The sequence below is a fragment of the Notechis scutatus genome, chromosome 14 (genome assembly GCF_049901735.1).
Source record: "Notechis scutatus isolate UNSWTSFEM ecotype Mainland chromosome 14, rNotScu1.2, whole genome shotgun sequence".
Classification (NCBI taxonomy): domain Eukaryota; kingdom Metazoa; phylum Chordata; class Lepidosauria; order Squamata; family Elapidae; genus Notechis; species Notechis scutatus.
The window spans coordinates 2665284-2727895 of NC_142022.1; the positions used below are offsets into that span (position 1 = coordinate 2665284).

The following is a 62612-nucleotide window of genomic DNA, read 5'->3' on the forward strand; positions in this document are numbered from 1 at the left end:
TAATTTTGAGACCACAATTTTTGCCATTTCTCTAGATCAATCCCATTTCCAAAAATTTTCCCCCAAGCAATCATTGTTTCTTTAACTTGTTCTTCTTCTAGCTTAATTTCTAATAAATATCCATACAGTTTTTTAATCACCTTATCATCAGTACCTGTCAAAATTTTATCTGTCAGTCAGTTTATCATAAAAACCTTCTGTTTTGGAATCTTTATCATATCTAGAGCGTATTTGCGCATATGAAAACCAATTCATCTTTATACCTTGTTCTTCTAGTTTTTGCATAGATTTAAGTCCACCCCTTTCATTCAATATTTCACCATATCTGTTTGTTCCTTTTTTAATGTTATAGGATAAGAAAATGGTTTGAAACAGATATAAAATTCTAGGTAATATATTCATCTTAATTGTTGATATTCTCCCAATTAATGATAAGTGTAATTTTTCCCATTTCGCCAAGTCTGCCACAATCTGTTGCTTGAGTTTAATATAGTTATTCTCTTTAAGTGTACTACACCTTGCTGTCAAATGTATCCCCAAGTACTTCACCTTATTTGTGACCTGGATTTTCAAAACATCCGTCAATTCTTCCTTTTGTCTTAATAACATATTCTTTGTCAAAATCTTCGTTTTATCTTTATTTATTTTCAAGCCAGCTACTTTTCCATATGCCTCTATCTTTTCTACCAGTTTAAATGCTGTTTCTAATGGATCTTCCAAAATGAAAACCAGGTCATCTGCAAATGTTTGCCATTTAAATTCTTCCTTTTTAATTTTCATCCCTTTTATGTCTTTTTCTTCTCTAATGTTTCTATTTAACACTTCCAAAGTTAACACAAACAGCAGAGGTGACAATGGACAGCCTTGTCTTGTCCCTTTTCTTATATCAATGGAATCCGTCAATTCTCTTTTCTTTGGTGGGAACGACCAAAGAAACATTGGCCCAAATGGGTCCAGCGGATTGGCAAGCAAAAATAGGCAAACTTTTATTAACACAACACATAACACCACATGCTGTTGTGACTCCGAGACTTGAACCTGATCAGTCAGCAGATGTGGGTTCGAGCGAGGAAGAAGACCTGGCACTGAGATTCGAGCCTGCATTATTAAGTGACTTGGAGGGGAGTCAGGTAGAGGGAGAGGAGTTGGATTCGAGAGATGAACCTGATTTATTGGACGATTCAGAGGCCACTCTCTCCCCTGAACCTTCTTCCCTAATTAAACCTCAGGTGTTAACTGTTAATCAGGAAAGTGTGTCGGAGGTTTCAAGCGGAGAGGAAACTGCCGGATGCTGGCTGGATGCCAGAACTAGGAGAAGATTGAGACGTCAATCTCAATTAGAAAAGAGACGTCCAGCAAAGGATTAATTAATGAGACTGACACGCCCTCTCTTAGAGGATATAAGGGAGCGCACGACTTTGAAATATTTGCTGGAAACAAAGTGAGTTTTGCCTTGGAAAGAACTGCGTCTGATTACTGCGTTGTGATTTACGAACTATACAGAATTGCCGGACAGATTCTAGGAGGATTGCCAAAGGACTCTGAAAACAGAGCAATTCAATCTTCTGTCTCTGGTTTTGTAAAGTATTTGAACTATATAACTTGAAGTTTCATCTGTGGATACAGGTGGGACAGAACAACATGCCATCACCCATAGGAGTTCGGCAGAGTTGTTATTAATGGGCCGAAAGTGAAGATCACAGCTGGACCGGCTACACTCCCACTATCAGCCAGACACACCAGCAGACTCCAATACCAAACGTAGGTCATTCGTCATGGGAAACTTAGTCTATGCCTGCAACTACATGGCGGGGGGGGGACCACATGGATGCCAGCAGAAATAATACAAGTCACAGGTCCCCAATCTTAATGAGTAGAGCTAGAAGATGGTAGGATCTGAAGAAGGCATATAGACCAACTCTGGGGGTGACTGTTACAAAATAAGGGAAAACAAACCAACATAGATCAGGCCCTCAACCCAGGGAACAGGGACGATCTAGATCAGGGGTCGCCAACCTTTTGGACCTCAGAAACCACCAAACTCATACTTTTAAATCCCAGGGACCACTAACTGGTTATGTGAGTGTGGCTTAATTTGTGGGTGTGGCTTGGTGGGGTCATGTGACTGGCTGGGCATGGCTTGTATGTAAATATGATGAATATTTATATAAATATTGAATTTTTTTTATTTAAAAAAAGAGCAAATTTTACCCAAAATCAGGCAAAGCAGGCAGGCAGATTGAGTTGTTCACAGAATCATTCAGTGATCTATCTATCTGCCATCGGCTAGCTCAGTCTCTCAAATTTGCTTGCCGTGAGTCTGCATTAAATAACTGAAACTTCGGTCTTAAGGGAGGTTCGGCTGTGCTTAAAAGCAGAGCCAAAGATCTAAAGACTAGCTAGAAAGCAAGAAATCCAACCATTTCCTGCTTCCTAGCTAATCTAAATCTCCCGGCACAGCAGAACAGATGATGGTAGGAAAAAGAAAAAATAGAAATTTAGCAGACAAGTTTGTCGGGTAAGGAGTGAGTGGGCGGGGAGGGTTCCTGCGGGCCATGTGGGCGGCACAGCCTTGTGTTTCAGTGCAGCCTGGATTAATTGCTTTGGGGGGTGCTCTGGGGGTGAGATTTCTCTGCAGCCCACCAAAATTTTCTCATGGCCCACCAGTAGACCACGGCCCACCGTTGGCGACCGCTGGTCTAGATGACTTTTCAGGCACACTGCACTCAAGCACAGGAGAGGTACACAGACACTTAGCGGATGCACCTGGGATCCCATGGCGACCAGCAGAAGACAGAGGCTCAGGTAATCCAACCGCAGAGATGACCATCCTAAATCCAAGGGCTAACAAGCCAGAGGCACAGCAGAGAAGCGGCCAAATGGGCCCCACCAGCCATCGTGGAGAAGTGGGAGATCCAACTTTCCAGGCTGCCGGACACGAACAAGCCGAACCATGCAGACCAGGCCCCACCCACAAATGCCCCGCCTACCTCCATGACTATGTAATGTAAACAGAATGCAATAGGCTAACGGCTCTTCCGGGAAGGGAGGGGTGTTGAATATTCAAGGAGGAGAACCTGTGACGTGGACTTCCCTCATTGGTTCGTTTTCCAAGCGGAAAAAAGAACCAGCTGCCAGTGGCTGAAAATTGGGACAGCGCCCTGTACAACGACCTACAGGGAAGCTGCGGCAGTTTGTATTTTTTACTGGAATTGAATAAAGGAGTTCCTTAACCTTGCCTATGCAGTCCTGCCTCTTCACTCAGACCCCCAATTTAACAACCAGGATGATGAGGGGACTGGAGCCTCAAACATACAATGAACACAGGCACTTAGCGGACACACCTGGGATCCCATGGCGATCACACACCTGGGATCCCATGGCGATACAGGAACTGGGCCTGGCTAGTTTAGGGGAGAGAAGGAGCAGGGGAGACAGGAGAGCAGTCTTCCAATATTTGAGGGGCTGCCCCAGAGAGAAGAAAGGGGTCAAGCTATTCTCCAAGGCACCTGAAGGCCAGACAAGGAACAATGGATGGAAACAAGGAGAGATTCAACCTAGAAATAAGGAGAAACTTTCTGACAGGGAGAACAATCAACCGATGGAACAGAAGTTGCCTTCGGAAGTTGTGGGAGCTTCATCACTTGAGGCTTTCAAGAAGAGACTGGACTGCCATCGGTCAGCAATGGTGTAGGGTCTCCTGCTTGGGCAGTGGGTTGGACTTAATAGCAGTAACTGTGAGAAGGATCTCGGAGCCTTAGTGGACAACCAGTTAAATAGGAGCCAGTCGTGTGCAGCGGCAGCCAAAAAAGCTAATGCAATCCTAGGTTGCATTAATAGAGGGATACAATCAAGATCAAGGTAGATAGTAATACCATTCTATAAAGCCTTAGTAAGGCCACACCTAGAGTACTGCATCCAATTTTGGTCACCACACTATAAAAAAGATGTTGAGACTCTAGAAAGAGTGCAGAGAAGAGCAACCAGGATGATGAGGGGACTGGAGGCTCAAACATATGAAGAACATTTGCAGGAACTGGGCCTGGCTACTCTAGGGAAGAGAAGGACCAGGGGAGACAGGAGAGCATCTTCCAATATTTGAGGGGCTGCCCCAGAGAGGAGGAAGGGGGTCAAGCTATTCTCCAAAGCACCTAAAGGCCAGACAAGGAATAATGGATGGAAATTGATCAAGGAGAGAGATTCAACTTTGGAAATAAGGAGGAATTTTCTGACAGTGAGAACAATCAGCTGATGGAACAGAAGTTTGAAAGTTGTGGGAGCGTCATCACTTGAGACTTTCAAGAAGAGATTGGACTCCCATCTGTCAGAAATGGTGTAGGATATCCTGCTTGGACAGGGGTTTGGACTAGATGATCTACAACAGTGGTCCCCAATCTTTTTTATGCCGCGGCCCGGTACCGGCATCAGCTGGGCGCCGCCATCTTGTTTTGATGAAAAAGTGCTTCCGGTGAGCTTTTCCGGGTAGAAAGCTCACCGGAAGCACTTTTTCATCAAAACAAGATGGCGGCGCCCAGCAAACCAGCGGCCCGGTAGGATTTGTTCCATGGACCGGTACCGGTCCATGGACCGGTGGTTGGGGACCCCTGATCTACAAGGTTCCTTCCAAATCTGTTAATCGGTTAACCTTGTTACTAATTTAACAACTGCAGTGATTCACTGAAGAAACGTGGCGAAGAAAGTCATAAAATGGGACAAAAGCCACTTAACAAATTTTCCCACTTAGCCACAGAAATTTGGGGCTCACCTGTGGTCGTAAATCAAGGACAACCTTAGCTTGTGGAAAATCATCCACAGGGAGGCTGCATTGGTCATCAGTCTGAAAAACAGACGTCAATCACTTTTTTTCAGTGCTATGGTAGCTTCAAACAGACACTAAACAAGGGGTTATTCCCTCCTTTTGGAGTGCAGCTGCTTTGCGCGGCACAACAGATAGCTGTGCGTCAGCTGTTGAAGACACAGGGAGAGTGCAGGATTGCAGGAGGGGAGCAGGAAAGCCTCTGTGCATGTGCAAAGCGTGCCCACCAAGCCATGCCCACCGAACCGGTGGCAAACCACTTCGAAACCCACTACTGCTTTAGAACTTCCGGTTTGCTCGTTGTTTTAGTTGGAGCGGAATCCACAATCATGCGTGGTTTTGCTCCGAGCTAACTTGCTGGAGGGTCCCAATCGTGACCAGAACCACCCTGGAGGGGTGGTGAAGAAAGGGGGAATCACCTGGAGGGTTGAGGGGAGCCACAACTCCCCTCGCTGATAGGGGTTTTTCACCCCTTCCAAAGGCAAGCGGTAGCAGTGGTCTTAAAATGGCCACCACAAAGGCAAAGAACAGCCCGGGAAACTAAGTTTGTGCTGGAGAGAAGAAGCAAGCAGAGTGCGAACCTGGCAAAATACATGGATTTTGAGGTACCCTGGTACTTAAAATAAAGGACCATATTGGAGGAAAGTGTGTGGAAGCTGAGACCAAAGAGAGAGAGAAGGAAATTGGATTTTATAAAATTGGCTTGAATTACTGTACTGGATTAATTTGGAGGAGAAAATTTAAAGGAAAACATTTGAACACAACAAAGGTTTAGAAATTAAACTGGATAACTATTGGATTATTGGCACTCAAAGGGCATAATTAAATGCTGAAATTGAGTCTGTGGAAATGGAAAAAAATAATAGTTAATGATTGAAATTAGCGAATTTAATAAAAGTAGTATATATTCAACAAAGAAAGTTAAAGTTAAGGAAGGAGTGGACAGTGAAAAAGGCTCAAGAGCACCACCTGATGGTACAGGAAAACTTCAGTGATCTTTTTTTTAAAAAAGTGTTTGGTGTTTCTAAGAAATTGGACTTTGGAACTTAAAAGAAAGTAAAAGAAACTCCATTATAAAAAACAAAAACCCTGGAAAGTGACATTAGAATACTACAAAGGGGAAGATATTTGAAAATATCGACATAGAACCACCTGGTGAGTGTGGGAAACAGTTGGGAAAGGGCCACTTGAAAATTTGGAACAGGGATTTAAGGACATTGTTGAAAATAAATTTAAAAGATACTGGCTGAAATAATATACTGGACTTTGGGACTGAATATATCAATTAAGGAAGAGGAAAAGAAAAAATGAGAAGATACAATGGAAGAATTATTTGTTGAAATGAGAGCGGACTTGCAGGACATAAAGGGAATGATGAAAACTAGATTTGAAATGTGTAATTACGTATTACAGAAATTAGAAATGGTGACCCAGCGTGTAGAAGAAGAATGCAAACCGGAGGGGGAGGAATTTAACAAAGAAGAAGCCAGCTTTGAAGAACAAAGGGATCAACAATTACTTAAGCAGGGGGGGGAAGGAATTAAAATTAAAAATGTGTGGTCTGATGTGATAATAAAAGGGAAAATGGTTTGAAAAATGGAAAAAAGGAGAGGGAAAAAGTTGAAAAGGCAAGTTCAAAAGAAAAATCAAAAGAGGGAGGGAGAAAAAGTTAATTGGAATGAGAAATGGAGAGGAATAAGAATGGGGAAAAGGGGAATTAAAAGAAAGGACCAGAAAATAAAGAGAAACAGGAAGCAAAAGAGGATGAAAAGGAACTATATTGTTAAAAGAGCGAGAGACAATGGGTTAAATTAAAAAAGAGGACAGGAAAGAGATTCCACAAGGTAATAAGGTGTGATATAAATGATTAAATATAGAAAATAGATAAATATGTAACTGATGTGATTTTTTTCTTTTAGATTCTTTTTTCCTTTCTCTTTCCTGTTATTAAAGAATTATTGCTATACTAGACATGGAATTTAATGGAATAAATATGGAATTGGGAATTTATAATAAAAATATCATATGTTGATGATTAACGATGTATAAGAAAAGGCGGAAGTTGATGAAATGAGAGTTATTATGGAAGGATTAATATCAGTTGCTATAATTAATTGATTAGACTAATATTTTTGTAATGTACAGATGATTTATAAGGTGATTGAGAAAATGTAATGCAGAATCTGACAAAAAAGTGTGTGTGTGTGTGTGTGTGTGTGTGTGATATAGTAATTAGGGAGATGGTATCAAGATAGATTGAAGGTGGCTGGCTCGAATTAATAATCAGAGGGGACAATTTTGCATTAATAAACTTAAGGATTGATAAAATTGCAAATATGACAGATAAAGGTAATTTGGGAAATGAATATAGAAATGAGATGAGAATTTCAAATAGCATTGTAAAATAAGATATGAGAATACTCTAATGAATGAAATAAGTTATAATATGAATTGGAATTGGATAAGTTTAATACTTAAATGCTAATAAGGCTAATGTGATATGAAATTGAACAAACAAAATGAATAGGTAAATATGGTCATGTTTGTATTGTATTGAAACCTGGAACCATACTGCTTGCCAAATGAGATTCTTTTATATTTAAAAAAAATTGAGGAGGAAATTGAATAATGAAATTATTAGGTGTGCCTAACTGATATGGTGGTTGGCATTAGGAGAGAGCGTTGAAATTTATTTATTTATTTTTTATTTATTTAATTTATTTTGTCAAGCAATTATAAGATAACAGGTATAAGTAAAAACATAGTTATGAATACATGGATACATATAAGAAAAATAAAAATATAAAAGAAACAATAGGACAGGGACGGTAGGCACATTGGTGCGCTTATGCACGCCCCCTACAGACCTCTTAGGAAAGGGGGTGAGGTCAATAGTAGACAGTCTAAGGTTAAAGTTTTTGGGTTGGGGAAGAAACCACAGAGTCAGGTAGAGTATTCCAGACATTGACCACTCTGTTGCTGAAGTCGTATTTCCTGCAATCCAAAACTGTATAAGTGGGGGTGTGGGGGAAGTTTCTTGTTTGTGCTTCTTTCCTATGCTATGCGCAAGCGCATCCCTTTATCAAAATAGGCCAAGGTCAACGGACAGATGCCTCCTCACCACCTGAAGATGCCCCACATGACATTACATGCAACTTTTCATTGGATGGACAGTTTGAACTCTTGTGGATGGGAACGTTGCCATCACTTTGTATAGGTGATTTTCGCACTCAGTTCCTCAGATTCAGAATTCCTTTGATGCTACCACTTGATTTCCAGTAAAAGATATTTTTTTTCTCTAATTAACGGAGTCTAAGGGTTTCTTTCTTGGATTTTGAATGGAGCAGCAGCTGACAGCCCCTTACCAGAGGGAGCCCCCTTGTGGAGTACTGTGAACCTGTTACCATGGCAACTTCACTGTGCTGTACAGTAGAAGCCATTTAAAGTACAACAGGCTGTATCTTAACAGAACTTGAATCCAAAATGCACACTATCACTTTCATATATATATATATTTCATTCCTTTACATTTCAGCGGCCAAGGCGTTCCAGAGTTATGCTGCAACACACACACACACACACACACACACACATATGTACACCAAAGATGGCATTTAATTTCATCGTACGAGGTGCAATGACAATAAAGTAAACCATTAAACTCTTAAATGATTTATTGCTGGGCCTCAGAGGGCTGTATAGAGATGCTTCCAATGACTTTGGCAAGGAGTTGGCTACTAACTAGATCGGGGTTTATCCTGTGGCCACACTGTCGAAATAGTTCTTCTAACGATGCAGTTGCCACCCGAGCCACTGAAGGTTCACAATCACCTTCCAGATCCCGGAGAGCTGAAACGAATCCAAAAATCAAATTATTTCCGGGAACGACCTGGAGGAGCGACCCTTATCAGCGACAGGGCTTCTGGAGAAAAAGCCCTCTGGCTTCAAGCTAGCAAACTTTTAAACTCACCAAGGTAAACTCCTTCAAGTTGTCTGGAGGGAACAACATCCGGTGTTAAATACAGTGCACAGCAGGCTAGACAGGTAAATAGAAAATGTTGATGGAGTTAGCAGAGACGGCTAAATCGACTGCTTTGATTAAAGAAAAAAAAGACACCATTCATTTGTTTCATATTTGTCTGTGAAACATGGCTCAACGCATCTCTCCCCTGGCTCCATTACCTCAGTAAGAGACTATCATGTTTACCGATCTGATTGTGAAATCCGTAGAGGTGGTGGTGTTGCTATCTTCTATAAAAAGTCCTTACATCTAAAAAACATCCAAGTTACCCAAGAGCTTGTTCTTCCTGAGACCATTATCTATGAACTTAAATATCACATTTTGGTTCTTACTATGTTACAGAGCCCCTGATTATGACATCGAACATGTAAACAAACTAAATTCACTACTAACATGGGCAACATCCTGTCCACCACACGCTTTTATATTTCTTGGTGACTTCAATCTACCTCAGATTAAGTGGACCCTAAACGAATGTAGAACTGAACCCACACATGCAACCTTCTACGATGCTGTAACAAACCTGGGACTGGAACAACGAGTAACCAACAATACTAGACTTAACAACTGCCTCGATCTCATCTTCTGCAATAGTTTGAATTCAATTTACGGAATACAAATTAAAGAACCCTTTTCCAACAGTGACCACAACATTATTGACTTTTGTCTCAACATATGCCCACACAAAAATCAACACAATGATGTGATCCCCAATTATAACTTCAAAAAAGGCAACTATGATCTTATAGACAATGATCTCTCATCCCTTGATTGGCAATCTCTATTCACTGGATGCAATACTGTTGAAGACCATTACAACATATTTTTACTTGAAATCAAAAGAGTCATCAAACTATATGTACCAATAACAACTCCAAAAACCAGGAAAAACAGATTACCCATAACAATAAGGAAGCTTCAATCCAAAAAGAGATCACTTTGGTGGAAAAACAAATCTGGTCACATTGCCAACTTCAAAAGCCGATACAAAAATTTATGCCACCAGATAAAAACTGAATGCACCAATTATCACATTAAACAAGAAGAAAACCTTCTACGCACCAATTCCACCCGCGCTTTCTACAATTTTGTAAACAACAAACTAAAAGACTCAAGGTCCATCCCACCCCTGAAAGGACCTAATGGCAAAGACTGCAACGATGACACCATCAAAGCCAACCTCTTTAACACATTCTTTGGCTCAGTATTTGTAAACAGCAAGGAATCAAGCCCAGTACTTCCTAGTCGAATTAAAGTCAACTTCAATGATCTAATACATATCGATTTTACAGAAGACATTGTTGAAAGAGCACTGCACAATCTAAAACCATCCCTATCTATTGGACCGGAGAGAATATGTGCCTATTTCTTAAAAAAGCTACCCACTGCCATAGTCGAACCTCTAAGCGTAATCTTTGAAAAATCTTTCAGGACCAGCTCCTTGCCAAAACTATGGTCACAAGCCACGGTCATCCCCATCTTCAAAAAGGGAGACCCCAGCCTAGTTGAAAATCACAGACCAATCTCCTTATGCTGCGTCACCTGTAAAGTCATGGAATCAATTATTAACCAATCCATCATCCTCCACTTAGAGACAAACAACCTACTCTCTAATAAACAATTTGGTTTCAGAAAAAAACTATCCTGTAATCTGCAACTCTTACACTGCAAAAACATATGGACTACACAACTCGATCAGGGCAAAGCAATAGATGCAATCTACATAGACTTCTGTAAAGCCTTTGATTCAGTGGTACATGACAAACTACTCCTAAAACTAAAATCTTATGGTATCTCTGGACACCTACATAACTGGATAGAAGCATTCCTGTCAAACAGACAACAAATGATCAAAATTGGGAGCGTCCTATCAAATTCTGTACCTGTCAACAGTGGTGTCCCCCCAAGGCAGTCTTCTTGGACCAACTCTCTTCATACTCTACATAAATGACCTCTGTGATCATATTAAGAGCAACTGCATTCTCTTCACTGATGATGTAAAGCTATTCAACACCACAGACAATACTGCTACCCTTCAAAAAGATCTTGACTATGTATCAGAATGGTCAAACAAACGGCAACTTCCAATCTCAACAAATAAATGCTCTGTCTTACATATTGGCAAAAAAAATTCAGAAAATAAAATACAGGCTGAATAGTCAAGACCTTGATGATGATCCAAACTCTGTCAAGGATCTTGGAGTACTCATCTCTAATGATCTAAGTGCTAGAGCCCACTGTAACTACATAGCCAAAAAGGCGTTAAGAGTTGTTAACCTAATCTTACGTAGCTCTTTGTCTGGTAATATTACACTACTAACTGGAGCATACAAATCATTTGCTAGACCAATACTTGAATACAGCTCATTAGTCTGGAACCCACATTATGTATCTGATATTAACACAGTTGAGAAAGTCCAGAAATATTTCACAAGAAGAGTTCTCCACTCCTCTACTTGTTGCAGAATACCTTATGCCACCAGACTTGAAATTCTAGACCTAGAAAACTTAGAACTACGCCGCCTCCAGTCCGATCTAAGTATAGTATGTAAAATCATACCTTGCAATGTCCTACCTGTCAATGAATACTTCAGCTTCAATCATAACAATACAAGAGCACACAATAGATACAAACTCAAGGTAAACCGCACCAAACTTGATTGCAGGAAATACGACTTCAGCAACAGAGTGGTCAATGTCTGGAATACTCCACCTGACTCTGTGGTTTCTTCCCCAAACCCCAAAAACTTTAACCTCAGACTGTCTCCTATTGACCTCACCCCTTTCCTAAGAGGTCTGTCGGGGCGTGCATAAGCGCACCAACATGCCTACTGTCCCTGTCCTATTGTTTCTTTTTATTTTTCTTATAAGTATCTATCCCATGTATTCAAAGCTATGTTTATTCTTATACCTGTATCTTGTAAGTGATTGACAAATCAAATAAATCCTAAAAAAATACTAAAATACTTGGAACAGTCGTTTGGGACTTTACGGGATGGTTATAGGAATTGGGTATGTCTAGTGGTCTAATGAAAAGAAGGACTAGGGGATGACATGATAGCAGTCTTCCAATATTTCAACCAACCAATCAGAATAGAACTGGAAGGACCATGGAGGTTTTCTAGTCCAACCCCTTGCTGAAACAGAAGACCCTATACTAGCATTTCAGACAAATAGCTGTCCGGTCATTTCTTAAAAGCCTGCAGTGATGTAGCAGCCATAACCTCTGGAGGCAAACTGTTCCACAGGTGAATTGTTCTTCATTCCAAATTGCTTCTCTCCTTGGTTAGTTTCCATCCATTTTTTCCCTTTTCCTGCCCTCTGGTGCTTTGGACAATAGCTTGACCCCTTCCTCTTCTTCGTGGCAGCTCCTCAACTACTGGAAGACTGCTCTCATGTCCGGTCCTGCTTTTCTCTAGACTGGCCATACCCAGTTCCTCCAACCACTCTTCATATGGTTTAGGCCTTTAATTAATCCGGTTTGCCCTTCTTTGCCTTTTTTTCCAAAGTCTTTTTTGTAGTGCTGACCAAAACTGGATGCAGCATTCGAGGTGTGGCCTTATTAAGACTTTATGAAGCGGTAGTTATACGTCACCTCACCTGATTTTGATTCTATGCCTCTGTTTCTACAAGCAATGGTTGTTCTTAGCTTTGTAATTTGTATTTGAGGGGCAGCCACAAGGAAGAGGGGGTGGGGTCACCCTATTTTCCAAAGCAGCAGAAGGCAAGAATCAATGGATGGAAACTAATTAAGGAAAGAAGCAACCTGGAACGAAGGAGAAATTTCCTAACAGTGAGGACGATCCATCAGCGCGACGGCTTTTGCTTCCAGGGGTTTTTTGAGGGCTGCATGCGATGAAATTTCATTTTCATGTATGCCGATTAGTGTACATTTAAAGTGACAATAAAGTTATTCTAAAGTCTCTGTCAGGCTAACTTTGGGATGTTCCTCACTGGAGGCTTTTAAGAAGAGATTGGACGGCCTCTTGTCTGGAATGGTATAGGGTCCCCTGCTTGAACGGGGCGTTTGACCTCTTAACAATTTATCCCTTTTTTGATCAATTGGGGCAATGGGGGCTGGGAAGGAGACAGGAAGTGGAAATCATAGCAAGGAAGGAGGCTTCTGAAAACTCAGAAAACTGTAGCGGTTATTGAAGAAGCCACATGGTGTAACAGCAGCTTCCAGTCTGGTGCAATATTCCTTAATTCTGCAGGTGTGTGTGTGTGTGTGTGTGTGTGTGTGTGTGTGTGTGTGTGTGAGAGAGAGAGAGAGAGAGAGAGAGAGAGAGAGAGAGAGAGAGAGAGATGTCAGCCTGCATGGCATTAGGCTCCAGGTTTTGTATTTGTGCTTACCAATTAGTTGGGCGGCTGCCTTTCGATACAGAGCCTTTCTGTTCCCCAGGAAATCCAGCATTTGATCCAACATTTTGGAGATGTTTTGCTTGCATTTATTCATCTAGGGAAAAGAAGGCAAGAAAGAAGCCAATGAACTCTATAGCTTTCTTTGTTTTCACAAAGGGCGACTTCCTTGGTCAGGCTTCTAGTCCTCATGCCCTCAATAACAATGTCTTCAATGGCATATTATGTTTCACTGTATTGTATTATATCATGCTGTACGATACTGAACTATAATATGATTATACTTGTTGAGGTAATTCCCCGTTAGGAGAATGAGCGCACAGAGGGAGACGTAGTGAGAGGGGTGAAGAATGACACACAACCAGCACACAGATACACTGTATGGTAAAATGTAGGTTTTTACTTCCAATAAACGTTTAAGCAAAGTCCAAACAAGCAGCCCAAGTCATTCACAGTTAAAGCAGTCAGTCCAGGGATAATTCAAATTACAAAGTCCAGTATCAAAAACAGTTCAGTAACAGACTTACATCAAACCCAAGAAGAATGATGATCAGTAACAGTCAATGGGGGAATGCAGGAACAGGACAGCAACAGGACGGAACAAGACAGCTAGCAACTGGAACAACCCAGGTTTCTGGCTCCATCTTATGGCCATTTGAGGAACCACACCCAATTACAATTTTAGCATTCTCTTAAAGAGACAGTATTAAAATGTCTATCCTGGTTTATATATTTTCCAACCCAACTGTTGGGTGACTTGCATTCCTAACAATACTATACTATATTTTATTATACTAAATGATATTATTTTACTATAATGGAATGTACTATCCTATTCTACGGTACAATGCAATGCAATACAATATAACATTATTACATTATATAGTATAGTATATACACAGACACATTTATGTTATTAAAGACGATGATAAATACGTTGTGGTAGACCAGGCCAATCTTCCCTCTTCGCATTGGCGAGACCAGGAGGACCCCGCGGGACGGATCTGAGCACCTTGTGGGTCCCATTTGGCCCTTGGTGCTTATATTTCACACCCCTGGATCAGGGCAGCCTACCTTCCAGCCCAGTCTACCCAATGATAACAGGAAGGAGGGCCAGCCAGGCATCGACCCGTCTACTCAATGCAAAGAGGAAACGTGCACGCAGTTTGGGGAGTGGAGTCGAGGTGGCCACGCCCACCCATTCAGCCACACCCACCCAGTTGGCCATGCCTGAGGTCAACCACAACCCTGATGCAGCCCTCGATGAAATTGAGTTTGACACCCGTCCACTAGGAAATGGAGAGTTCTAGTCCTGCCTCAGTCATCATAGCCATCTGTGTGACTTTGGGAGTTTTAGTCCCGCCTTAGGCATGAAGGCTGGATGGGTGACTTTGGGCCAATCACCAGGAGACGGAGAGTTCTAGTCCCGTCTTAGTCATCACAGCCAGCTGGGTGACTTTGGTGCAGTCCTCCTCTTTCAGTGCAACCCACCTCACAGGATTGTTGTGAAGGAAATTGGGGGAGAAGAAAAAGTATTGGGGATGTCCACCGTCTTGAATTATTTATCAATAAAGGTGGGACAAAAATTAAATTAAATTAAACGGTTAGCATACAACAATCTGGAACAGTCCACCGTCTTGAATTATTTATAAATAAAGGTGGGACAAAAATTAAATTAAATTAAACGGTTTAGCATACAACAATCTGGAACAAAACAAGCCAGCTTGGCTCACACTTACAAGGACGGCACAGATGTCCTTGTACATGCTATGGGGGCTGCTGTACATTTGATGGTTGAACAAGTTGCTGGGAACATCCTCCCATTCCATGAATGCCATGCATGCATTGAGGGCGTTCCTGGAGACCTGGGCCAAGGGAGGAAAGATGGTGTCAGATAAGCCGCTTCTGATTTTGTCCATGTTCCGCAGAGAAAACCCAGCCTCCTCCTTGCTCGGGAGATGGGAAAGCAGAGGAGCTACTCCGGGACTCAGAGATGGCCGGGCAAGGGGGCAGGGATGACCACAGATGCTCCGTCCTGAAAGGAGACCCCCCTCGACATCTCCAACAGGGTGACGGACAAGCTACCCAGGTGCCCAATCTCTCTACAGGTAGTCCTCGACTTACAATCGCCATGGAGCCCAAAATGTCTATTATTAAGCGAGACAGTTGTTAAGTGAGCTTTGCCCCATTTGATGACCTTTCTTCCCGCAATTGTTGAGCGAATCTCCGCAGGGGTCAAGCTAGTAGCAGAGCCATTAAGGGAATCTGGCTTCCCCAGGGACTATGCTTGTCAGAAGGGGGCCAAAGAGGCTCACGTGAACCTGTTTACACATAAGTGCCTAATGAGGGAAATAACTAACAGGCAGAAAACAACATTCCCACCAACACTGAAATGGCCAACCACTTCTGCTTAAAGAGAGACACCACGTCCTTCTAGCACTGATGATGTTATCGAGTTGGGTCATAAAATGTCTGCAAGAAAATAACCAAGCTCAGAGAGCACCAAGGACCCCACCAAGGCCTCCTCCTCCTCCTCCCCCCTTCCCTCCCTCTCCACAAACCCCACTCCATGCTACCACTGATGATGTTTCCTAGTTGGGTAAGGAAAGGTCTATAAGAAAAATAACCAAGCTCAGAGAACACCAAGGCCCCCACAGTCCTTTTCCTCCTCCTCCTCCTCCTCCTCCTCCTCCTCCTCCTCCTCCTCCTCCTCCTCCTCCTCCTCCTCCTCCTCTCCTCTCCTCTCCACAAACCCCACTCCATGCTACCACTGATGATGTTTCCCAGTTGGGTAAGGAAAGGTCTACAAGAAAAAGAGCCAAGCTCAGAGAGCACCAAGGCCCCCACAGTTCTACCCAGCTCTTCAACTCACTTCTTTGGTCTGACCGTCTGAAAGTTGGATCAATAATGGAACAAGGCTCTGCATGATGTTCACTGTGATATTATTGTTTTCTATAAGGTTCAGCCCTTTCAAGAGAAGGCCGAAAATAGAGATGGAATTATTTCGCAGTTCGGTGTCTTCCTACGAAGGAAGAGAAACAGATGAGTCCCTCCAATAGGTGAAAATCAATGTAGCTCAGTGCTCAACTGTCGGGTTCTTGGTGTGGTTAGTGGTGGCCAGGCTTAGAAGGATCTTTACGTTTTCAGGAGAACAACACACAAGTTCAGAGCATACCAAGTTCCCAAGAGGTTTTGACTTTCTCCATCTTGGTCTCCTGCTTCATTTGTTTGAGTCTCCAGGCCTTTAATCATCCTAGTTGCTCTTCTTTGCACTTTTCCCAAAGTCTCAACCCATTTGGGGACCAAAATTGGATTGAGTATTCCAGATGTGGCAGTACTTAAGGTTTTTACAAAGCAGTACTAATACCAACACTGGCACTAACACTAATATTAATATGTGATTTTGATTCGCTGCCTGTTTATGCAATCAAGGACTGTGTTGGCTTTTTGGGGCTGCTGCCACACTCGACTGGCTCATGTTTGAGTAATCGCCACCACTTTAAAAGGGGGGGGGGGGGGGGGGGGGGGGGGGGGGGGGGGGGGGGGGGGGGGGGGGGGGGGGGGGGGGGGGGGGGGGGGGGGGGGGGGGGGGGGGGGGGGGGGGGGGGGGGGGGGGGGGGGGGGGGGGGGGGGGGGGGGGGGGGGGGGGGGGGGGGGGGGGGGGGGGGGGGGGGGGGGGGGGGGGGGGGGGGGGGGAGGGAGGCAACCGGGGGGCGGACTCGGGGGCACCTTACTCTTCTCCACATGAAATGCCATGTTCTTGGAGAGAGCCCATTGTTCATTGGACTTTGTTTTTCCATGAAGATGTTCACTTCTCACTTCTCACTCAAGAAGCTTCTTCAGTTCTGCCTGAATGGTGGAGGGTGGAAGGATTTATATTCCTTGCAGTCATCTGCTCGTTACTGCTAAAGATAAACTGCCAATGACCAGATGACGACAGGAATATTCTTCCTTCCATCCTCCACCGTTCAGCGAGGATGGCTGTCCACTTAGATGTACTGTTAATGACTACTCTGAACATGATTATCAACCCAACTATGTATCTGTTTAATTATCCCAAAGGTGCTTTTTCCAAAGACAAAAGATTTTGTTGTTCCTTGAAGAGGTTTCCCTCTTTGAACTGAAGTAGCTTCTTGGATGAGAAGTGAAATGTCTTCAAGGAAAAATGAATTATTTTTTCTTTGGAAAAAGCACCTTTGGGACAGCCATGATCTGGATGATTCACCATCTCTTCAGATATATCTGTTTACTCATGCAAGAAACCAAGTGAGATGAGCCTGGCAATTGTTCATCTTGACAGTTCCATGCTAATCGTTGGCAATTGCTGTAAAATGTTTGCAGATCAACCTCTACGGTATGATGTAGGCTGCTGTTTTTCAATCTGAGCAGCTTTAAGATGTGGGGACTTCAACTCCTGGAGTCCTCCAGCCAGCAGAGTTGAAGGCCACACATCTTAAAGGGTCTGAGACCAAGCAACACCCCTCTAGATTGGGTTTAGATATGGAGAGCGAGGGGGTGGTGGTGTTTCTAGATAGGGTGCCTGGTCTTCTAGATTTTCTAGACTGGCACATGCTTTGGCGAAGCTGAAGAGAGAGGCAACCTTCATTCTCCTTCACTCATCTGGAACATCTCCAGCTCCCTAGCGGGGCTCAAGGATCATCTGCAAGCCTCCACACTGTTTTATAGCACCACCACACCGCTGTGGCTGAACTACTTCTAAGCATTTTTGGTCAAGCTAGACTTCTGCAGGTGGTCCCCAGGCCATCTGGATGGGAGCAAACGAACGAAAGAGCCGTGTTTTATAGCTTACTTACATCCCAAAAATACTGCAGGAGGTGGGGGATGAGAACAGCGGCCTTGTACCCGTATATCCTGACATCCAGCTGCCCGAACAGGATCTTTAGTGTCCTCAGCGCTTCCTTGGCTAGGCTGCTGTGGTGTTGTATGGCGCAGTTCACGACAGGTCCCAACATGGGCCGCAAAACCTTAGTCTGGATGAAGCAGGGAGAGAAAGGAGCCAGAGGTCATGACAGAGAAGCCCACAGAACATGGAATCCCAGGGTTGAAAGGGAACCGGGAGAACTTCCAGTCCAACCTGCTGCTCAAGCAGGAGACTCTGTGCCCCTGATGGAGCGAACCTACGCTACATGTGCCAGATGTGCCGCGCAGAGCCCTCTCAGTGGGCATGCGCCCCCTTGACAGCGGGTCTCTTGGTTTCTGGCACACCGGCCAGCTGGTCTTCGTGGGCGCCAGAGTGCCGGGAAACAGCCAAAAAATCAGCCAAAAAACAGGCTGGTTTTTCAGGCATTCAGGCCGTTTTTGAACCTTTTTCTGGTCCATTTCCAGGCTGTTTTCCAGACCGTTTTCCATGCCATTTTTGGGCCTTCTTCTGGGCCATTTTCGGCCTTTGTTTGGGCTGTTTTCAGGCCATTTTCAGGCCTTTTGGGGGGCTGTTTTCAGGCCATTTTCGGGCCTTTCTTCTGGCCTTCTTCTGAGCCCTTTTCAGGCCTTTTTCAAACCATTTTCAGGCCATTATTCGGGCTGTTTTCAGGCCCTTCTGGGGGCTGTTTTCTAGGCTGTTTCCAGGCTATTTTTCCAGCCATTTTCAGGATATTTTTCAGGGCATTGGGGGGGCACTTTCTGGAGCATTTTCAGGGCAATTTCAGGCTATTTTTAGGGGGAAACACCCCAGAAAAGCCATGAAAATGGCCCATAAAACACCCCCAAAACAGGGATTCCCGCACTGGCCAGATGGTCTTTGGTTTTCCGGCACTCCAGCACTCGCTCATGCGTGCGCCTGCACATGTCTTCCGGTTTGGGTGCCCAAAAGGTTCGCCATCACCACCCGATACTCTTCTGGATAAACGGATCTCTAGTCTCCTCTTGAAAAAATCTCCCATGTTGGATCACCCACACCGTCTGGAGGCAAATGATTCCACTGACTAGCGGAATAGCAGAATCGGAAGGGACGTCAGAGGTCTTCTAGTCCACTCCCCTGCTCAAGCAGGAGACGCTATGCCATCCCAGAGAAATGGCTATCCAGACCCTTCCTAGAACCTTCCAGCGTTGGAGGAAGTCGTTCCAATGATTAATCGTCCCCGGCGTCGGGGAATTTCTCCTTAGATCTAGGTCGGTTCTGTCCTTGATGAGTTCCCATCCCTTGCTTCCCATTCTGCTTTCTGACGTTCTCCAAGAGGACCTGTCCTCAAGTGGACCCTTCCAACCTTCCAGGGGTGCACCCATCTTTGAAGAAGAGACACCACTCTAGGCTGAGCCCACCCTCTTTCTGGTGCTTGTCTTCTTCTCCTTCTCCAACCCATCCCAGCCTTGTTGGACTTCCCAGAGAGGGGAAGCTTTTCTGGGGTGTTTCCCCCTAAAAATAGCCTGAAATTGGCCTGAAAATGCTCCAGAAAGTGCCTCCCCCCCCAAATGCCCTGAAAAATATCCTGAAAATGGCTGGAAAAATAGCCTGGAAACAGCCTAGAAAACAGCCCCCAAAAGGGCCCGAAAATGGCCTGAAAAACCTGCTTCTCCCTTGACCGTCCAGTCACTTCCTGCACCCCATCTCTTACCTCCAAGGGGTGCTGGAGAAGGTATCCCAGGCCTCGGATGCTAAATATTTGTAGGAGGATGTAAGATTGGCTCATCCATTTGTGAAGAACATCCAGAATGTGCCGCATTGTAAAATGGTGCCCAACCTCCGGGTGGTACAGCAGCTGAGGAAGAAGAGCCGAGAAACTGAGCATCAAGCAAAGCAACGGAAGGGAAATTCCCTGAGAGCCTCTACTAGGAGATGCCACATTCGGCCATTAAGAGGAAGGAAATAGAAAATAGTCCTCATTTAGTGACCATTGAATGTTGCAACGGCACTGACACGCCCATTTTTCAGACTTAGGACCATTGTACCATCCACACCATCATGCGACCAAAATTTGGGTACTTGCAGGTGAATATTTATGACGGTCTCAATGTCCCGATGTCATGGGATCCCCTTTTGTGATTTTCTGATGAGCAACGTGTCTCTCCCTCCCTCCCTCCACTTCCTTCCTTCCTTCCTTCCTTTCTCCCTCTCTCTCTCTCTCCCTTTGCTCTCTTCCTTCTCACCGCTCTTCCTCCCTCCTCCCTCCCTTCATCTCTCCTTCCTTCCCTCTCCTTCCTTCCCTCTGTTTTTTCTAGAATAGAATAGAATACAATAGAAGACCTTTATTCTCATTGCATTCCATGAATACAATGAAATTTGAAAGCTACTCCAGCACAGTGCCCCAAACACCACATCACAATCATACTAGAGTATTTAATAATAATAATAATAATAATAATAATAATAATAATAATAATAATAATAATAAGGAGGAGGAGGAGGAGGAGGAGGAGGAGGAGGAGGAGGAGGAGACTAAATCACAAATGCACCTATAACGTCTCCCTGATGGTAACAGTTCCAAATATGAATGTCCAGGATGAGAACAGTCTGTGGAGATTTTTTAGTGCTCTAGAGAGGAATCTGGTCTTCGCAATCTCTTCCAAAGAAGAAAGAGAGCAACCGATGATATTTTGTGCTCTGTTTATAACTCTCTGGAGCATCTTCTTATCCACTGCAGAGCATCCAGCATATCACACCGTTACACTGTATGCCAAAATGCTCTTGATGTTAGAACAGTAAAAAGTAACCAGCAATTTCTCACCCATACCATTCTTTTTCAGCAACCTCAGAAAGTGCAGGTGCTGTTGGGCCTTCTTTGCAGTGGCCATAGTGTGGACCGACCAAGTAAGGTTGTCAGAAATATGAGTTCCTAGAAATTTAAAACTATGAACTCTTTCCACACATTCTCCATTGATATATAGTGATAGAAGCTCTTTTGCATCTTCTGAAGTCTATAATCAATTCTTTGGTCTTTTTGATGTTGAGGGTGAGGTTATGACTCTTGTACCACAAGACCAATCTGAGAACCTCTGACCTATAGATCGTCTCGTCTCCTCCTGATATGAGTCCCACCAACGTGGTGTTGTCTGCAAATTTTATTATAGAGTTAGTGGGACAAGAGGGAGTGCAGTCGTAGGGGTAGAGTGACTACAAAAGGGGGCTCAGCACACAGCCCTGTGGAGAGCCAGTGCTGAGAGCAAGAGTGGAGGAAAAAAATAGCTGCCAATCCTAACAGTTTTGGGTCTGTTAGTAAGAAAGTCCTTTATCCAACAGCAGATGTGAGAGGAGAGGCCCAATTCTAGCAACTTCTTAATCAGTATATCCAGAATGATGGTATTAAAAGCTGAGCTGTAATCAACAAAAAAGCATCCTTACATAGCTCCCACTATGCTCCAGATGGTTCAGTGCAACGTGGAGAGCCATGACAATAACATCCTCTGTGGATCTGTTACTCCGATAAGCAAACTGGTATGGGTCAAGAGTCAATGGGAGGCAATCCTGTATATATTTTAAGACCAGTCTCTCAAAACACTTCATGATTATGGGTGTGAGAGCTACTGGTCTTTCTTTTTCTTCCTTCCTTCCTTCCTTCCTTCCTTCCTTCCTTCCTTCCTTCCTTCCTTCCTTCCTTCCTTCCTTCCTTCCTTCCTTCCTTCCTTCCTTCCTCCCTCCCTCCCTCCCTCCCTCCCTCCCATAACATCTGGAGGCAAGCCATTCCACCAATTAACAGAATAACAGAAGACCTTGGAGGTCTTCTAGTCCAGGGGTCTCCAACCTTGGCAACTTTAAGCCTGGAGGACTTCAACTCCCAGAATTCCCCAGCCAGCAAACCTGGCTGGGGAATTCTGGGAGTTGAAGTCCTCCAGGCTTAAAGTAGCCAAGGTTGGAGACCCCTGTTCTAGTCCAACCCCAGCTCAAGGCGGAGACCCTCTACCATTTCAGGCAAGTGGCTGTCCAGCCTCTTCTTCAAGGCCTCCAAGGATGGAGCCCCCACAACTTCTAGTTTCTAACCAGAAAGTTCTTGTGAGCCCAGGGAAGCTTTCCTTGACCTCCAGAATGTCTTCTCACCTCCGAGAAGAAGATCATCCCAATGGTCTTCTCCCTTATGTCAGGGCGGTGGAGGTAGGTGCTGGCCTGTATAAACATGTCCTTGAGCTCCACTTTAGAGAATGTGAACAAGTTCCTAAAAGATCAGATATGGAGAGATCAGGAAAATCTGTCGATTGCCTTTCTCTCTCTCTCTCTCTCTCTCTCTCTCTCTCTCTCTGTATCTTCTTCTTCCTCTCCCTCCTCTCTCTCTCTCACCCTCCCTCCTTGTCCCTGTCTTTCTCTCTCCCTCTCCCCGCCAGTCCCTCCTCCACTCTCTCTTCCACTCTCTCCGCCTCTCTTTCTCTCTCTCTCTGCTTCTCTCTCTCTCCCTCTCCCCCTTTTCTCTCCTTTTCTCTCTCTCCCTCTCCCCTCCTGTTCTTCTCCCTCTCTCCCCCTCCTTCTCTCACTTTTACCCCCTCTCCCTCCCTGTCTATCTCTCCCTCTGCCCCTCACTCTCCCTCTGCTTTTCCTCTACTTCTCCCTCTCCCTCTCTTTCTCTCTCCCTTCCCTCCCTCTTCCAGCTCTCTTTTTCACACTCTCTCTGCCTCTCTTTCTCTCCTTCTCTCTCTCTGCCTCTTCTTCTTCTCCCTCCCCTGCCCCACCCCCCTTCTATCTCTCGCCCACCAACCTCTTCTGACTTTTAACTTCTTACCGGGCCAGGTGGGAAATGGCTTGAAACAAACTGTCTGGGCTCAGTAGCATTTCCCAGCAGCCCAGCAGCCCCAAGGCATCGAATTCCCTCATATAGCCAGCACACATGATCAAATCTCTGATCGCTTGCACTGCGGTGCTAAACAAACAAAGGAACAAGAGTCGGTGCCAACCATTCAGAAGACCTCCTGCCCCCTGCAAAGCGCAGGCTTTCCGCAGATGCCAATCTGCCTCCCGATAGCCATGACTGAACCAAGCCATGAGGGCTGGCAGCGTCTATGGGCCAACCAGGGGTTGATTGTGGCTGAACTTGATTACAATGGCTTACTACAGTTCATTTATTGACCGTGCAGAGTTACAACACCACAGAAAAAGTGGCATGACCGTTTTTCACCCTTACCACCGTTGTAGCATCCCTGTGATCAGAATTCAGACAACCGGCCACTGCCTCATACTTATGACAATTTATGAGTCCTGCTTTAGGACTCATGCGATCCCCTTTTGCGACCTTCTGACAAGCAAAGTCGGCGGCGAAGCCAGATTCACTTAACCACCATGAGACTAGCTTCACCAATGCAGTGATGGAGAAAGAACCCAGGCTGGGCCTAGGGGATTCCTTACCCCAATAAGTTGATTTGTTGGGAATTCTCCAGTATTCGGCTTGATCGTCTTGGCCCTCGTTTGCTGGCTCCAAGGAGAAAATAAATCTGGGTGACCAGCGCGATCAGCAGCGGAGGGAATTTGTTCTCGATAACTTCAGCTGCCTCAGGTAGTGAGAGGATGAAGGACAAGGCATTGGTGGCCTAGAAACAGGATGAAAGGAGAGTCACCTTGGGCACACCAAGGTACTGAGATTCATCACCTTCTTCTTCTTTTAACGACCCCATAATCCCTTGCATTGGGGTGGAGTCTGAGCCATTGAATGGAGTTGAACGTTGACTGGCCAGATGCCCTTCCTGTCGCCAATGTAACGGGAAGGGCACGTTCAGCAGATACATTGCCATTGTGCCCAGAGAGAGAAATACCTGCCTCTACTTAGCATCCAACACACACCCTCCTGATTGTGAGCAGAACCAGATTACTTCGCTTACAGGGTCCAAAAGTGGGACTCCTTTGATGTGGGCCAACCAGGAGAAAAAATAAATCCCCATGTCCCTGAAAACTGAGCTAGGAATGTCCATATCTGAGAGGGGATGCAAAGTTTTGCTCGAAGTGGGACTTCCAAAACACAGATTCTACTCCCACTCCAGACTTTGAGAGGACAGTGGGGTGTAGATATAGAACAGGTGTCCAACCTTGGCAACTTTAAGACTTGTGGACTTCAACTCCCAGAATTCTCAGCCAGCTTTGCTGGCTGAGGAATTCTGGGAATTGAAGTCCACAAGTCTTAAAGTTGCCAAGGTTGGACACCCCTGATATAGAAGAAAAGGGAGAGAATGTGTAGCACAAGTGAGAGAGAACTGTGGACAAAGAGATCTGAAGACTCTCTTTTTGTCTTCATTCCTAAGTGGGCTCTTTACTCTCCACCTAATAAATTGTTTATTTATTTGTGGGCTCCTTGGGGCTGTCTGAGTGTGGTTTTTTTGTTGTTGTTGTTGCAGATGTTTCATGACCCAACTAGGTAACATCATCAGTGCTAGAAGAGTTACACCCAAGTTACCCAAGAGCTTGCTCTTCCTTGAGACCATCGTCTGTGAACTGTCCTTAAATATCACATTTCAATTCAACTCTGAGCGACTAACATTCTCTTCTATGAATCTGAATCCATTGAATTTTTATACCAGCCATCTCAGCTAACTGGCACTGGGCAGTTTACAATAATGTAAAAAAAAAACCATAAAACACATAATAAAAACACAGATTAAAACTATTGATAATAAGAGGCGATGTGCAGCTGGATGTTTGCCTTTCTTGGTTCCTATCGTGTATTTTCTGACATCGAACTCTTTTTAGTAATTTCTGTAAGCCACCCAGAATCACCATGAGTGAGTTGGGCAACCGTACGAGTTTTCTTATGAAATGAATGACTCAATCAATAAATACACAAATGAATGGATGAATAAAGGAATGAATATATGAAGGAATGGATACATGAATGAATGGATACATGAATGAATGGATGAATGAATAGATGAACCGATGGATGGATGGATGAATATGAAAGTTGTTCTGGCCAGGAAGCCCACAGATGCTTTGACTTCCAGTGGGGCTTTTTTGGAGGGCTTTATGCCAAATTTTGCTCCAATTTCAGCCCCCACCTGTTTGCCCACTGCCTCCCTGCAACCTGCTCTTAATGGGGAGACCCCCGAGGGGGTGAATCTTCTGTCCAGCCCCTTTCCCCTTCTCTCCGGCCTTCCCCACGTCTAGATAAAATGGAAACAGAGCCGCCGGTCGATGGCTTACTGCAATGGGCATGATGGATTTGCAATTTCTCTTTCCAGTGGTTTCTGTGCTGGGGTCTTCATCCTGGAGCCTTTTGATGAGAGGTTTCATGATCCTCAGGTTGGCATATGGATCTGCCACCAGAGCCCTCCATAGCTCTCTTGCGGTTCTGCAGAGGTGGAAAAATAGATTAGGGGGGAAAAAATCAGCCTCTTTCCCCCATTTCAGAAGCGTCCAGATATATTAACTGCCCCCTCAATGGAAGAACAGATTATATATATATATATATATATATATATATATATATATATATATATATATATATATATATATATATATATATTTCTTACGTTTTCGCGGGTACTTACATGTATGGCCTTCAGCTTTGTTCGGGTATTTTCCCATGTCATAGTAGTGGTGCTTTTAAAGTTGTAGCAACGTTTCAGCAGAATCTCATCTGCCATTATCAGGCTTCTGTATTGTGTTCGTCTGTAAGTCAGACTTTCACAGCCGAATGCAGAATAGAGTAGAATAGAATGGAATGCAGAATAGAATAGAATGCAGAATAGAACAGAACAGAACATAATAGAATAGAATGCAAAATAGAATAGAATAGAAGGCAGAATAGAATAGAATAAAATAGAATGCAGAATAGAGTAGAATAGAATGGAATGCAGAACCGTTTGCCAAGTAACCACTCAAAGTGACAACGGCATTGAAAAAAGTGGTGTGACCCCTCTATCACAAGACCTGCTGGCTACACAAAGCCCTTACAAGCCGAAGGACACCAACACTGGCCTTCCCTAAACTCCATTGAAGATGTCACCTAGCCTGATAACAAAACGTTCAGAAACCAACCCACAAGCTTGGAGAACCGACCTCCACCCTTATCCTCCACCTGAGCTACAGGTATCTGCCCCGATCGCAAAGGATTGAGAATCTCCGTAGAGTCCAAGCGACCAGGAGACACCTTTCCTTGAGGTTCTTCTTACCCATCACACTCCACCCAGACCTCCAGGATGGTATCCACCACTCGGTTTGCCCTTTTCGAAGCCAGGTGGCACACGGCTTTTATGACGTCTTCCTTGGTGGCAGGGTCCAAAATATTTGGGAGGCACATGTACATTTCCTTTAGGATCATCGGTAGCTACGGCAAAACAGAGGTCAGAGGGGCGAGATCCATCGTTGGTCTCCACTGGAGTTGCAGTAGAGCTGATAATTCCCACCCATTGGGGAAAAAATGGCGCCCACAATGTCAACGTTTGCCTGACATTTTCAAAAAAATGCCTGATTTGTCCAGCCCCGTGTGATGTGGACAGCACTGAACCAAATTTGCACTGGCCATGATAGATGGGCAGACACTCTCTATAAATGGGGCCAAATATCATCATCAAATTGTGACTGCGGGCCCCCAAAACACACTATCCAATGTATTTATGTAGTCCTTATGACCACCAAAATGTTTCTTGCTAACCTCCTTCTGGAAGGTTTACCCAACTTTATCAACAGCCCAGAGGTCACTCAGTGGTCTGGCATCTAGCCCTACTAGCCTTCTTAAAGCCAGCCAAAGTTGTGTCACCAAGTGGGACTCCAAACACCAAGTCTCACCCCACTCTCCTCTTTGTTTTCTCTCCCTTTCGCTCCAAACCCTGCCATTTTCTTACTTCCTCCATCTCCATTCCACATTCTTTCATGAAGGAATTGAGAAGGAGCCCGGCAGCCTGTGAAATATTTTTGTTGCTGTTTGTGACAGCTTCCAGGGCTTTCACGATCACATCTGTTAACTGGGAGGGAGTGAGATGCTCACCAAAGGCCTGTTGGAAAGAAGGACAGAAGACCATGCGCAGATGCATCAGGGTTTGGACTCTCTTTTCTCGACAAGCCAGAGACTTTGACCCAGGTTTGGGGATAGCCCACCATGGAGAGAGGCAGGCCTTAGTCCATGTCATCCATCACATGAAATTAGGAGGTGGGTCAAAGAAGCCAACATGGCGGCTGCACTTGCCTGCTCCTGGACATTGGGGGGGATGGACATCCAAACTCCAGCCTATGGAGCGTGCCGTCCCCACGGTTATGTTGACTTTTTTGAGTATCTCCAGGTCATGAGGAGGACCGAAAGGAAGGTCAACAAGAAGCAAGGCGGAAGGCTGAACTAAACATACCTTAGCCATTTTGGGGACGTTGTCATAAAATATTGCTGGGCCCGAGAGGAAGTAGTCCTCCCTCAGCCACTCGACGATCTTCCCCTTCCTGTTTTTTCTCCTCATCTCCATTTCTTTAGCTTTGTAGGGAGGAAAAGGACACAATGTCAGAGTTTGGCATTCTGAACTTCCGAACCTCCTTCCTCTGGTTTAGTAGTTCCAATAGAAGAGAAGATTTGTAGCTCAGGGTTGACACGAGGGGGTCCTTGGTGCTCTCTGAGCTTGGTGGTTTTCTTGCAGACGTTTCATTGCCCAACTAGGTAACACCATCAGTGATGCTGACCGTCAGTACTGACAGGGCAAAAGCCTTGTATAGAAAAGAGAGACAAAAGCTTCCTCCCTTCTAGTACTGATGACGTTACCTAGCTGGGTCATGAAAAGTCCTCAAGAAAACAACAAAGGTCTTCCCCCTCCCTCTCCTCCTCCTCCCTCTCTCCCTCTGTCTCTCCCATCTCTCCTTTTTTGGGTGCCACCAGAGGGTCTCCTGGGCAGTGCGTATCCCTGGGCTCCTTGCAGCGTGTCCCCCCTTGGAGTCCCCCATTTCTCACCCATTTTGCTCATGAGGAGTTGGTGGAGGTGGTAGGCAGCCTCTGCAGACATCCGGCCAACTTCTTTGCTGGTGTCGCTAATGTGCAGGGCCAGCAGAGCTACCAGCTGTCCCAGCAGAACAAAGTCAGCTGTGGTCTAATGAAAAGAAGAAAAAAGGAGGAGAAAGATGAGAAAGTGGGAGAGGGGCCCTCGGGAACTTTTCAGCCACCTGAAATCAGAGAACATGTACCATCGAACCAAAGAATCTTAAAATCATATATTTTGGAATTATAGAATCACAGAATCTTAGAAACATAGAACGTTAGAATTTTAGGAACGTAGAATATTAAAATATCAGAACCACAGAATTATCAAATAGTTGAATCTTAGAATCATAGAATATTATAATTAAAAAATTATTGAATCTTTGAATCTTTGAGTCATAGAATCTTTGAATTTTGAATCAGAAAATCTTTGAATCATAGAATAATAATCATAGAATCTCAGAATCATAGCATCATAGTGTCATCTGAGAATAATAGAATATTTGAATAATAGAATCTTTGAATCTTTGACTCTTCAAAGCATAGAATCATATAGCCATAGCCAGGGGTGGGATTCTACCAGTTCGCACCTATTTGCTAGAACCGGTTGTTAACATTCTAAGCAGTTCGGAGAACCAGTTGTTAGAAGAAATTACTGGGCTAATCCTGTAAGGAAGGCAGGAAGGAAACATTCTGGTGTTGCTTACAGAAACTGCCTCTCCATTAACTCTTATTGCATTCTTGGCAGGACTAGACTTCCTGTCTCTGGAACTTCTCTGGAGGTTTTCTTCCCTCCTTTGCTGGTATCCAGCTTGTGTGGAGTGACCATTCAAAGTTACAATGGCACTGAAAAAAGTGACTTGTGACCATTTTCACACTTTTTGTATCTATTGTTTGCTCTTGTATTGTTATGATTGAAGCTGAAGTATTCATTTGCAGGTAGGACATTGCAATGTATGATTTTATATACTATATTTAGATTGGACCGGAGGCGGTGTAGTTCTAGGTTTTCTAAGTCTAGAGTTTCAAGTCTGGTGGCATAAGGTATTCTGCAACGAGTAGAGGCGCGGAGAACTCTTCGTGTGAAATATTTCTGGACTTTCTCAACTGTGTTAATATCAGATACGTAATGTGGGTTCCAGACTGATGAGCTGTATTCAAGTATTGGTCTAGCAAATGTTTTGTATGCTCTAGTTAGTGGTGTGATATTACCAGAGAAGAAGCTACGTAGGATTAGATTAACAACTCTTAATGCCTTTTTGGCTATGTAGTTACAGTGGGCTCTAGCACTTAGGTCATTTGAGATGAGAACTCCAAGATCCTTGACGGAGTTTGGATCATCAACAAGATCTTGACTATTCAGCTTGTATTTTATTTTCTGATATTTTTTGCCAATATGTAAGACAGAGCATTTATTTGTTGAGATTTGAAGTTGCCATTTGTTTGACCATTCTGATACATAGTCAAGGTCTTTTGGGAGGGTAGCAGTATTGTCTGTGGTGTTGAACAGCTTTACATCATCAGTGAAGAGAATGCAGTTGCTCTTAATATGATCACAGAGGTCATTTATGTAGAGTATGAAGAGAGTTGGTCCTAGAACACTGCCTTGGGGGACACCACTGTTGACAGGTATGGAATTTGATAGGATGCTCCCAATTTTGACTATTTGTTGTCTGTTTGACAGGAATGCTTCTATCCAGTTATGCAGGTGTCCAGAGATACCATAAGATTCTCATCCTAAACTGTGACTTACATCAAAATTTTCATTTTCGGAAGCCAATTTGAGAAGTTGCCAGGTGATGTGAAGGGCCCTCTCTCTCTCGTGAGTTTTCTGGGATTCAATACAGATGTTTGTGACCTGCCAGGAAAAACAAAGGAGAAGGAGGAAAGGAAGAATTTGTGATTCCCACTTTGAAGAGCCACCAGATTTTTCAAGACTGGGGAGAATATCTAAAGAACTAAAGAAACTTGTGACATTTGTCAGTTTAGGTCAGTTCTAGAATCGAAACTAGAGTAGTAATGGAAGATTTCTGGAATACAGCTACTCTTAACAACAAAGGACAGTAAAATCAAGACAAAACCAGATAGTTGGGGACAACAATCTGCATCCTCATTTAGAGAGATGGCTGCCAAGCACAGGCAAGTGGTATAGAAGTCTAAGTGCTATTGGTATTTAGTGATGGTTCAAGATTATAACAGCCCATGGCCAGTTGTCCGGTGGGGAGTTGGCTGTGACAAGTTATTGCATTCAGCCACTGTGATGATACCATTCCCACCAAAAAGCAACATTTGCCTATCCCAGGTCCTTGGAAGGACTTGACAGGTGGACAGAAGTGCCAAATCCAGACTAAACATCTGGCTGACCGTATGACCAACCCCAAGAAAGAATAAATCTTTACCCTCAAGATATCCTGCAGGGAATCCAAATTCGGGTCCTCGGAGAGCAACTCGGTGAGCATGGCATTGCAGGCTGTCACGGTCTGCTGATCCTACAAGAAGGGAAAAAAATATCAGAAGGAAGAAGTGGCGTAAAGGAAGGAATGGCCCCTAAAAGAGGGAGGAAACCAGGGGCGGGGAACCTGTGGCCCTTTGATGACGTGCACAGTAACTCCCATCATTCCTGAGCCCGCCATGGAATTCTAGGACTTGAAGTCCACAAGTCTACAGTAAAGGGAGTGGCTGACCTTGCAGGGTTGGTTTTTCCTCCAGAGTTGGAAGAAATGCTTTTTTCTGCTGAACACCAGGAACGAAAGGACTTCCTTCGTGCTATCGTTCAGAAAAGAATGACTAAGAAGTTGAATGTCTTCCTTAATATTCTGGGATATTCAAATATAGGCAGTCCTCACCTTATGACCACAACTGAGCCTGAAATGTCTGTCGCCAAGTGAGACATTAGTGAAGTGAATTTTGCCCCCGTTTTATAACCTTCCTTGCCACAGTGGTGAAGTGAATCACTGCAGTTGTTAAGCGGGTCACGTGGTTGTTAAGTGAATCTGGCTTCCCCATTGACTGGTGCGACCATTGTGAATGACCATTCAAGATGCTTAGCAACTGGTCATTGTGAATGACCAGTTGCTAAGCATCTGAATTTTGAGGGTTATCTGAGACTACCTAGGAATCATAGCTAGTGCATCCAGAACATGGTTATTCTGCACCAGCATGGCTTGGGGGCAAAGGAGGGAGATGGGTAAGTTGGTCTTGAGAAGACACTTCATCCAGAACATAAAAGAGAAGTGGAGGAAGAGAGAAAAGAGGGTGAGGAAAACCATATGGAGATGTTTAGGACTTAAAAATAGGGAGTCCTATCCAGAAACGTACAATGAGAAGTGGAAGCACCCTTCCAAGGCCAAAGATGAAGGGACAGGCCAAGGTGTCCATTTGGCTCGACGGATGGATCTAAGAGCTTCTGAGGAGATATTGAATCATGTTTACCACATCCTAGTTCCCAGGTGGATCTCATATTTCTTTGCCCCATCTGGTCTGCTCACCTGAGTTTGAGTTGACTGGGCTGGGCTGTCCGCTTTCATTGTGGTCATCTTAAGATCAGGTAGCGAAAACACCTTCTGGACACTTTTGCCCACCACATTAGACCTCAACTCTGAATTCAGTGGGGGCTTCAAACGCCTGATGAAAGACAAGACAAGAGGAGGGCATTGAGAAGGTCATAGACTCATAGGGCTAAAAGGGACCTTGGAGGTCTTCTACTCCGACCCTTGCTTGATGGTCCTTACCCCATCCCAGTCATATGGCTGTCCCCTACTTCTGTAGGCAAACCATTCCATTGATTGATTGTTCTCGGTGTAAGGAAATTTCTCCTGGGTCCCTCTTTGATAAGTTTCCATACATCTTGCTCTCGGGTACTTTGCAGGGTAGGTTGACCCACTCTTCTCTGTGACATCCCTTCAAATGCTTGAAAACTGTTATCATGTTACTCCTCGTCCTGTGCTGGGATTCAGCCAGTTCGTACTCATTCGGGAGAACCATTTGTTAACATTCTGAGCAGCTTGGAGAACCAGTTGTTGGAAGAAATCTCCTTCCAACAGCCTTTTGTCCCCCCCACTTTACAAGGCTAAGCAGGAAGGAAACATTACTGTGTGCCTCTGTGTTGTTTCTAGCCTAATCCTTATCTTTATCACCCTGCTTACGGGAACTGCCTCCCCAGTTAAACTTGGTTACACTGTGCAGCTGATGGTTCTTGGCAGTACACCCAGATTTTCTGTCCCCTGAGGTGCTTCTCTGGAGGGGCTTGACTTTCTTAAAGGGGAAGGGTTGTTTTAAGCTTTTTACACTGCTTTAGTGGCTCCTGGCACTGTCCTTTTGGGGTGGACTTCAAGCTTGGTGCACTGTCTTGATTTTTCTACTGCCTTTCTGGGGGCATGTGATCTTTCCTTAAATCTGAATGATTTCCTTAGGATATCTTGTGAGGTGAGTGAGACCAGCTGGTATCTTTAAGTGGCGCAAGTGGACCTAAGGATTGTTTCTCCTGGGTGGGAAAGGGTGCTTTGTCAGTTCACCGAGCACAGGAGTCTCTTGTCTATGGGGATTCTTCAGTCATCCAGGTCACGGCTGTCCCAAAGGTGCTTTTTTCAAGAGGCAAGTGGACTTCCTTGGTTTCCAGAAAGTCCAGCTGCTTCTTGAAAAAGCACTTTTGAGACAGGATTCCCTTGCATCGTTTCGGAGTGGCCAAGGCACATGGTTGCTCGCTCATAGTAAGATTATTTTTTTTAAGGAGGCAGGAGTGTGGATCCTCCAATTCGTTTTAGTTTTCTCTCATGATAATAAGGCTTAGTAACATGGCTTGTGGCATGTGACAAGCTTGAGAGGCTTGAACCTGGGTGCCCTATATATTTTGTTAATTTGTCTCTTTGGAGCCCAAATATGCCCACCCCACTTTCTGGGGAGCTTAGATAACCTCTCTGCTAAAGAGCTTAGATAACCTCTCACTTTACGAGCAAGAGTTGGCTGCTGATAGTTATCACTGTATTTTCACTATTTTAATTCCTCAAGGTGCGCTGGCACGCTGCCTGATTTGTAACTCTGGCTTGCAGGTATTGCTGATGAAAAAAAAGGTATTCAGGCAAAATGGTTGTCAGATCCGTGTATCTGTCATTTCTTCAGTGGAAGAAGAAAAGGGGGGGAGGCTGATAAACAAATCCTTTCTTGATGTAAATATTTAATCTTATATCGAATTTGTATAACCCACACATGATACAATGGAGGGAGAAAAGCCAGATGGCCAGAACCTATCACCTCTGAGAGGCACAGCCAGGAGATGAGAAGATCATACAAATTCCACAGTGGGATGTGTCCTGGGAATCTCTGGAAAAGTTCGCTCTAAAAAGAGGTGGAAGGGAAATTAACATACTGGCTTTTGTTTCACTAAATACACATCGAGATAAGGGGAGGGGTTCTAAACTCCCTTATCTACCCCTGTATGCCTGAGGGACCTCAGACGCTGCTTTGAACTCCTACATGAATTATCTCATCTCAATAAAGGATTCCTTTTTGATACGTTTTGATACGTTTTCAGAAGTTCATTCTAGTTGAGTGAATGGGAAAAGTTCTGTAGCCTAACAATGGTTTAGGTTTCCATGATGGCTGTGACTCTCCTTGATCTTCAGTGTGTATTCCCCCATTTCTAATTTAAGGATTGGTATATTAGGGCAGCTTTTTGCAAGCAAAGAAGCTTTTTGTATTTCTGTACAGGTAATCCTTGACTTACAACAGGTCATTTAGTGACTATTCAAGGTTACAATGGCACTGAAAAAAGTGACTTATGACCATTTTTCGCACTTACGACCTTTGCAGCATCCCCGTGTTCACTAGAGGCCGGGCGAGGCGAAGTGCCCCTCGACGTGAGTGATGTTGACTTGGCCACGTCCAACTAGTCACATGACCACCCAGCCACGCCTACTAATGCATGGTCTGGAAATCCCATCCCTGGGTCCAACTCCAAGTTCCGACCTAACTGGTGAGAAGATGAGGGCGGAGCAGATACGTACGTCATGCAGGTGATTGTGATGATCGCTTGATGGAGAATTTCGACAGACAAGGGTCTCGTGGGCTCCTCGTCAATGATTTCCTGAAAGGAGAAGGAAACACAGCTAAGAAAACTCCTGAGATATGGCCACCATCCGGCTGGCACTACTCAGGGCAGGGTTTCTACTGGTTCGGACTGGTTCTATAGAAGCAGTTGTTTCGATAACCCTGGGGCAGGATTTACCTAACAGAGGCCCCACTTAGCAACAAAGACATTTTGGGCTCCATTGATTGACATTCAATTTGATTCAAAAATAAATACACCTAGGAGCACCTGCCCCCCCCTCCTTTCCCCACTTACAATGATGTTTATGACCAGTTCCGGTTTATGGGGTAAATTGACATCTTGCCTCTTGCTGAGGGCAACAGCTTTGACTATCATGATCACGGACATCATGAAGGCTTTCTTCAGGCCTTCATCCTGGAAAACCCAAGTGGGAAGAGGGTGGGGTCAGAAGAAACCAGAAGGAAGAGGAAGTATTTATTTATTTAAACCGTCTTCGGTTGAACTCCGGGGGCTCCCAATCCAAATATCACCGGTCATTCTGGCTTCTAGTCCTGCCTTAGGAATGAAAGCCGGCTGGGTGACTTTGGGCCAATCACCAGGAGACGGTGAGTTCTAGTCCTGCCTTAGGCATGAGAGGCAGCTGGGTGACTTTGGGCCAGTTCTTCTCTCTCAATCCAACACAAATCACAAGGTTGTTGTTGTGTGGAAAGGAAGAAAGAATATAATGCATGTATGCCGCCTTGAGTATAATAAATGCGGCATGACCATAGATAAATAAACAACCAGCATTTTAAAACATACAGTGGAATTGGAACAGGGAGCAAATCTGAATGAGAGGCACAAACAGGGGCTCGAGGTTGTCTGCTGAGCCGAGATTCTTCCAAGCAACCTCTTGTAATTGTTCAATAAAAGGGAATATTTGTAGCTCAGGGATGAAGTGTGGAGTCCTTGGAGCTTTTCGAGCTTGGTTGTTTTTTGACACAGGTTCCTTCTACTTTGTCACCAGCCATTGAAGTCCAGATAAGCAGGGATTAACAGTGCAGTGTCAGAGTAGATTCATGAACGGGAATAGAGTTTAGTCACAAGGTCAGCCAATGAGAGCTGAGCTGAGGGGCTGAGAGAATCTGGGCCTGGTTTATCTCTCTTCTGGGCTCAGCTCTAATAGTGAAAGAAAAACTAACTTGCTTGCTGAACTAAAGCGAAACGGAGGTCTGTTTCTGAGCTCCCGAGTTGCTGTTCTGAACCTGTAACATGTCTGCTTCTGTTTGAGTTTGCTAAACGTTGGAGAAATCTACAACTGGTATTGTAAAATTTACTTTATCTGTTTATAAAGAAGTTAAATGAAGCCTCAGCCATCTATCTTTACTTTTCTGGCACTGAATTGACCCTGCAATACTCTGAACGTGCAGCAGTAAACAATACATCAAGGAACTACCAAGGAGAAAACCATAGTCCTGCCAGCACTGACAGGACAAGCCACTTCTATAAAAACTGAGAGCAAACCCCACTCACTTTTGGCACTGATAATGTGACCTAGTTGGGTAAGGAAAATCAGCAAAAAGAAACCCAAGTTAGCAGAGAACACTGAGGATCCCATAGTCCTCTCCCTCCCCCTCCTCCTCTCTGCAAACCTTACTCCCTTCTAGCACTGATGGTGTTTCCTAGTTGGATCATGAAACGTCTGCAAGAAAACAACCAAACTCAGAGAGCACCAAGGACCCCATAGTCCTGCCCCTCCTTGTCCCTCCTCCTCCCTCTCCTCCTCTCCCACAACATGCCAGTCAGGAAATGCCTGCAAGAAAGCAACCAAGCTAAGGACTCCAGATTGTAATTGTTCTCATAATTAAAAGGGGAGATAATGAAAGGCGATACTGGAAAAATCATCATTTTTTTTTTATTTTAATTCAGAAGGAAGACCTGTGACGTGACTCCTCCCTTTCTGAGAAAAGGGGGACTCAGGATTAAGAGAAGCATATGGGGTGGACACCAGCTTACCGTGTTCCTACTCGAATATTGGACCAGAATCTCGGACACAATGTGTTCCATTGAAGGAATCATCTCCTCTGGTTGGGCTCCCAGGGCCGCTTGGCCATAGCACAGGATCAAGGCTGTGCGAATCTGTCTCTCCGAGAGGTTCTGTGAATCCTGTCAGTACAAAGACGAAGGGGTGTCAAATTATTTCCCAAAGCCCCAGAAGACCAGACAGGAAGCAATGGATGGAAACTGAGGGAGGTTCTTGGCCATCCGGGTCAAGGTTGTCCCAACGGTGCTTTTTCCTTGAAGACGTTTTGCTTCTCGTCCGAGAAGCTTCTTCAGGTCTGACTTTGGTCCAAACAGAAGAAGCTTCTTGGCTGAGAAGTGAAATGTCTTCAGGGAAAAACAAAGTCCAGTTGCCTTTGGAAAAAGCATCTTTGGGTCTCCTTGAGATGTTTGTTGGGGCAACTCATAGTCTTCTCTAGCGTTATAAAATACTTGACCAGGAGATGGAGAAGATGGAGAATTTCCAGCACCACCTACAATCTCAGTCTTGGGTCTTTGAGATCTATGACCAGTCTGAGGAGGCCGGACAGTCTGGAGCGCAAGTCCTCCTAAACACATTGGACTTTCCTTCCCAGAATCCCCCAGCCTTCTTCTGTACCGAGTGTCAGACCCCATCCCTGGTCTCACCTGAACGGGGGCTTCTAGCAGAGAAGGTCTCCTTGTGTGCATGAAGTGGCCAACATCTCTCAGGACCCCCAGGATTTCAGGGAGGTGGCAAAATGCAGCCATGCCAATGGTTTCAGAGATTCCCTAGGCAAAGCGATGCTTGTGAATTAGGACATTGGCACATTTTCTTTTTCTTTATCTTCCTCTTTCTCCTCCCCTCCTCCTCCTCCTCCTCTCTGCGAATCCCAGACCCTTCTAACACTGATGAAATTACCTAGCTGGGTAATGAAATGTCTGCAACAAAACAACCAAGCAGAGAGAGCACCAAGGACCCCACAGTCCTCCTCTCTGTAACCCCCATTCACTTCTGATGTTACCTACCTGGGTAATGAAGGTATCTACAAGAAAACAACCAAAGACCCCACCGTTCTCCTCCTTCCCATCCTCCTCTCCTCCCACCTCCTCCTCCTCCTCCTCCCTTCACCTCCACTCTGCAAAACGTGCTCCCTTCTAGCACTGATGATGTGGTCTAGTTGGGTCTCGAAACGTCTCTCAAGAAAACCACCAAGCCCAGAGAGCTCCGAGGATCCCCACAAAGATGGAGGGCTCAGCCCCCGCAGGCACCCTGCTCCCACTCACCTCTCTGTCTGTTTCTTCTTCACATGAAAAACCTAGGAGCATCTTCAGCTGTTCTTTGACTAGGTCCTTCTGTCTCGAATTCCTCAGTTTCACCCCGTAGTATTTGTAAAGGGAAATCTGAAGGTTGGAAAAAGAGTCCGGGAGTCCACCAATCGGCCAGGAAAGGGACATACGGGACAAAAGGTGATTGCCGTAGCTCGTGGGCAGCGGTCAGTTGGCCGTGGCAAGTTGTCCTCTTCCGACATTGTGTCTAAGACAACTGCGGCCCTGAAAGTGTAAAACCTCCGCATCTTTACCTTCTCTTTGGACAAGAACTGGGAAGCGCCTTGTTGTTTTGCAGGCTTCTGGCTGATGGGCAGCAATCCACTTATTTTGCTCCTGGGCAGCTTGTAGTCTACAGGAATCTGCTTGGACAACAACAACAAAAACAACAACAAAAAAGAAGTTGTGACCCAGTGGAGGAGCAGAGGAAGGAACAGATTTTGGGGGGATTTCCCAGGGGAGGGTGGGGTTCCCCTCCTGCCTCCGGATGCATATTATAATTTATTGGACTTTTCTAGCTGGGGCAGACAGGAAGCACATAGGAAGGACCATCCAGAATGGATCAGCTGGAGCCGGGATAGCTTTGGAGGTGAATGGTTGGAAAATCTCTGCCACAAATTGTGAGAACGGTTGTCCGGAGGAAGAGCATAGATTTTCTTCCTCTGCCTGGAATGGCAAGTGAACAACCTGTCTCCAGATATTGGTAGTTCTTCACCATTTATTATTATGACCCGTCGGCCGCTGGCCCCTCCAGCAGCTGAATCAGAGGAGGAGGAGGAGGAGGAGAGGTGGGAGTCAAGGTCAACATCAGGGCAACCTGGGAGCTCTGAGGGGAAAGAGGGAATGGAGCTGTTAGAGAGAGAGAGAGAGAGGCGGAGCCTGGGCCGTCCGTCAACCCTCAGATGGAGAGTCCACAGCCCCCAGATCTGGAGATGGCTGATGAGGAAGAGGAGGAACAGCCAGGTCCAGTGCCTGATGTGCGGATGTGCAGAAGGCAGAGGAGATGAGAGCAGTGGAAATCTATGGGCCGGTCCTTGGGACGGAAGAGCCACCATTGCTATTGAAGCCCACCCTAACTCGGGGGATCAAAGGCAGGGGGCGGAGATGAATGGATGTGGTAGACAACTGTTACGTATATGTAAATAATGTAGGGTTGACAATATATAAAGTACCAATATATATGTTTATAGCTTTAAGGAAAAATACTGTAATGTATTATACTGTGTTCTGGTTGGTTAATTATGCTACAAGTTGCCATAAAAGGGAGCTATAGATCATGGTTTAATTCTCTTTCTCTTTTTCACTGATGACCTCTCTTGATACTAATACTATGGACTGATACTGATTAACCCTGTTTATTTTGATATTCTGTTGATATCGAAGGTTATTTGTTGTATTATGGTTTGATATTTGCCTGCTGTAAAAGACATGGCACCGGTAAGAAGACTTATAACTAGATGTAAGAAGACTTTATAACTAGTCCAATAAACTAGTCCAATAGTCCAATAAACAGTCCATGTCATACAACAGTCCAGAAATATCCATTTCTGGACTGTTGTATGACATGGACTGTTTATTGGACTATGCTATTTCTTCAAGTAAACATTAATACAACTAGTTCAACTCTGTGTGGCTGTATATTTCTTCATAACTGTTCTCATAAACCATTTTCCGTGCACATATCCTTTTTATAAAAAGGGTTACTCTGCACATATCCTAACATTAACTACTCATCTCCTGCACAGGCGGGCTTGTTAGCCTGCAGTGAGAGAGAAACGTTTTGCCGGGGCTGCTGGCGCTCCTAATAAAGGAATCTTTTGAGTTCACTTCAGAGGGTTTGTTGTGTTTGGGGAGCTGGGTCAGAATATTTATTTACCGACTGTTTGAAGTTGTGGTGAATAGTTTAGAATTGAAAAAATGCTCACACTCAGGACCCTGGCAGCATCCCCGTGGTCACATGATCAAAGTTCGGATGCTGGCCTGTACTGACGGTCGCAGTGTCCCATGGTCACGTGGTTCCCTTTTGTGACCTTCTGCCAAGCAAAGTCAAGGGAGAAGCCACAACTGTGTGACTAACTCAACATCTCACTTAACAACTGTGACAAGAAAGGACACAAGATGGGGGCAAAACTCATTTGCAAAATGTCCTGCTCAGCAACTTAAAATCTGGGCTCGGTTGAGGTTGTAAGTGAAGGACCGACTACAGTTCTCTGAGCTTGGTGGTTTTCTTTCCAAATGTTTCATGACCCAGCTAGGAAAAGTCATCTGTGCTAGAATGGATTGGGGTTGGCAGAGAGGAGGAGGAGGAAGAGGAGGAGGAGGAGGACTGTGGAGCCCTTGGTGTTCTCTGAGCTTGGTTCTCTTCTTGCAGGCGTTTCCTGACCCAACTGGGGAACATCATCAGTGCTAGAAGGGAGAGGAGGAGGAGGAGGAGGAGGAGGAAGAGGAGGACTGTGGGGTGCTTGGTGCTCTCTGAGCTTGGTTGTTTTCTTGCAGACGTTTCATGACCCAACTGGGGAACATCATCAGTGCTAGAAGGGAGTGACGTTTGCTCTCTGTTTATGGACAGTACCTTGCTCCGAAGAAGCAGGAAGCAAACATCACACTCACCAGCACTGATGATGCAGTTGGGTCATGAAATGTCTGCAAGTGAAGAACCAAGCTCAGAGAGCATCTAGGGCCCCGCCTTCTTCTTCCTAGCTTACTCCTGCAGGTGCAAAGTCTGTTTTTCGGGTCATTGAAGGCCACTTTGCACGGTCAGCTGTGTCTCCAGGGTGAAGGCCCACGGCTTGCATATCTTTGTTCGATGGTGTCTTCCCATCTCTGTTTTGGATGCCCATGAGGTCGCTGGCCATTGACTTCTAGTTGGTAGGCAGTCTTGGCCACGGTGGGAGGTGCTGCTCTCTTCTCATACCAGCGGAGTTGGCCTCCTCTCTTCTTCTCTGCAAGTGGTGCCACACCAAAATGTTGTCGAATGGTGTCATTTGTGATGTGATCAAGAAGGGAGGTGCCCGATATCCAACGGAGCCTTTTCATTTCCATGGCATGGGGAGAGCTTTCGGTCCCAGTTGCTGCTGTCCAGCCTTCAGTGCCATATGGTGCAACAGGGGGGAAGGTTGTCTTGTAAAGCTTAGATTTAAGACACGTTGGCATTTGTCCGTGCCATAACACACTGGGGAGTTTTCCCAAATGCATCCAGGCTGTATTCACCTTGCTCACACCTCGCCATTGAGGTCACCATGGCCTTGGAGGTGGAGATCCCAGATACTAAAAAATGTCCACCTTCTTTTGGTTTTCTCCATTGATTTGAAGCATTTCAGTGGTGGTGATAGTCTTGAAGTACCCGGTTCTCTTGATGTTGAGGCGGAGTCCAAAATGGTTGAAGAGATTGTTCCATGATCATTCCATGAGGTGTAGGGGGCGTGCATAAGCGCACCAATCGTGCCTACCGTCCCTGTCCTATTGTTTTTTTTAATTTTTCTTATAAGTATCTATCTCATGTATTCAAAACTATATTTATTCTTATACCTGTATCTTGTAAGCGATGGACAAATCAAATAAATACTAAATACTAAATGATCATTCCACCAAGGGCCCGCATAGTTCAGCAAATTCTTGATAACCACATTTGTCTATTTTTGGGATAAATTACTTCCACCAGGGCAGACCTTGCTTCTGCCCCCTCTCCACAATGGACCTCCGGGCCCAGCGTGACACAAACCATCCAGCTTACCTGGAAAGGACGAAGATGTTCCAAGAGGGTGTCTAATATTTCTCTCTCGTCCATCAAGTCCAAGGCTTCTTCGACGGGTCTGCCTCTTAGCGGCTTCTTGCTCTCCCACAATTTTCGGAAGCATTCATCGGAGAGTTCTGAGAAGAAGAGACAGAATGAGATGGATGGGCAATTTGACGGGAAAAGCCTTCTCAAAGCGAAGGGAGAAAAGTGGTGCGTGACCAGGCTGAGCCTGAGGGAGTGGTCAAACATGTCATAAGTCTCGAGTCCCTGATCCTCATGTTCTTCCGCAACCACCTTGAGGAGGAACCCTGAACTCCAGTGCAGTCAACATATAAAACATCATATAAAACGAGCCATTAAATATTAAGATTAATTTAGAATAATCTTTTTAAAAAAATAATAAAATTAAAACATTGTGAAATTTCAATGCAGTAAGAATTCCAGGTCCATCTTTGAATAGGTTAGAGCTTGATGGGTCACTGAAGGTCTTCTAGTCCAACCCCTGCTTGAGCAGGAGACCCTGCACTATCCATCTATTTTTCTATCTATCTATGGAACAGGTATTTTTTTATTGCTTTGAAATTCCACAATATTATATTCTTATAATTTATAGACCCACTTTGAAAAGGGCCAAGAGAGAGGGGTCTTTCCTCACCTCTGACAGCAAGAAAGAAGACGCTCTTCCCAACCCCACCACTCACAATTCTTTGACTGATGGGTCTGCACCATAACTTCCCTGCCTGATGAAGGACAGCTGCAGGATTTGGGTTTGGCTAGTCTGGAGAAAAGAAGGACCGTGGACAGGGGGACACTTGATAGCAGCCTTCCAGTATTTCAGGGGCTGCCACAAAGAGGAGGGGTCAACTTATTTCCCAAAGCACCAGAGGGCAGGAAGAGAAACAACCCATGGAAACTCATCAAGGAGAGAAGCAACCTTGAATGAAGGAGAAACTTCCTAACAGTGAGGACAACCAACCAGTGGAGCGGCTTGTCTTCACAAGTCATGAGTTCTCCATCATTGGAGGCTTGTGAGAAGAGACTGAACAGTAACTTGGCTGATAGGGTACACGATCTCCCGCTTAAGCAGGGGGCTGGACTAGAAGACCTCCAAGGTCCCTTCTGGCTCTATTCTGGTGGATTGATCGTGTGGGATGGGCTGATGTGATAGGACAAGGCTGGTTCCATAGGTAGCCCACCCCTGTAGCATGTATACCTGGATAAAAAGGCAGGACGGTGCCTGGAGAGCATTTTGTCGCCTGGGCTACGTTGCTCGTCTGAGCCCTTTCCCTCTCGGGCGCCCTTGGCAAGGGAGTGGGCTCTTTCAGCGCTTGCTTGATCTCCACCTGAGGAGCCTTCGGAGGGGTCTTGGAAGCTGTTCTCTGTGCCAAATCAGGAGGCACCAGCGCTGGAGGCTGAACCTTCTTCGCGACCTCCATTGGAGCTCGGGGAATCACAAGAGAAGGCAGGACCTGCGAGGTTTGCTGAGCGGCTGAGGAACTGGAAGGGTGGGATCCAGAGAAGTGGGCTTCCTGGTTGTCCGACCTTTGTGGGTCATTATTATTGTTCTGTGGATTGGACTCTCCATTGCTGTCCTTCTTCTTTAGGAATGGCAGCTTGTTCAGCATAGGACTCATCCTGCCATGAAGAGTGAGTGACCTCTAGAACTGGAAGGAGATCCTATCAATAAAGGAGAATGTTTGTAACTCCAGGTTGAAATGAGGGGTGCTTGCTACTCCTGTCTGTCTGTCTGTCTGTCTGTCTGTCTGTCTGTCTGTCTATATCTATCTATCTATCTATCTATCTATCTATCTATCTATCTATCTATCTATCTATCTAATCTATCTAATCTATCTAATCTATCTAATCTATCTATCTATCTATCTATCTATCTATCTATCTATCTATCTATCTATCTATCTATCTATCTAGTCTAGTCTAGTCTAGTCTAGTCTAGTCTAGTCTAGTCTAGTCTTATTTATTATTCTATTCTATCCCATTCCATCCCATCCCATCCCATTTTGCAGAATCAAGGTGCAGTCTTACCTGATATTCTAATATTCCAAACTTTGCAAGCATCTACACATTGGCAAAAACAAATCAGAAAATAAAATACAGGCTGAATAGTCAAGACCTTGTTGATGATCCAAACTCTGTCAGGGATCTTGGAGTACTCATCTCTAATGACCTAAGTGCTAGAGCCCACTGTAACTACATAGCCAAAAAGGCGTTAAGAGTTGTAAACCTAATCTTACGTAGCTTTTTCTCTAGTAATATCACACTACTAACTAGAGCTTACAAAACATTTGTTCAATCTTGCCATTTCATGTCTGACCTCCTCCAGCTTACCTTGATTTGTAGATCTTACATCCCAGGTTGCTATGCCACAGTGTTCTTTACAGCATCAAACTTTTTTTTATCGCCAGACCAGGGGGTGGGTTGCTACGGATTTGCATGGGTTTGGGCATCCCTCTAGCTAAGGTTCTGCGCAATTCCAGGTTCCAGAAGTTCTGGAAGACTGTAAATGCCCCCAGAGGGCCTCTGGAGCCTGGGGGAGGCAGTTTTCGCCCTCCCGGAGGCTCAAGGAAAGCCTCTGGAGCCAGAGCCCACTGTAACTACATAGCCAAAAAGGCATTAAGAGTTGTTAACCTAATCCTACGTAGCTTCTTCTCTGGTAATATTACACTACTAACCAGAGCATACAAAACATTTGCTAGACCAATACTCGAATACAGCTCATCAGTATGGAACCCACATTACGTATCTGATATTAGCACAGTTGAGAAAGTCCAGAAATATTTCACAAGAAGAGTTCTCCACTCCTCTACTCGTTGCAGAATACCTTATGCCATCAGACTTGAAACTCTAGACCTAGAAAACCTACAACTACGCCGCCTTCGGTCCAATCTAAGTCTAGTATATAAAATCATACATTTCAATGTCCTACCAGTCAATGAATACTTCAGCTTCAGCCATAACAACACAAGAGCACACAATAGATACAAACTCAAGGTTAACCGCACCAAACGTGGTTGCAGGAAATACAACTTCAGCAACAGAGTGGTCAGTGTTTGGGATACTGTACCTGACTCTGTGGTTTCTTCCCCAAACCCCAAAAACTTTAACCTTAGACTGTCTACTATTGACCTCACCCCCTTTCCTAAGAGGTGTGTAGGAGGCGTGCATAAGCACACCAATGTGCCTACCGTCCCTGTCCTATTGTTTCTTTTATATATTTTTTCTTATATGTATCCATGTATTCATAACTATGTTTTTACTTATACCTATTATTTTGTAAGCAATTGACAAATAAATAAATAAATAAATAAAATAAAATCTACTCTTTGCTCATTGGATTTCCATACTCATAAAAAAGATCCTCCTCTCCTCTCTTTCACTCCACTCTGTTCTGCTCTGATCCACTCCATTCCACTCTACTCCATTCTCCTATGCTATTCTCCACTCCGCTCTCCTCTCTTCTACTCCACGCCACTCTATTCTGCTCCGTTCTGCTCCACTCCGCCCCGCTCTACTCAACAAACGTAACTCTCCACAACTCTCCTCTCCTCAGTTTTGCCTTTATATCTCTGGCCCGGGGGGGCATGACATCACAGCATTGTTTATGTTAGGGGTCTTCAAACTTGACAGCTTTAAGACTAATGGATTTCAACTCCAAGAATTCCGTCTCCAGTCATGTTAGCTCAGGAATTCTGGGAGTTGAAGTCCACAAGTCTTAAGCTTGCCAAGTCTGAAGACCCTTGGTTTATGTTCTCATGGGGGATAGCTGATGTCACGACCCAAGGGGTCTCTTACTTCCCAAGATAATGGAGATGGGATATGGAGGGTCCCCTTGATACACCCCTCGATAACCTTCATGATATCATGGGGATCAAAGCCAGGGGTCTCCTATTGAGCTTGTCTTGTTTTTAATTTATCATCACTTCATGTCATATAATAAATTATATTATATTAAATTTAAAATAGTTAGTCCCTTTGAATAATTTAAACAATACAAAAGACAAACAGAGGCAGATGCAAGCATTTGATATTGACTCATCACTACCTACATTAATTAAATTAATTAATTAAACCTATAGCGTATGCAGGAAAGCAACCAATGGCAAGCCTTCCACCTATGGGAGGTATAGATTTTTTTATTTTATTTTATTTGGTTTGTCAATTGCTCACAAGATAATAGGTATAAGTAAAAACATAGTTATGAATACATGGATACATATAAGAAAAATAAAAGAAGCAATAGGACAGGGACAGTAGGCACGTTGGTGCTCTTATATGCTCGCCCCCTACAGACCTCTTAGGAAAGGGATGAGGTCAATAGTAGACAGTCTAAGGTTAAAGTTTAAAGAAATGACATAAAGCCGTTTCTGCAACCACAAGGGGGGCTTCAAAGGGTTAATGCCAACTGCCTCAGCAAACTGCAGGAAACGAGAGTTCCAGTGGCATAGTAGAACTTTAAATGCAGAATTTTGATCCACCTGGTGACCAGTAGATAGTAACTGTCTTGCTGAAGAAGGCATTTTATGGCCATGATTTGCTCCTTAATTTTTTTGGGCTGTACCTGCTGACAGACAAAGACTTAAAAGCATGAAACCAACAATTAAATCAGTGAAGACTTGGACTGAGCAGGAAAAGCTAAAATTACAGGCTTCCCTTGACTGCACTGATTGCAATGTTTTTGAAGATACCTCTGCAGACTTGGATGAACTCATAGATACTGTAACATCATATGTCACTTTTTGTAAAGACCTAGGTGTGCCGAAAAGAAACCTGAGAATATACAGTGACAGCAAACCTTGGTTCACAGCTCAATTTAAGCAGCTACGTCGTACCAAAGAGGAAGCCTACAGAAAAGATGATAGAATGCTGTACAATCACGCCAGAAACATATGAACAAGGGAGATCAGAGCAGCAAAAATAAGCTGTTCTGAAAAGCCAAGGAATCAGTTCTCAACAAATGAACCAGCAAACCTATGGAAAACTCTTTAAAATATCACCGGTTACAGCAAAACCTCCTTCCCATGCTGAAGGAAATCCACAACTGGCAGATGACCTGAACGTGTTTTACTGTAGGTTTGAGAGAAAATGGCTGCCACCCATCTTCACAATCCCCTTCTCAGACACCCCAACTACAACCAAGCCTCCTACAACCTACCCCATCCCATTGGGCCCACCAACTCTGGGGATTACAGAGAATGAGCTGCAAGGTCTATTTCACAGACAACAGCCAGGAAAAGCACCAGGCCCAGACAAAATCTTGTGCCCCCATCTTCACCCGCGTCTTTAATAAATCACTAGAGATGTGCTATCAAGACCAATCTAGATTTCGTCTCGATACGGAGAGTGATTGGGGATTTTTCTTTCTAGATAGGGCGCCTGGTCTTCTAGATTTTCTAGCCTGGCACATGCTTTGGCGAAGCTGAAGAGAGAGGCAACCTTCATTCTCCTTCACTCATCTGGAACCTCTCCAGCTCCCTAGCGGGGCTCAAGGATCATCTGCAAGCCTCCACACTGTTTTATATCACCACCACACCGCTGTGGCTGAACTACTTCTAAGCATTTTTGGTCAAGCTAGACTTCTGCAGGTGGTCCCCAGGCCATCTTGATGGGAGCAAAAGAGAAAGGATCGGTCTGCCATGTTTTGGCTGACTTACATGAGAAAAGTACTTCTGCAGGTGGGGGATCAGGCTGACTGCCTTATAGCCACAGATATGGACATCCAGCTGCCCGAACAGGATCCGAAGTGTCCTCAGTGCTTCCTTGGCTACATTCCTATGTTGTTGGCTGGTGCAGTGGATCATAGGTAATAAAACTGGTCACAAAACCTTAGCCTGGATGAAGCAGGGAGAGAAAGGAGCCGTTAAACGGGGGTCCCTGCGGTTCTCTGAGTCTAGCAGAGGTCATGACAGAGAAGCCCACAGAACATGGAATCCCAGGGTTGAAAGGGAACCGGGAGAACTTCCAGTCCAACCTGCTGCTCAGGCAGGAGACTCTGCGCCCCTGATGGAGCAAACCTACCCCACGTGTGCCAGATGTGCCAGGCAGAGCCCTCTCAGTGGGCATGCGCCCCCTTGACAGCGGCTCTCCTGGTTTCTGGCACACCGGCCAGCTGGTCTTTGTGGGCGCCAGAGTGCCGGGAAACAGCCAAAAAATCAGCCAAAAAACAGGCTGTTTTTCAGGCATTCAGGCCGTTTTTGAACCTTTTTCTGGTCCATTTCCAGGCTGTTTTCCAGACCGTTTTCCAGACCATTTTCGGGTCTTCTTCTGGGCAGTTTTCAGGCCTTTGAGGAGGCTGATTTCCAAGCTGTTTTCCAGTCCATTTTGGGGCCTTCTTCTGGGCTACTTTCAGGCCTTTGAGGAGGCTGTTTTCCAAGCCGTTTTCCAATCCATTTTGGGGCCTTCTTCTGGGCCGTTTTCAGGCCTTTTGGGGGACTGTTTTCCAAGCCATTTTCTGAACCATTTTGGGGCCTTCTTCTGGACAATTTTCAGGCCTTTGAGGGGGCTGTTTTCCAAGCTGTTTTCCAGACCATTTTCGGGTCTTCTTCTGGGCTATTTTCAGGCCTTTGAGGGGCTGTTTTCCAAGCCATTTTCCAGACCATTTTTGGGTCTTCTGGGCCATTTTCAGGCCTTTTGGGGGCTGTTTTCCAGGCCGTTTTCGAGACCATTTTTGGGTCTTCTGGGCCATTTTCAGGCCTTTGAGGGGGCTGATTTCCAAGCCATTTTCCAGACCATTTTTCGGTCTTCTGGGCCGTTTTCAGGCCTTTGAGGGGGCTGTTTTCCAGGCCGTTTTCCAGACCATTTTGTTGGCCTTCTAGGCTATTTTCAGGCCTTTAGGGGGACTGTTTTCCAAGCTGTTTTATAGTCCATTTTGGGGCCTTCTTCTGGGCCATTTTCAGGCCTTTTGGGGGACTGTTTTCCAGGCCGTTTTCCAGACCATTTTGGGGCCTTCTTCTGGGCCATTTTCAGGCCTTTTGGGGGGCTGTTTTCCAAGCCGTTTTCCAGACCATTTTGGGGCCTTCTTCTGGGCTGTTTTCAGGCCTTTGAGGGGGCTGTTTTCCAAGCCATTTTCTGGACCATTTTGGGGCCTTCTTCTGGGCTGTTTTCAGGCCTTTTGGGGCACTGTTTTCCAAGCCATTTTCCAGTCCATTTTTGGGCCTTCTTCTGGGTAATTTTCAGGCCTCGTTTGGGGCTGTTTTCCAGGCCATTTTCCAGACCATGTTCTGCCTTCATTTTCTGGATGACGCAGGGAGAGAAATGAGCAATTAATTCTGGTAATCACAAAAAAAGAAGTGCAAGTTCTATTTCACAGACAAAAGCCAGGAAAAGCACCAGGGCCAGACAAGATAACGCCTTCTTGCTTAAAAATCTGTGCTGACCAATTGGCCCCCCATCTTCATCCGAATCTTTAATAAATCACTAGAAATGTGCTATGTTACTTCTTGCTTCAAATGCTCTACTAGCATCCCATTGCCGAAGAAACCCTTCATCAAGGAACTGAATAACTTCAGACCAGTTGCTCTAACATCTGTAGTGATGAAGACCTTTGAAAGGCTGGTGCTGGCCCACCTGGAAGCCATCACAGATCCACTGTTAGACTCCTTGCAATTTGCCTACCGAGCAAATAGATCGACAGATGATGCCGTTAATATGACTCTGCGTTACATCCTGCAACATCTTGAATCTCCAAAGACCTTTGCAAGGATCCTCTTTGTGACTTCAGCTCGGCATTCAATACCATCATTCCAGATATTATTCTCACTAAACTAAATCAGCTGGCTGTACCCAACCACACTTGTAAATGGCCGAGTGTTCTAGTCTGTCAAGATCCATCCGGAACTTGATCCTGAGTGTACAGTTTGCCACTAAGTTCTGGAGGGAGTTTTTAAAGTCCATTGGGCCATCCTATTCTGTCCTTTGATTCAATTGTTGGATGCAACACAAATTGATGCCTTGATGGTGTTGGACCCTAGGGCTGAATTTACCAGGGATTGCTACAAGATAATGAATTAATTTAGAAATTTCTGTGAAAATTCATCGCTTGCCACAAGGTGGAAATATACCCTTGAGTTGGGTGGCGAGGTTTGGCTAGTTTAGCAAAGAAAGAAAGAAAAATCATCTTTTTTTTTTTTTGTTTAGAATTTCCTGCGAAATTTTCTACTTGCCACCAGATGATGCTATAGGCTGGCAGTTGAACGGTAGCCGATTAGACTGGAAGGAAAGGTCATTAAAGGGATACAGTAATTCAGTAGTTGCATGCACTGTGGTTAAATAATTTCTCTTTGCTTTTAGATTGCTTCTAATTTTGTTAAAGGAAAAATCTTTCTTGACTTCAACAGTATAGCGAAAGGCTTTGTTAAATCGCTTGCTAGATTGTCTCTCTTCAAGGGGGTTGGGGAATGTTCCCCATTGCTCTGGAGACAGTCCTTCACTAATGATTTACAACCCCCAATAAACTGGCCGGAGACCTCTTTTCGGACCTCGTTGCTTGGATACCAGGTTGTAATGTGACTGGAGAGGCCTCTTTCATTGCTTCCTTCCTGTTGCAAGTTTGGATCGGAAAGGGAAGAAGAAGAAGAAGAAGCAAACCCTCTGAGAAATGTAGCTTCAGTTTCTTGTTTTTTAGACCACAAGAAGAGGTTCCTTTGACTCTTTTCATCTGCATTTGAAAAAGAGTTTGTAGATAGTAACTGGAGGGAGACAGGGATAGATGGGGAATACCTGGTCCCTCCGTTTGTTTTGCAAAGCAGTTCTTTTTGAGCTAGCAGAGATGTAACCTGAGACAGAGAAACTTCTCTTTCTGAAGACAGGGGAGGAATTTTGGCTCCTCTTAGCTATTCACACTCTCCTTCTTGTTATGCAAACTGAGTCTTTGAGATAGCAGATAAACAGAGATGCCAAGACCCAGAGTGGAGTTGTTTGTCTCTTTCACGCTCTAACTAGGAAACATCCTCAGTACTACAAGGGAGTAGATGTACAGAGTAGAGAAGAATAAGGGGAGGAAGGGGAGGAGGGAGGGAGGAGGAGGCAGGAAAGAGGAAGTAGGTGGATGATGATGAGGACAATGGGGTCCTTGGTGTTCTCTGAGCTTGGTTGTTTTCTTGCAGATGTTTCCTTACCCAACTAGGCAACATTATCAGTGCCAAAAGTGAGTGGGGTTTGCTCTCAGTTTTTATAGAAGTGGCTTGTCCTGTCAGTGCTGGCAGGACTGTGGTTTTCTCCTTGGTAGTTCCTTGATCTATTGTTTACTGCTGCACGTTCAGAGTATTGCAGGGTTAATTCAGTGCCAGAAAAGTAAAGACAGATGGCTGAGGCTTCATTTAACTTCTTTATAAACAGATAAAGTACATTTTACAATACCAGTTGTAGATTTCTCTAACATTTAGCAAACTCAAACAGAAGCAGACATGTTACAGGTTCAGAACAGCAACTCAGGAGCTCAGAAACAGACCTCCGTTTCGCTTTAGTTCAGCAAGCAAGTTAGTTTTTCTTTCACTATTAGAGCTGAGCCCAGAAGAGAGATAAACCAGGCCCAGATTCTCTCAGCCCCTCAGCTCAGCTCTCATTGGCTGACTTTGTGACTAAACTCTATTCCCGTTCATGAATCTACTCTGACACTGCACTGTTAATCCCTGCTTATCTGGACTTCAATGGCTGGTGACAAAGTAGAAGGAACCTGTGTCAAAAAACAACCAAGCTCAGAAAGCTCCAAGGACTCCACACTTCATCCCTGAGCTACAAATATTCCCTTTTATTGAACAATTACAAGAGGTTGCTTGGAAGAATCTCGGCTCAGCAGACAACCTCGAGCCCCTGTTTGTGCCTCTCATTCAGATTTGCTCCCTGTTCCAATTCCACTGTATGTTTTAAAATGCTGGTTGTTTATTTATCTATGGTCATGCCGCATGTATTATACTCAAGGCGGCATTCATGCATTAGATTCTTTCTTCCTTTCCACACAACAACAACCTTGTGATTTGTGTTGGATTGAGAGAGAAGAACTGGCCCAAACTCACCCAGCTGCCTCTCATGCCTAAGGCAGGACTAGAACTCACCGTCTCCTGGTGATTGGCCCAAAGTCACCCAGCTGGCTTTTCATTCCTAAAGCAGGACTGGTGATATTTGGATTGGGAGCCCCTGGAGTTCTTCTCCCCTGGAGAAGACGGTGGGCTACATAAAGGTTTAAATAAATAAATACTTCCTCTTCCTTCTGGTTTCTTCTGACCCCACCCTCTTCCCACTTGGGTTTTCCAGGATGAAGGCCTGAAGAAAGCCTTCATGATGTCCGTGATCATGATAGTCAAAGCTGTTGCCCTCAGCAAGAGGCAAGATGTCAATTTACCCCATAAACCGGAACTGGTCATAAACATCATTGTAAGTGGGGAAAGGAGGGGGGGCAGGTGCTCCTAGGTGTATTTATTTTTGAATCAAATTGAATGTCAATCAATGGAGCCCAAAATGTCTTTGTTGCTAAGTGGGGCCTCTGTTAGGTAAATCCTGCCCCAGGGTTATCGAAACAACTGCTTCTATAGAACCAGTCCGAAGCAGTAGCCCTGAGTAGTGCCAGCTGGATGGTGGCCATATCTCAGGAGTTTTCTTAGCTGTGTTTCCTTCTCCTTTCAGGAAATAATTGACGAGGAGCCCACGAGACCCTTGTCTGTCGAAATTCTCCATCAAGCGATCATCACAAACGTCTGCCAGAAAACCACCAAGCTCAGAGAGCACCAAGGACCCCCTCGTGTCAACCCTGAGCTACAAATCTTCTCTTCTATTGGAACTACTAAACCAGCAGGCAGAGGAAGGAGGTTCGGAAGTTCAGAATGCCAAACTCTGACATTGTGTCCTTTTCCTCCCTTCAAAGCTAAAGAAATGGAGATGAGGAGAAAAAACAGGAAGGGGAAGATCGTCGAATGGCTGAGGGAGGACTTCTTCATTTCGGGCCCAGCAATATTTTATGACAACATCCCCAAAATGGCTAAGGTATGTTTAGTTCAGACTTTCGCCTTGCTTCTTGTTGACCTTCCTTTCGGTCCTCCTCATGACCTGGAGATACTCAAAAAAGTCAACAGTGGGGACGGCAGGCTCCAAAGGCCCGCAGTCACAATTCGATGATAATATTTGGCCCCATTTACAGAGAGTGTCTGCCCATCTATCATGGCCAGTGCAAATTTGGTTCAGTGCTGTCCACATCACACGGGGCTGGACAAATCAGGCATTTTTTTGAAAATGTCAGGCAAACTTTGACATTGTGGACGCCATTTTTTCCCCCAACGGGTGGGAATTATCAGCTCTACTGCAACTCCAGTGGAGACCAATGATGGATCTCGTCCCTCTGACCTCTGTTTTGCCGTAGCTACCGCTGATCCTAAAGGAAATGTACATGTGCCTCCCAAATATTTTGGACCCTGCCACTAAGGAAGACGTCATAAAAGCTGTGTGCCACCTGGCTTCGAAAAGGGCAAACCGAGTGGTGGATACCATCCTGGAGGTCTGGGTGGAGTGTGATGGGTAAGAAGAACCTCAAGGAAAGGTGTCTCCTGGTCGCTTGGACTCTACAGAGATTCTCAATCCTTTGCGATCGGGGCAGATACCTGTAGCTCAGGTGGAGGATAAGGGTGGAGGTCGGTTCTCCAAGCTTGTGGGTTGGTTTCCGAACGTTTTGTTACCAGGCTAGGTGACATCTTCAATGGAGATTAGGGAAGGCCGGTGTTGGTGTCCTTCGGCTTGTAAGGGCTTTGTGTAGCCAGCAGGTCTTGTGATGGAGAGGTCACACCACTTTTTTCAATGCCGTTGTCACTTTGAGTGGTTACTTGGCAAATGGTTGTAAACTGAGAATTAGCTGTATATATATTGTTGCATGAAAGCAGTTCATTTGGCCTTCGGTTTTCTAATCTGTTCTTCCGTTGGGGGGCAGTTAATATATCTGGACGCTTCTGAAATGGGGAAAGAGGCTGATTTCCCCCCAATCTATTTTTCCGCCTCTGCAGAACCACAAGAAAGCTATGGAGGGCTCTAGTGGCAGATCCATATGCCAACCTGAGGATCATGAAACCTCTCCTCAAAAGGCTCCAGGATGAAGACCCCAGCAGAAGGTCCTAAAATGGCCTGGAAAATGGACTGGAAATGGACTGGAAAAAGGTTAAAAAAAATGGCCTGAAAACAGCTCCCCAAAATTCTGAAAAAACGGCCTGCTTTTTGGCTGCTTTTCGGTCCATTTCCCAGCACTCTGGCACCTGCGAAGACCAGCTGACCGGTGTGCCAGAAACCAGAAGACCCGCTGTCAAGGGGGCGCATGCCCACTGAGAGGGCTCTGCCTGGCACATCTGGCACGCGTGGGGTAGGTTCGCTCCATCAGGGGCGCAGAGTCTCCTGCTTGAGCAGCAGGTTGGACTGGAAGATCTCCCGGTTCCTTTTCAACCCTGGGATTCCATGTTCTGTGGGCTTCTCTGTCATGACCTCTGCTAGACTCAGAGAACCCCAGGGACCCCCGTTTAATGGCTCCTTTCTCTCCCTGCTTCATCCAGACTGTCAGGAATCTGTCCACCAAGTAGTTGGGTTGGCAATATATAAACCAACAATGTATGTTTGTAGCTTTAAGACAAAATCACTGTATTGATTTATACTATGTTCAGATTGGTTGATTATATTGCAAATTACCATAAGAGGGAGCCAGAGATCATAGCTTGCTCTCTCTGACATTCTGTCTCTCTGACATTCTGTCGCTATCTAAGGTTCTCTGTTGTATTTATGCTGTGCTTATACTTTGATATGTTTGTTTACTGTAAATGACAAAGGCAACCGGTAAGAAGACTTTGTAATTGGATATTCTTTGGACTGTTAAACGTATATGACCTGGACCGTTTATTGGACTGTGCTATTTCTTAAAGTAAACTTAGTGTATCTCAATTTAGTGTATCTGTGTGTGGCTGGATTCATAACTATTCTTATAAACGTTTCCATGTGTATATCCTTGTTATTCAAGGGTTATTCTGTACATATCATAACACAGACTAAGGTTTTGCGGCCCATGTTGGGACCTGTCATGAACTGCGCCATACAACACCACAGCAGCCTAGCCAAGGAAGCGCCGAGGACACTAAAGATCCTGTTTGGGCAGCTGGATGTCAGGATATACGGGTACAAGGCCGCTGTTCTCATCCCCCACCTCCTGCGGTAGTTTTCTGATGTAAGTCAGCCAAAACACAGCCAACTGATCCTCTCTCTTTCGCTCTTGGTGTTGATAGCACATCTCTAGTGATTTATTAAAGACGCGGGTGAAGATGGGGGCACAAGATTTTGTCTGGGCCTGGTGCTTTTCCTGGCTGTTGTCTGTGAAATAGACCTTGCAGATCATTCTCTGTAATCCCCAGAGTTGGTGGGCCCAATGGGATGGGGTAGGTTGTAGGAGGCTTGGTTGTAGTTGGTGTGTCTGAGAAGGGGATTGTGAAGATGGGTGGCAGCCATTTTCTCTCAAACCTACAGTAAAAGGTCATCTGCCAGTTGTGGATTTCCTTCAGCATGGGAAGGAGGTTTTGCTGTAACCAGTGATATTTTTAAGCATTTTCCATATGTTTGCTGGTTTATTTGTTGAGAATTGATTCCTTGGCTTTTCAGAGCAGCTTCTTTTTGCTGCTCTGATCTCCGTCATTAATACGTTTCTGGCTTGATTGTACAGCATTCTATCACCTTTTCTGTAGGCTTCCTCTTTGGTATGACGTAGCTGCTTAAGTTGAGCTGTGAACCAAGGTTTGCTGTCACTGTATATTCTCAGGTTTCTTTTCGGCACACCTAGGTCTTTACAAAAAGTGACATATGATGTTACAGTATCTATGAGTTCATCCAAGTCTGCAGGGGTATCTTCGAAAACATTCCAATCAGTGCAGTCAAGGGAAGCCTGTAATTTTAGCTTTTCCTGCTCAGTCCAAGTCTTCACTGATTTAATTGTAAGTCTTTGTCTGTCAGCAGGTACAGCCCCCCAAAATTAAGATGTTTAAGGGTCGAGTCACCAGCAAATCATGGCCATAAAATGCCTTCTTCAGCAAGACAGTTACTATCTACTGGTCACCAGGTGGATCAAAATTCTGCATTTAAAGTTCTACTATGCCATTGGAACTCTCGTTTCCTGCAGTTTGCTGAGGCAGTTGGCATTAACCCTTTGAAGCCCCCCTTGTGGTTGCAGAAACTGTTTTATGTCAATCAATGCCTCCCGTGGGCGTAAGGCTTACCATTGGTTGCTTTCCTGCATACATTAGAGGTTTAATTAACTTAATTAATGTAGGTACTGATGAGTCAGTACCAAATGCTTGCATTGGCCTCTGTTCATCTTTTGACTGTATTCTTTAAGCTATTCAAAAAGACGATTTTAAATGTATGCATTTGCACGTGTGTATGTGTGTTTCTCAAGTCTGTGATCTTATATCTGTCAGCTTGAATGAATGAATGGATGGATGGATGGGTTTTCCCATTCAACTGAAAAGAATGAACTTCTTTTTTTTTAAAGAATTTTTATTTTTTTAAGACAAACATACACATACAAAACATAAACACATAAAACCTTCTTCCATTTTATATACATAGTGTGTCAGTTGGTTACAAATCTTTTGTGCTATCCTTTTGTAGTCATTACTCACAGTTTATATCAATTTTCACATTGTCAAACTAATGTATACTGATATATTTATCAGTTATTAATCATCCATGACTAAACTATTTATTCCATCATTTTATATGAGATATACCAAATTTTATCTTAAAATTTATGTTATACTTTCAACCAATGGTTATATATGTCTATATTATGTTTTATATCAATCTATTAAATTTCTATCACAGAATTATCTAGTCTATTACATTACCATGTCTTTTTGTCCAACCATTGATAAAAAAAAATCCCATATCATATAAAATTGTTTATCTTCTTGTTCTCTAATGTCTAATGTCAATTTACTCATTTCAGCACAGTCCATAATTTTCTTAATAACTTCCTCCTGCATAGGTATTTTATTGTTTTTCCAATTCTTAGCAAATACAATCAAATCTTTCAGCTCTTTGTTGTATATTTCTGGTATAATTCCCAATAAAAAGATCTCTGGTTTAAAGTCTATATGTTGTTTTATCATTTTTTCCAACCATGTGTGGATTTTAGTCCAATATTTCTTTGCGTCCGAACATGTCCACTACATATAGTAATATGAACCAGGTATCTGATGACATTTCCAACATTTATCTGATTTATTCTTCTCGCAAGTCCCGTCAGGGTAGATGCCACCTGTAAAACATCTCATACAAATTTTCTTTATATGCAGTTGACATTGTCATTTTATAATTTGCAATTTTTTCTAAATCAATCCCATATCCAAAATTTTTCCCCCAAGCAATCATCATTTCTTTAACTTGTTCCTCCTCCAATTTTAAATTCTAAAGTTTTTCAATTACTTTTTCATCAGTACCCATCAAAATCTTATCTAAATCAGTCAACTTATCATAAATACCTTCTTGTCAGCCTTCAAGATTTTCTCCCTTTGCTTTGCATCTTTCGGCTGTCATAAGTAATGGAGGAGGAGGGGGGAATGGTTATGGGAAGTGAGCTGGAGGTGTTACAAACCAGAACTGTATAAGCTGGTGGGGGGCGGGGTACATTCTTGCTTAGGTTTCTATCCTATGCTATGCGCAGCTGCAACCCTTTGTCAAACTAGGTCAAGGTCAACGGACAGAAGCCTCATCACCACCTGGAGATGCCCACACGATGATATACACAACTTTTAATTGGATGAGCCAATTGAACTATTGGGGGTGGGAACGTTGCCATTACTTTGTATAGGTGATTTACGCACCCATTTTCTCAGATTCAGAATTCTTTTGTTGCTACCACTTGATTTCCAATAAAAGATATCTTTTCTCTGATTAAAGGAGTCTTAAGTATTTCTTTCTTGGATTTTGAATGGAGCAGCAGCTGACACTTCTGTTTTAACATCTTTGTCAAATCTAGATTGTATTTGCAAATATGAAAACCAATTCCATTTTATACCTTGTTCTTCCAATGCTTGAATAGATTTAAGTTCACCCTTTTCATTCAATATCTCACCATATCTAACTGTTCATTTCTTTTTATATATTATTGGATAAGAAAAAGCTTCAATGGAAGATATCCATAATGGAATTTTTAAATAGTATTGTCTTTTTATCGTCTCCCAATTCAAAAACAATGCTTCTCGGATGTAATGTCTTCTAAAATACCCCTGTGTTTTACTTCCCTTCTACCAAAGGAAGGCATGCCATCCCAACAGCAAGTCATGCCCTTCTAAGGTCAATAGTCTACTGTTCCTTACTGTTATCCATTCCTTTACCCACATCAGATTTGTCGCCTGGTAATACAACTCCCAATTGGGCAAAGCAAACCCTCCTCTTATTTTTGCATCTTGTAACAGTTTTAGTTTTATTTTTGCTTTTTTGCCCTGCCAGATATATTTCAGCACAATTCTATTTAAGTCTTCAAAAAACTCTTTCCCTAGTCGGATTGGAATTGTCTGGAATAGATATAAAATTCTAGGCAATACATTCATCTTAATTGTAGATATTCTCCCAACCAATGATAATTGTAAATTTCCCCATTTTGTCAAATCTGTCGCAATCTGCTGTTTGAGTTTAAGATAATTATCCTCCTTCAGTGTGCTACATCTTGGTGTAATGTATACCCCTAAATACTTAACCTTGTTTGTGACCTGTATCTCTAAAACTTCTTCCAACTCTTTCTTTCATCTTGCTAACATATTCTTTGTTAATATCTTTGTTTTATCTTTATTTATTTTCAAACCTGCTACTTTTCCATATTCTTCTATTTTTTTTCTGTTAATTTAGGTGCTGTTTCCAATGGGTCTTCTAATATGAATACCAGGTCATCTGCAAAGGCTTGCAATCTTATGCAGGAAAGCTTGATGATTTTGCAAAAATAACCAGGAGATGGGTGAGTATTTGCAGAATCTTATACAGGAAAGCAGCTTCATGATTTTGGACCAATAATCATGACATGGTGAGTTTTTGTAGGACCTTATACAAGAAAGATAGCTTCATGCAACAATAACCAGGAGACGGTGAGTGTTTTTAATATCTTATGCAGGAACCCCTCCCCTTAGTCCAGTGTGGATTTCAGCAATACAAAGAAGCAACATTTTAACGCCCCGCCCCCCCTTTTTTTGGGGGGGAATGTAGTTGAGAAAATTTTCCCAGGAAGTTTCTTTCGGAGCTGGATTTTTTATGGCCCCTTCTCCTCTTGCTATCTCTCCAAGAGGTGACAAGTTTCCAGGCCTCTGGGCTCCAATCCCCAGTTGTAGATCATGTGCAAATTATACAGATTCAATACAAAACTTAAGATATTCAGGTTCATATCAAAAAAGGATTACTTCTATCAAAAACCACCCCCCCCTTCTTCTTCCTTTGAAGAATGGCAGATACATGGATTTGACACATGGACAGGTTGATAAAGGCACAGATTTTACTCATTAGAGATAAAGATGGAGACTTTAAGTAAAATTATAGGAATGCATGTGTCATTGTTGCATTAATTCAACATTTATTTGAACTACAGAGGCACTTGTGATTGTTCAGTTATAGACATCTGCTTTAGACCCATTTATCCATAATCTTCAAAAGTAGCTACAATAGTGACAATATTTACAGCCTGTTTTTTAAATATGTTTTATTAAATTTCTACAGAAACAAATGCATTCTTGTTCTGTTGTTTTTTTTATTAGGCCAGAAGATCTTGGACATTGGTAGCATTCGGTTGTCTCTAGTTAATTCAGGGTGTACACTTCTGTTCCTTTGACTGGAAATAGTAGTAACTAAGATGTGATGTAAGTACAGGTCAGGCATTGTACCTTTGGTTGTTGTTTTCTGTCCTCCATTCCCTACTAGTAAAATTATCATTCTTTATTATGTAGATGGAGGTAAAAGAACACTATCATTACTGCATTATGAACATAAGAATTCTCCAAAAGGAACGGAAGGAAGAAGGGAGAAGAACAATAAAATTTTAATTTGTATGAAACCATATCAAAAACTTAATCTTCCTGACTTGACAAGATCAACAAAAAGTAAACGTTACCTAACATCTGTAATCAGTCACTAAGCTGAATAAAGGACAAAATACTGCAGTTTACTTCTTATCTCAGAAATACGTTTAGACTTGGGAAATAGGAATAATCTCAGGAATAGGAAGTAAAAGGAGGATGTATTGTAGATAGCATCTGGACGTGATAGCTTAATGCATTTTTTGTTCCTTGTTTTTTTGCTTCAGTGTGGTTCTGGTGATGTGAGCCACAGTCTTCTGGATATTGGATGAGCAGCACCGTTTTGCAAGTTTGCTCATGGCTTGCATTGGGAGTTTTTCTCCCAAGTTATTGAAGTTGACTTGTGGTGACAGAGACTCAACTAATTGGAAGAAAAGGAGAAGAAGGATTGAAGTTTGTAACAGTTCCTGCTACTGAGGATTGCATGATGTATCCATGAATGACCAAGTCCCACTAGTCCCTTGATTTGGCACTCCTTACCCTTGCAATCTGTTAGGACAAGGGTCTTCAAATTTGGCAAGTTTAAGACTTGTGGACTTCAACTCCCAGAATTCCTGAGCTTTAAACTTGGGGTATCGAATGGTTATAATCCTAACAGCTAATTGTTAAATTTCTAGTGTACTCTAGCATTAGAGTTCATAGTTTTAAACCCTTTAGATAACTGAAGCACCATAAAGGTACAATTTTAACTTATCAATCCAATGGACAATGTGTCCTAAAAACAGACTACGTAAAAGAAAAAAATTAAAAAATGCAGTATATAATACCAAGTGGTATGGTATGCATACTAAAAAGGCATCCAATTGTGCTTATTCTACTTTGATTTGCCAGCATCTTGGCTTCAATCAATTTCAAAGTAACTGGTATATACAAGAACATAAAGAGCAAGCCTTCAGAGAAAAAGGAAGCATTGCTGCTAAATTCCTGTGAGCATTCATTCAGAGAAATGTATTTATTTATTTATTTATAATTTTACCCTGCCATGAGGCTATCTAGCCACATTACAACAAAAAGAAAGAAATTAAAAGAGAGTGGCCAGAACAGAAATAAGACAATAGAACAATAAAATAATGAAAAAAAGCACAGCAATAAATAAACTACATGATTACCAAAAAGGATATGAGTGTATTGATTCCCTAAATAATGTACCATGAAGTACTTGAGAACAAGGAATTCTTTTTATTTGGGTCTTTCAAGGCTTAGGGATAGTTCTTAGAAGTCTGTCCAAATACATCACCTTTGTTTTTTCATAATTAAGTTGTAAACTGTGTTACAAAAAGATATCAGTGTCCCATGGCTCTTCTAAGATATAGATCTTAGAATAGTATAACAGCAACATCTGTATAAATGGGTGGGATTCTCCTGGTTCAGACCGGTTCTATAGAACCGGTGTTGTGATTCTGCGCAGTTTGGAGAACTGGCAAATTGTGCCCTTGCTGGCCCCGCCCCTCTCCGTCTGCCCCTCCCCTCCCAATCACTCCTTAAGGTATTTCTTTTTTCCCCTCCCTCCCGACGATCAGCTGTTCTGATAATCAGCTGTACCAGGACCCCCCTCACCGTCTTACTGCTTCGCCCAGGAGGCAAAAAGGGGCACGCGGGGGTGGAGGTGGGGAAAGAAAATGGGGGAGGGTTCTTTGCCTCCTGGGCCTCAGGAAGCGGAGGAGGAGGAGGAGGAGGAGGAGGAGGAGGAGGAGGAGGAGGAGGATGAGAAGGAGAGAAGAAGAAGAAGAAGAAGAAGAAGAAGAAGAAGAAGAAGAAGAAGAAGAAGAAGAAGAAGAAGAAGAAGAAGAAGAAGAAGAAGAAGAAGAAGAAGAAGAAGAAGAAGAAACAACAACAACAACAACAACTGTGGTGTCCTCTGAACTTGGATGTTTGCTTGCAGATGTTTCATGACTCAACTAGGGAACATCATCAATGCTATTAGGGAATGGGGTATGAGGAGGAGGAGGAGGAGGAGGAGGAGGAGGAGGAGGAGGAGGAGGAGGAAGAGGAAGAGGAAGAAGAGGAGGAGGAGGAGGAGGAGGAGGAGGAGGAGGAGGAGGAGAAGAAGAAGAAGAAGAAGAAGAAGAAGAAGAAGAAGAAGAAGAAGAAGAAGAAGAAGAAGAAGAAGAAGAAGAAGAAGAAGAAGAAGAAGAAGAAGAAGAAGAAGCCATGCCCACCCAGTCACATGGCCATGCCCATCTAGCCATGTCCACAGAACCGGTTATTTAAAAAATTGAATCCCACCCCTGTATATAAAGCAGTATAGATATACAGTAGATCTACTGGCCAGTTTGCAGGGTGGGGGGGGAGACACCCTTCCTTGCTCAGGAGCCAAAATACACCTTTGTTTGACTCCCTTACTCTGGCTTTATATTTGAGAATGCCTGGTATAGTGTATCTCAGCATTAAACTGATATCCCCCTGGAGCATTTGTAATATTGTCAATTGCAGATGCTTTGAGTTTGTTCCAAAGAGTTTCTCTAAAGATGGAGTCAAATGCCTCATTGAAATCTAGAAACAGCATTGACGCTAAAAAAATATTGGACTAGGATACACACGTGGTTGGAAGAAATGATAAAACAACACATAGACTTAAAACCAGAGACATTTTTATTGGGAATTTTGCCTGAAGGTTACAATAAAGAGATATCGTACTTGATTATCAATGTATTGACAACAGCTAGAATTGTATTTGCACAAAATTGGAAAAATGAGAACATTCCAATGGAAGAGGAAATAATTAAGAAAATAACGGAATGTGCAGAAATGAGTAGATTGACAATGGCAATTAGAGAACAGGAAGAAAAAGATTATTATAAAATTTTATGAATGGCTATTTTATGAATGGCTAGATAGAAGAGTAAGAAATTGAAATATGTAATAATAGTATAATGTAATTGATTGAATTAGTGTGAGTTAAAAATGAATACAGTTTAAATAAAGATGAAATATATTCTTGAAAGACAATAATTATAATGTTAATTGATAAATGCAATATAAAATATTGATTAGAATGGCTATAAATATAAACAAGTAAGAAATGTATGATAACATGATTCTGAGCACAAGAGATAGGTACCCAACCAACACACTGTAGAATTGAAAGATGGTTTTGTTTGTTTATCTTTGTTACAAAATAAAAAAAAACTTTAAAAAAATCTAGAAGCAGGGCAAGGAAAGGCATGGTTTAAGTGGCTGAGTATATTTCACAATCAAGACTGAGAGTATCGGTTCTGAATCAAGCGTGGAACGATCTGCCTGTTCAGACTACTATCTCAAACTAATTTTGTAATTCTGTTTCAGAAGTGTCTCTGTCACTGCCTGGTCTACCTGGGCTAAGGTACCAGGCTTCTGTCTGCAACAGCAGCAGAAGGTGATCATCCACCCTGCGTATAAATTAGGACACTGAGTTGTCAAAGCTCTTGATGT

General features: G+C 43.8%; 1 protein-coding gene and 1 long non-coding RNA gene across 2 annotated transcripts; one reads left to right on the forward strand and one right to left on the reverse strand.

The window, feature by feature from the left end:
* Positions 1 to 12624: 12624 nt before the first annotated feature.
* On the reverse strand, positions 12625 to 41234 carry LOC148129496 (maestro heat-like repeat family member 5). The gene is made up of 24 exons (XM_087943707.1): positions 41119 to 41234; positions 37640 to 37747; positions 37344 to 37460; positions 36726 to 36848; positions 36054 to 36203; positions 34353 to 34472; positions 34015 to 34094; positions 31501 to 31636; positions 30412 to 30501; positions 29766 to 29870; positions 27989 to 28124; positions 27402 to 27520; positions 26904 to 27053; positions 26232 to 26386; positions 25261 to 25408; positions 23479 to 23660; positions 22859 to 22996; positions 22186 to 22300; positions 19769 to 19912; positions 18011 to 18187; positions 16069 to 16218; positions 14936 to 15061; positions 13191 to 13293; positions 12625 to 12683 (listed from the first exon to the last, which is right to left on the reverse strand). The coding sequence occupies exons 1-24, from the start codon at positions 41170 to 41172 to the stop codon at positions 12625 to 12627; spliced, it is 2985 nt and encodes a 994-aa protein (XP_087799833.1). The 5' UTR covers positions 41173 to 41234.
* Positions 41235 to 51960: 10726 nt separating this feature from the next.
* Positions 51961 to 55809, forward strand: LOC148129497 (uncharacterized). Its single transcript, XR_015745303.1, has 3 exons — positions 51961 to 52113; positions 53121 to 54319; positions 54968 to 55809. It is a non-coding gene; the product is annotated as an uncharacterized LOC148129497 (long non-coding RNA).
* Positions 55810 to 62612: the final 6803 nt, after the last annotated feature.

Excerpts from the sequence above, each read along its gene's own strand:
- LOC148129496 (XM_087943707.1), bottom strand. The coding sequence starts at position 41,172 with ATGGACGAGAGAGAAATATTAGACACCCTCTTGGAACATCTTCGTCCT. Across the intron at positions 30,502-31,500 it reads CCCAGTCAACTCAAACTCAG|GATCAGCAGACCGTGACAGC; the intron begins GTGAGCAGACCA and ends CCCTTCTTGTAG. Across the intron at positions 15,062-16,068 it reads CAGACGGTCAGACCAAAGAA|GTCTCCAGGAACGCCCTCAA; the intron begins GTGAGTTGAAGA and ends CCCTTGGCCCAG.